Here is a 72,089-nt window from a genome sequence, read left to right on the forward strand (position 1 = left end):
TAAAAAAAACCATGAGGAAGAGAAACAAACTAATGGAATTGCTCTAACATAATCCCAACTCATCCTTGAGAAGAGGTCAAGATCTGTTTAAAAAGTAGAAATCAAAACCATCTGGACCAACGCTCTTGTTCCCAACACACTAACTGACGGCCCAATCAATCTTAGAGGAGAGAAATGAGGCGGTAAGACTGACAAAGTCCTCCTCCAAAATAGATGGGGAAAATACCTCATCGAACCTAGGCTGACCAAGGAGAAATTCTCTAAAATGATTAGAAAATAGTTAACCACCACTTTCGGAATCTCCAACACCCTCTTTACCTACGCATCATCTACCTTAAGAGTTGATACACCATTCATTCTAGACCAACTCTTGATATATGCATGAAAGAAACCATTGTTGGCATTACACTCCTTAAGAAACTTGACTCCATACCTTTGAAAAAGTTAGACATCTTTAATCCAAAGTAGGGACCAAAGATCTGAGACAACTTTCTTACTAGAGTCAATTTCTTCCACTAAAAGCCCACCTTGCTCAACTCTCAAATCTAAATAGCTCACCTTATCTCTTAAGGATGAAATTTGGGATTCTAAGTTACCAAAAACTTTAAGATTCCAAGATTTCAAAGCACCTTTGAGAGATTTGAGCTTCTCTTTCAGAATAAAACCTTCTCAGCCAAAGAACTGAGAACTAGACCAACTACTAAACACCATGTCTAGGAGTCATGAATGAGAAAGCCAATGATTATTGAATTAGAAAATCTTAGGACCAAACAACTGAATGAAGTATATGAGAAATATTGTACACTGATCTGACACATCTCTAGGCAGGGTCCACTAGGATGTCGTTCCCCATAACTCTCCATCTGAAATTAGAATCATATCCAAGCAACCTGCCACCCCATCAAAGGGTTGGTACCAGGTAAAAATTCTATCGAGAGATGAAATTACTGAACTCAAAGACCTCATAATTACTAACAAGGGGAACAAACAAACCCCCTCAAATTCTTTCAACCAATGAACAGACGAAGTTAAAATTCCTCAGTACACACCAAACATCCCCTCCAAGATTGGTCTTCTCAACAGAAGATCCTTCCAAAGGGCCGTTTTCTCTCTCAAATTACACTTAGAGTAATGTTAACGATGAAACAAATCGTCATAGTCATACCCCGATCTAGACACACACCAAAGATACCATGTCCAACAAAGGAAGAAAGAGATGTTCCTTTTGAGCTACACAAAATAGAAAGGAGACCACCATTATTGCCCAAGAATAAGGAAAAACTCCAACCACAAAAAGAGTTTCCCCATGAGGCATGCACAAAAGAATCAGAAAACTCACCAATCTTAATCTCCTGAATAGCTATGAATGCTAAGTACTTAGAAAGAATGAGTTCTCTTACCATATTCTACTTAAATTTACTCCCCAACCCACAAATATTCTACTTTTATATAATATATTATATAGATATATATATATATATATATAATATATATATAATATATATATATATATATATATATAATATATATATATATATATATATATATATATATATATATATATATATATATATTATATATATATATATATATATATATTATTTAAAAAATGATCTGATCTAAATTTTAAAAAATATTCACAACAGCTAAAACGGTTATGACAAAATAATATCGATAAATATCAATACTGATATTGTTATGACCGTTTTTATATTAAACAATACATTATGATTAATTTATACGACAAAAATTAATATTAACACATATAGCGATCAAAATTGTAAAAACTATTATGCAACCGCGGCTGTTTTTTAAAACTCTAGCACGTAGACTAGTATGTAAATTCATGTAGATATGGATGAACGATTTTCACCCCTACATGATAGCAAATTATCTACTTTTATAATATCTCTCATGCTGTTGCAGGTTGAAGTTATCTCTTTTCCAAATAAACCATTATATTGGGCCACCATTGTACAACTTCCACATTGGATTCACCACCTCACACTTTCTTCTGCATATATCATCCTTTTCTCTGTTACTCTCTTCACACCATTCTTTTCATCATTTAATGCAACCTATTCTATTCTTAAACATAAGCCAAAGATTCAAGATACAACTTCCTCTGTCATTTATTTCACCATTTTCAAATAACACCAAAACAGTTGATAAAACATTGTTGTCGTCCATATTGGATGTATTTGTCATTTCACACTTATTCATCAAACTAAGGAGAGAAAAACAAAAACAAGACATCATCATGGGACATCACTCTTGCTGCAACAAACAGAAAGTGAAAAGAGGTTTATGGTCTCCTGAAGAAGATGAAAAACTCATCAAATACATCACTACTTATGGACATGGTTGTTGGAGCTCAGTTCCAAAACTTGCTGGTAACAAAATATTCTTGGACACTAATATTTAATTTCCTTTAATATTTTATGTTTTTTTCTTCATATTATATAATCATTTATACATAGGTTTGCAAAGATGTTTCTTCATATTATATAATCATTTATACATAGGTTTGCAAAGATGTGGAAAGAGTTGCAGATTAAGATGGATCAATTATCTAAGACCTGATTTGAAACGTGGAAGTTTCTCTCATCAAGAAGCTTCACTCATTATAGAACTCCATAGCATTCTAGGAAATAGGTATATTATCCATTACATTTGAATCATTAACATTTATTATTCTCAAAATTCAAGAGTTAGTTTATCTTCTCTCTACTCTAAAATAAGTGACATGTTGTTTATTCAGTCAATACCGTATTTTTTTAAATTTAATATTTTCACTACTCTCATTTTGAATCTGATATTCGATTTTTCTCAACAAGATTTTAAATTGTTTGGATAGGTGGGCTCAGATTGCGAAGCATTTACCGGGAAGAACTGATAATGAGGTGAAAAACTTTTGGAATTCAAGCATAAAGAAGAAAATTCTTTCTCATGATATTATTCCATCTTTCACCACAATTTCTGATATTCATACCCCCTACAATATTGGTTTTTTTGAGAGTTTTTTCCCAAACCCTAATTTGATCCAAAACTTCAACCATCATCACCATCAAGATAACCTATACCTTCCAACCTCATCTCAAAATCTACAAGACAATTTCCACCAAATTGACACAAAGGTAGATATCCATAACCATTTGAATGCCAACTTCCTTCACATTCAAAATCCAATGCCACAAATAGTACAACCAATATCTAATCCTTTACCTTGTGAAGATACATGGCCTTTGAATTGTGAAACTCTTCATCTAAATCATAATCTATTACAAAATCAAGTTTCCAAAAGTGATGTCACCCCACTTAACAAGTTAATGCAACAATATGATCACAACTTGGTAGAACTTGAAACCTTTTTTCCTAAACTCAGTGATCATAGTTTTGAGGATTATGTTTGTAGCATCCTAGATTCATCCGATTCCAAGGAACATGAAGCTCCAACAAAATTTCAATGCTACACTCCTAGTATTATTTATCCACAAGATCAAAATGTGGAAGTCATTCATTTGGATAACATTGATGCCCTCATGTCATCATCATTTCCATCCTCAAGCAGCCAAATAGTCACAAACCCTATTATTCCTTTAGGATGGGAGCATGATCATCGTTTTAAATCGCAGTTGCAGTCGTAGTAGTTACAAATATGCTGTGAAATTTTATATTGCGGCACAATTGAAAAAAGTTCTATCAATATGGTCAAATTCGGTCGCGACTACAATTTCTAACAAGGGATATGAATTTGATTTTATCTATTTACAATATGGGGGATTTATTTGTTGATCAATATGCATTTAATTATCTAATGTATTTTTTTCTTCAAGAGTGTGTTTAGATTTGATTTTATTTGTTAACCTAAACCTTGCTAGTTTAGGTATTTCCATTAAGTGATGCTTGTTGAAAGTTGAATAAATGTGTGATGTACGTTTAGGTTCATTTACATGCATGCATGTATGTTTGTCACCTTGAAGTATAGTATGTGAATCAATATTATTTATGGAGAGCTACATCTACATGTAACAAATATGTGTCCGTTTGTGTGTACTTTAAATTAAGAGTTGTTTGTTCCATTGCACTCTCTCTCTCCCTCCCTCTTTCTCTCTTTCTCTCTCTCTCTGACATTTTTGGATGACGACATGGAAACAAAGACAAAAGCCCTTTACATCATAATGGTCAATAGAAGGCTAAAGTGTCCTTAAATGTTCCCAAGCTAGGAGGCCACTGGCCAGCATGCATATATACTGAATGATTTGATAAGAACTTTTTGAAGCATGCAACAATTATATAAGAATAAGATATACTGTTGCAATCGAAAATAAATTATTTTAATTAAAATTTCCTCTCCAAGTCGATTGGTGGAACCGTTTTGTTTTTATAATTAAAAAAAAAAAGCAAAGACATGAAAAGATTATTCCACCATTTTAATATATAGTATGGAGATTGACTTAAAAATTAATTTTAGATTTCGTGACCTTTCAAAAAAAATTATTTTAGATTTCGTATAAACGAGCGAACTACCTATGTTAGATGAAAACATCATAATCAGAACATATTGCACCATGGAGAAACGCAATATGCTTTTTAGAAACACATCCAAATTCAAGAAAACTTAATGTGCCTTTTTTTGACACTTTTTTTGTCAAATAATCTAATGGCTGAAATTGACAAATTAAATATGAATAAGTGACATGTCGTGGATTCAAATCCGCACCACCGCATCTAATTTTTCTGCAGAACTATCAATTAGGTTGATTTAACGGAATCCCTTAACACTTTTAAAAAGCGTATTTTTAACTCTTTTATTAGCATGAGTGACATACATACCAATAAAAGAGGATTGAGAAACACTATTAAACATCTTGTGTCTGTCTATATTGAAAGTTAGAGAGTTTGGAAAACACCTAGGTAGAAAGTGAGAGATATTCTTGAAAACTTGAAAGGCTACTCTTTTTTTTTTTAACTCTTTTATAATCTTTTGTAACTAACTCTTAAAGTATAGTCAATTGGAGAGATGCTCTTTCATCAAAGTAGATTGTTTTGATTGAACTAGATAAACAAGTTGTGTGTACTCGTACTTTATCTTAGTCTTCTTGTTCATGTGGGTTTGCTAACATTCTCATGTGTGACAGTAATTTATCTGGAGACTATTTATTTTAATTGTCATTTTTCTTTGTCCCAAGCATCAAAAGGTTTTACTGTGGTTGAATATTTCAATTTTACGACAACAGGTGCCCATTGCGAGGAAAATGGGTTAAGTTTAAAAGTGAACATCATGGATTTTAAATAGGTCATCGAAACAAGAAATTTGGGATGTGGAAAGTGAGGACGGAAACAATCTTAAAATTAATAAAACTGTGCAGAAGCGCTAAAGGATGAGGAATTGATGCCTGTAAGCCTAACACAAGCAGAGCAGAGAAGATCGAGATGGTGAATAAGGTGAGAAAGTGGAATTATTTTGTATGTCAAAGATAAAGTTCAAAGGAAAGTATCCAGAGAGAAGACATTGAATTTGATGATTCAAGTTTGAATCATTATATATGATCAAGTCTTTAGCACACGTGTAATGCCTAAAATAAACAACTCTACTCATTATGAATGGTAGAAAATAAATTCATTATGGAGCATTTGATAAAATTTCTCCAGATCATTGATAACTTGGAAACATTGAGGTGAACATTGATGATGAGGACAAGGTTTTAATCTTGGTAATCTCATTACTCAAGTATTGTGAACACTTCAAGAAAGGTGTACTCTTGTTATGGTAAGGAAGGTATTATCACCTTTGATGAAGTCCGCATGACTGTAAGGTCGGAAGAGATTTAAATATTGAAATATTTGAAGGTTAACGGTATTGGTGAATGCTTAAGTGTCTCAAGAGGAAGAAGTGGATATAGGAAATTTCAAATCCATGAGTTTTAATAAGTCTAGTTTAAAATTCTTTATTTGTCTAAAAACCATCCATTTGAAGAAAGATCGTTCTTATATGGGCAAAGATGATTATGTTCAGATTAAAGTTTCCTTAGATGAAGATGGTTACAAAAGTTATGTTGTGCTAGTGGTGACGAGTTGGGAGACTAAAAAGAGATGGGTCATAGACTCGGGATGATCATATCACATGTGTCTATGGAAATAATACTTTGACACTCTGGAGTGTAAAGCAAAGTCATTGATCACTCGATGATAATAATACTTTCAATTTTTATGCTAGTGGTACATTTAGCATTAAAAAATTTGATAATCGTGAATTTCTTCTACCCAATGTAAGGTATATTCCTGATCTTCAGCAAAATTTGTTGTCCATAGCATGTTTGTTGATATAGGCAATTGCACTAGCATTGAACATGGGATGTTAAAAAAATTCATTGCTCATGTATTGTGGCTAAATGGTATAAAATGTGTGTGTTATATATTTTATATGGTTTCCTTGTTATTGGGCAAGCATCATTAGATGTTGAAGACTTTCATGACAATAACAAGCTATGGAATTTTAGATCAAGGAATGTTAGTGAAAGAAGAATTAACAAAGGCTTAGAGGTTATTTTAGAGTAGTTCAATGAATTTTGCATAAAACAAGGTATAAAGAATCATAAAATTGTTGTTAGAATGTTGTTATGCCATTCACATGAGTAAACCTCAATACACCTATGGAGGTATGGAGTATGAAATCAGTATGCAACTCTAATTTAAAGATTTTTGCAGCTTTTTAGTTTGTGTATAGCAAGTTAGACCAGCTTGATACTAAGGTTATGAAGTGTTTCTTTATTGGTTATCCATAAGGCGTGAAAGGTTACAAGTTGTAGAAAATGGAACATGGAAGATCGAAATTCATCATGAGGAGGTATGTTACTTTTACTAAGACCCATAAGGGGGGAAGATTAAAGATCGGGAGTTGAAAGAATTAAAATTTATAGTTTATAAGACTCAATTTAAGGTGGAGGTTTCTGGTAGGGAGATTAGATATAAGAATGAATTTAAGGCTCGTGATTCTAGTTCTAATAAGGGAAAATCTACAAGGGCTCCTGATTATCAATTGACTTGTGATATGGTAAGGAGATAAAATGCACCACCTTAGGAATACGATTATGCTTACATTATTTGTTATGCTTGGAATGTGGCTGAAATGTTGTAAGATTCATAACCAACGACCTTCAGGGAGACATTAGAAAGAAAAGACAATCAATTGGATGCAAGTGCCTACCTAAGCAGGAAAAGGTGGTTGTGTGCAAGTGGATCCAAATGTCAAGATCAAGGTATAATAATTTCTTGGACTTGCTTAATTTGTTAAAAAGTTATTCAAGTGTTGGAGAAAGCATCAAGGTGGTTGATGGTTAGATTGGCTTGTTGCCCATTTAGAGTCAAGATGGAGAATTGTAGAGATTATCTTAAAAACCAATTTGGAATTTTGTAAAAATTCATTACATTTGGTAAAAACATAGTGTGCTTAGAATGCAATGCATTTAGAATGCATTGCGTTCTTGAGTTTCTTTGAAATCCAGCGTGTTTAAAGTAAAAACATTTAGGATGTCGTTATAAATGGAGTCACAATCTATGATCAAAAAATGCTTCCTGGTTAGTCTCATAATATATTTGGTCTCAAAGGCCACTTAAAGCTCTACATATCCAAAGGGTCTTCTAATCTTCCTATCAAAATCTTGAAAAAATTTCCACCATAACATGGTTGAATAACGACATGATGGTTTACTCTCTAGGATGCTTCAATATACATAATGTCACATGAGCTTCTCTGGTCCATAAATATGCACTAAACATCTTGGTCAACCATTGTTACCAAGATAAGGGTGGGTACTCGTTGATTGGGGACCAGGTCTAGCAACTCTTCATCATATAAAGAGAGTGGCACTCTCTTGTTGATATGGGGATATTTAAGGACTATGTTATCTTGTGAGAGAAACGACAACTATCGCTAGGTGTATGAAAATTATTGATGACATGATACAAAAAAAATCACTTGCTCTAATGGCTTGAAGATCCTCTTCGTCAAAGAAAGAAAAACCATTATTTTCTTCTACATTAGGCAGATATTCTCGCCAGACGAATTTCCAAAGAATGATAAATTTCCTGGGGAGTTCCTTCATATCAAGAAATGTTATTTTTGTTAAACAAGTAACTTCAAACACAATAGGGGAAGGTAAATTGTGCGGGCTTGAAAAATGGTGTCCAAATAAAATTCTTTGAAAAAAAGTAGAGTTTAAGACGAGTTTGTAAAAAAAATATGGAATAAGCAGCGAGATAAAGAAAATCAGAGTAGAAAGAAAGAAATAGAACATAAGTAAATAAATGATTGAAATGTAAAGAGATAAGTAAAGAGAAATATGCATAATAGATTTATAGAGGTTCACCCTAACCACTATGATGTGAGCTTTTTTTTCAAGTTTTTCCCACGAACCTCCTTAAACCCGAACTAAAGTTTTACAATGGCTCTCCTACAAACCAAACATAGAATTTTAACTACGGAGACCTCCCAACCAAACACGAGATTTTAACACTAGGATAAACTCGAAACTAGAGCTTTTAACACCATGCTAAGCCCACAGACCCAAAGCGAGATTTTAGTACACTTGTCTCAAAAAGCAAATAGAGGTTTTACCATTTCACCTTAACAACCAAACATAAGTTTTTCAATTGGTTTGACTCAGAACCAAAACAACCTTCTCATAATAGAGATATTACAACAATATCCTACACCATAACCAAACTATCTCAAGGATAAAAATTCATTCTCAAAGCACTAAGGAGAAATTGGAGAGAGAGAGAGAGAGAGAGAGAGAGAGAAATATTCAAAAATATGATTTTTGGTGTATTTTGAAATAAGGGAAAATCTTCTATTCATAGGATAAAGCATGACTCAAAAATGGGAAAAAATTCATGAGCTTTTTAATGCTCATAATCGATTATGCATATCACATAGTCGATTATGCTTAAATATGGAAGTTTTTAAATGGGTGTCGCCATTAATGATTAGAAGACCTAATAATCAATTATTAAGATTACGAAATTGTTAATCTACTAACTCTAATGGGATAATCAATTATGCCATGTAAAGAACCTTTTAATTGAGTAGGATGAGATAAAAACATTTTCTGGTATTTTTTGATAAAATCACAAAGGATTTTCCGATCATTCGTGTGTGTTATGTCTTTATACACACGAAATACTTGACATGAATAAGATCAGCTTTAATACTTCCTCTCTTTCACAACTCTTAATATTCAAAATCGATTGCTTGTTACACCATGGTTCAACACTTCATCTGGGACTTGAGTTTTCTATATAATAAGGATTTATAAAGCTTTATGAAAGACACCATCATTACAGAAATTGCTTAACCAGGGATCTTCATTGACTCTGCCAAACACCTTTTGACATTAGGTGTTACCCTTTATAGTAAAGGAGAATAGCGATCCAAAACGCTGCGGAATTTAAAAATTTCTCCTTTAATGATCCTTACGAATGGGCATGATCAGTGGTAGAATCGTTACTTCTTGTGGCAATTGAAACCTTTGATGCGGATCTATGGAGTGATCATGAACTTTGAATGGTGACAACGCTTTTACTCACTCCACACGAATGGATTCCTTCAATCTCAGCGCTAGCTGCTACGAATGAAGGCTTTGAGTGAGTGAGAGAGAGAGAGAGAGAGAGAGAGAAACAAAATCACAACTGCGCAAATGCTTATGCATAAGGGTTCTATTTATAGAACAACCTGTGTGGGCTGCAAGCTAAAAAGCCCACTTAAGTGTATGTGGCTCATATCTTATGATATGCCAAAATCACTTAAGCGCGTGGTACCTTACCATATTCCGTATTCTACTTAAGTACAACATACCTTACAATGTTCTACAATTCACTTAAGTGCGTCGTACCTTACGGTGTTCCTTATTTACTTTATCTCTCATCATTATGTCCTTTTGTGTATCACCCTGTAGGTTTTCGCGACATTAGCAATTATATTAAATCACGTATTTAACATAATAAACAGTGAGCAGTATCTAGCAACACATCAGTGCTACCCAAGACACGAAAATGTCATGTGATCTGACAAATCCTTTTGTGATAATACTTATGAGTACAATTACCCTTTTGCCCTTATGTCTATATTGAACACAAGGCAGAGACCGTGTCTTCCTTGTCCAGTTCAATATTGGGCCCGTAGACATCTATCATGTTATGCAGGATGGGAAAATTCCATCTAGGTCACTCATGTCCCTCAGCATGCTTCGTGGAGTACCCATCAACTGTCTTTATTGTCATCTAGTTACGGACAATGTTTGATCAGCAATAAGGCACTCGACTCTACATCTAGGGTCCATAGTGGTTTCAGGTCGAAGGGTGGTATACACCATTATCACCATGAGAATAACTTATGACACTTTGCATAACATTCTATATAGTATTCTTATAGCGGGTCAATCCAGTATAAATATTACTCTTAATATTCATGCCTATGTTTAAGACTTGATAACTCCTTATCCATGATCCATGAGATGTGATCATTAGTCTATATACATAATAGTCTTAATGCTTTAATGTTATACCACTTCACAATAAATCTCGACTACAAATACTTTAAGAATAGTGTCCTTGTGTTTAATGGGATCTCATGATTAAGTCACACTTGATACATTAAACGGACTAGCTATTCTAGGGACTTTATTAAAAAAAACATAATAAAGAAAAAACCTTTTATTATTAATAAATAATTCTATACAAGTACCAAAAGTATTGGCTCTAGGGCTTAAACCAACAATCTCCCACTAGCACTAGAGCCAATCAGGCATACCCCTAATGCCCATAGGTCTAGTATGGCCATCATGCTTCTGCTGCGCAAGAGGCTTTGTCAGTGGGTCAGCAATATTGTCAAGTGTAGGTATTCTGCATATTTTCACATCTCCTCTATCTATTATCTCTCTAATGAGGTGATAATGCCTAAGTATGTGTTTGGATCGTTGGTGAGATCTAGGCTCCTTAACTTATGCGATAGCACCATTGTTATCACAAGACCAATGAGATCCACAATGCTAGGAAGTATGCTAAGTTCACTAATGAACTTTTTGATCCAAACAGCTTCCTTTGTTGCACTTGAAGCAGCAATATACTCGTCATCGGTTGTAGAATCAGCAATTGTATCTTACTTTGAACTTTTCCAGCTCACAGCGCCACCATTTAAGCAAAACATATAACCAGATTACGATCTAAAGTCATCCTTATCTGTCTGGAGGCTAGCATCGGTGTATCTAATTACATCAAGCTCTTTCTGACCTCCATATATCAAGAATGAGTCATTAGTCATTCTCAAATACTTAAATATATTCTTGACAGCTACCCAATGAGCATCACCTGGATCAGATTGGTACATACTCGTTGCACTTAAAGCATACGAGGCATCTGGTCGAGTACATAACATGGCATACATGATAGATCCTATTGCAGATGCATATAGATCTTATTCACGTGATCCCTTTCTTCCTTAGTTGAAGGGGATTATGTTTTTGATAGGCACATGCCATGTTGCATAGGTATGAATCTTTTCTTGGAATCATGCATATTAAAGCGTCTCAGGACTTTGTCTATGTATGTAATCTGACTTAGGCCAAGCAATTTTTGTGATCTATCTCTATAGATCCTGATTCCTAATATATAGGCTGCTTCACCCAGGTCCTTCATAGAAAAGCATTTCCCTAACCAAGACTTTACTAGTTGTAGGGTAGGGACATCGTTTCCAATGAGTAATATGTCATCTACATATAATACCAGGAAGACAATCATGCTCCCACTAACCTTCTTCTAGACACAAGGCTCATCTTCATTCTTGACGAATCCATATTGTTTTACTGTTTCATCAAAATGAAGATTCCAGCTTCTAGAAGCTTGCTTCAATCCATAGATTGATCTTTGTAACTAACATATCTTTTGGGCTTCTTCTGGTATGTCAAATCCTTCAGGTTGTGTCATGTACACATCCTCAAGAAGATTCCCATTAACGAAAGCAGTTTTAACATCCATTTGCCATATTTCATAATCTGATATGCAGCGATAGCAAGTAAAATCTAAACAGATTTAAGCATTGCAACTGGTGAAAAGGTTTCATCATAGTCAACCCCATGAATTTGTTTATATCCTTTTGCAACTAGTTTTTCCTTATAGGTATGTACCTTACCCTCCATGTCAGTCTTCTTTTTGAATACCCACTTGCATCCTATATGGTTAAATCCTACAGAAGGCTCTACCAAGGTCCAAACCGGGTTTGTGTAGATGGAATCCATTTAAGATTTCATGGCTTCTAGCCACTTCTCATACTCGGGACTAGTTATGGCCTCTTGGTAGGTCACAGGCTCATCTTGATCCATGAGTAATACATCACCTTGATCAGTTATGAGATATCCATATCTCTCAAGTAGGTGACATGTCATGCTTGACCTACGTTGGTCTTGTTCTACTTGAGCAGGTTGCTCTTCCATAATTACTTGTATTTCCTGCTCTAACTCCTCCATAGGTGTATCAATGTTTTGTGATTCTTGAATTTCTTCAAGTTCTACTTTCCTCCCACTGGTTCCTTTTGAAATGAAATCCTTTTCTAGGAAAACTCCAGTTCGAGCGACAAATATTTTTCCCTCAGAAGGATTATAGAAGTAATACCCTCTTGTTTCTTTAGGATATCCCACAAATAAGCATTTGTCAGATTTGGGCACAAGCTTAGTTAAAATTTGTCGTTTCACATAAACTTCGCAACCCCAAATATTCATGTAAGACATATGTGGTTTCTTACCACTCCATATCTCATATGGTGTATTCTCAACCTTTTTGGATTGTACATGGTTAAGTGTGTAAGTTGTTGTCAATAGTGCATGTCCCTAAAAGGAGTTTGGAAGATCGGCGTGACTCATCATGGATCTACCATGTCTAACAAGGTTTGATTTCTTATCTCAGATAGACCATTCCATTGGGGTGTTCCAGAAGGAGTAAGTTGGGATAGAATCCCACACTCTTTCAGATGGTCATCAAACTCTAGGCTTAAATACTCACCACCTCGATCTGATCGAAGGGTTTTAATATTCTTACCTATTTGGTTTTGTACTTCATTCTTGAATTCCTTGAACTTTTCAAAGGACTCTGATTTGTGTTTCATTAAATACACATAACCATATCTACTGAAATCATCAGTAAATGTGATGAAGTACTGAAAACCTCCTCTGGATGGTATGTTCAATGGTCCACATATATCAGCATGTATGAGGGACAAAAGATCATTAGCTCTTTCACCTTTTCCTGTGAATGGGGACTTTGTCATCTTTCCAATTAAACAAGATTTGCATGTCTCATATGATTCATAATCAAAAGAGTCCAAGAGTCCATCTTTATGGAGTTTGGAAATGTGTTTCTCATTTATGTGGCCTAATCGATAATGCCAAAGGTAAGTTGGATTTAACTCATTAGGTTTCATCCTTTTAGTATTAATGTTATAAATAGGCATTTCAAGATCAATGACATATAGTCCATTGTTCATTTGTGTAGTAGCATAGAATATATTATTCAAATAAATGGAGCAACAATTGTTCTTTATTATAAATGAAAAACCAAACTTTTCCAAACAAGAAACGGAAATAATATTCCTGCTAATTGCATGTACATAATAACAGTTCTCTAACTAAACTATTAAACCACTAGGTAAAGTCAATACATAAGTTCCTATGGCTAAAGCAACAACCTTTGCTCCATTGCCAACTCGTAGGTCAACTTCACCTTTTGCCAAATCTCTACTCCTCTTTAGCCCCTGCACATTGATACAAATGTGAGAACCACATCCAATATCTAATACTCATGATGCAGAAGTAGATAAATTAATTTCAATGACAAAAATACCTAAAGTTGAAGTCTCTACTCCATTCTTCTTATCTTCCAGGTACTTTGGGTAGTTTCTCTTCCAATGTCCGGTATTACCGTAATGGAACCAGGTGCCTTCCTTTCCTATGCCTCCACTAGGATTCAAAGAAGGAGTAATGGGTTTGGGTTTGGTAACTTGCTTGCCTTTCCCTTTATCACCCTGCTTGGTGGGTCTTTTGTTCTGTCTCTTTCCATTTCCAATCATCAGAATGGACTTCCCTTTTGACTTCAGATTCTGCTCAACAGTTCTTAACATGGCTAGCAGTTCAGGAAGATATTTGTCCATATCATTCATATTGAAATTAAGGACAAATTAACTGAATTTATTTGGCAACGATTGCAAGATTAAATCAGTCGCAAGTTCCTTTCCGAGGGCAAAACCCAACCTTTCAAGGTTATCCACATACCCAATCATCTTGAGCACATGGGGACCTACAAGGGCTCCCTTATCTAACTTGCCTTGAAAAGGGGATTTTGAAACTTCAAACCTTTCATGTCTTGCCTGCTCTTTATAGAGCATCTTCAGGTGTTCGATCATATCGAACGCTGCCATGTTCTCATGTTGCTTTTGGAACTCTGAGTTCATAGTAGCTAGCATGAGGCAAGCAGTTTCATTAGAATCATCGACATGCTTCTTATAAGCATCTCTTTCTGCCTTAGACGCAGAACTAGGAGATTCCTCTTCAGGAACAGGTTTCTCCAAGACATACAGTTTTCTATCATGTTTGAGGGCAATCCTCAGATTTCGGTGTCAATCCAGAAAATTTGTCCCAGACAATTTTTCCTTATCAAGGATTGATCGCAAAATGTTGTTAGAGGTGTTCGTTGTCATGGTAATCTACATGAAAATAATGAAATTATAAGTATCAATAACATATTTAATTAGGCCTTTAATTAAATATGCTCCCACTATTTTACTCAAAACAAATGACCCTCACCATTTGATTCGGAAAATCCCGTTGGAAGATTTTTTAGTGGGTCGAGATCCACATTTCACTTTGTTTTAAGTCCGCGTAGACGGATTACACAAAACTAGGTTATTTAGGTAGGAACTCCTTCCAATTGCATCTAATACAACTCTCAAATATTTTAGTTGGGTGAATAACTCTTTATTTCAATCCATCACATGGATCATTTCCAACTCTTGCTTCTAAACATATATAATCTTATTATAATTTATTTAGTTAAGTTTGACTCATTGTTTTAGCAATTGGATATTACAATTATCTCATCGCACCTTACTAATATAGAATATGCACCTCGATTAGGCGAAACCTACATTATTCGATACTAGTCTTGATGAGTGCTAAAACTTGGAAAGCATAAACTTAATATTGAACTTGAAGGAATTTGCAATTATTCTAATCTCACCGGCTTATGTATCATATAAATCATCTCTCACATGCATCAACATACATTCACATGCATTAACATACATACAAAATGAAACTGTTATGGCCCCTAGCGCAATTGTTCTCCCAAGCCAATGAGAGAACCTAAGCTAACCTAATAATGATATAAGCTTCTCCAAGAAAGATCTTCAAGGTTGTCCTCCTTTGATATTGTATTCTTCTCTTTCTTCATAACATTACATAAAAGAAACTCGTTTTACATACAAGGGAGTGAGATGAGAAAAGAAGTTACAATAAGATATTAAAATAGAGGCACGACACGCAGGTCGTATTTTAAAATCTCAAAACAAAATAAAGGAAAACTAAGGCCATAACTGATCACCACAAGATAATAATAATAAACACATTACTATTATTAATTTAAATTCTATTAATTAAATAAACCAAATTCATTTGAAATCGACGTCGATTTTCGTATCAACATTTGATACTTTAAAGCACAACTCTTGCGTAGTCACAACCCTAATCGCATAACTCTTTGACAGCACAACCCTTGTACCGTCATGAACCCTAATGCACCAATTTCAGACCGTCAAACACACATCGATTGTTAATTCAGTATGATTGATCAACACGTCATTACTTCACCATACTAATATCGGATCAAGAAGCAAATGATCATTGATCGCTCAAAGGAAAACAACCATTAAGTGTTTGAATGAACGAAACAGAAACAGTATATCATATATACCATATTTTGGATCAGGATTACTTATATCATATATATAACTTGATCGATCTCAATTGCGTAACCTATGGACGATCGATGTATCGTTGCTTCACCATACTAACATCGGATTCCGAAGCATAGTCAAAATCAATCATCCAAATCGTACACACATGATGCCAAATTTAATTACTCGTTTATTCTTTGATTCATTCTGTCTTTTAATTGTATTAATACAGAAAATACAGAAAATAAACAACTATCAGATGCATGGTTTCGTAAGTGGCTTTGATACCATTGAAGGAGAATAGCGATCCAAAATGCAACGGAATTTAAAATTTTCTCCTTTAATGATCCTTACGAATGGGCATGATCAGTGATAGAATTGTTACCTCTTGTGGCGATTGAAACCTTTGATGCAAATCTACAGAGCAATCATGAATGTTGAATGGTGACAACGCCTCTACTTAGTCCACACAAACGGGTTCCTTCAATCTCAGTGCTAGATGCTACGAATGAAGGCTTTGAGTGAGTGGATGTGTGTGTGTGTGTGAGAGAGAGAGAGAGAGAGAAACAAAATTACAATTGCACTAATGCTTATGCACAAGGGTTCTATTTATAGAACCACTTGTATGGGCTGCAAGCTAAAAAGCCCACTTAAGTGTATGTGGCCCATATCTTATGATATGCCAAAATCACTTAAGCGCATAGTACCTTCCCATATTTCGTATTTTACTTAAGTACACCGTACCTTACGATGTTCTACATTTCCCTTAAGTGCACCGTACCTTACGGTGTTCCTTATTTACTCTATCTGTCATCATTCTGTCCTTTTGTGTGTGATCCTGTAGGTTTTCGCGACATTAGCAATTATATTAAATCACATATTTAATATAATAAATAATGAGTGGTATCTAGCAACACGTCACTGCTACCCAAGACATGAAAATGTCATGTGATCTGACAAATCCTTTTGTGATAATACTAATGTGTACAATTACCCTTTTTCACTTATGTCTATATTGAACACAAGGCATAAATCGTGTCATCCTTGTCCAGGTCAATATTGGGCTCGTAGACATTTATCCTGTTATGCAGGATGGGAAAATTCCATCTAGGTCACTCATGTCCCTCAGCATGCTTCATGGAGTACCCATCAACTGTCTTTATGGTCATCCAGTTACGACAATGTTTGATCAGTAATAAGACACTCGACTCTACATCTAGGGTCCATAGTGGTTTCAGGTCGAAGGGTGGTATACACCATTATCACCATGAGAATAACTTATGACACTTTGCATAACATTCTATATAGTATTCTCATAGCGGGTCAATCTAGTATAAATATTACTCTTAATATTCATACATATATTTAAGACTTGATAACTCCTTATCCATGATCCATGAGATGTGATCATCAGTCTATACACATAATAGTCTTAATGATTTAATGTTATCCCACTTCACAATAAAGCTCGACTACAAATACTTTAAAAATAATGTCCTTATGTTTAATGGGATCTCATGATTAAGTCACACTTGATACATTAAACGGACTATCTATTCTAGGGACTTTATTAAACAAACATAATAAAGAAAAAGCCTTTTATTATTAATAAATAATTTGATACAAGTACCAAAAGTATTGGCCTCTAGGGCTTACACCAACACATAGGTAAGCTTTGATATCTTGATCCCCGAGCATCACAACTTGATCATCACATAAGATAAAGACTTTACCTTACAATATTATAATCATAAAAATCAAATAGTTCAAATGATTGTTGCAGTCATTATACTTGCAAACACATATATCCACAATTTTATTTTGAATTAAAATAGAACTTTGTATATAGAGATCCCACATATGATGCCATTAATTTATCCAAACCAAAATATCTCACTGTTTTATTGGAAATTTGATGAGAGTGTAGTGCCGGATGAGTCTTCAATATGATTAACTCTTTCTCGATTTAATGTAGTGTCATGAGAGAAAAAGTGGGGTGGTACTTGAAAAAAAAACTTTGACGCCTAATTCAGTAGTTATTTAAGGTAATAGGTGGATTGTTTTAGGTTTTCAAGACTGTGTACCTGATTTGACGTTGTTGTTCCTTTTTATAGGAGTTCCAATAGAGCTTCTACTAACCTATATTTTGTATTTTTCATCTTGACCATTCTCATTGTCATATGGAGAGATGTTATTTTTTTCTGTGATCCATCGATCTAGCCTTTACTTTTATTCTCGGATCAGGTGTTTTCTAGGGTGGTTTCATGCCTCATCCTTAGGTCCTAGAACATGCTGCTTGATGATATATCCATGCAATTTTTGGCCTAACACCACCCTTGTTTTTAATTTATCTATCTTGTAAGTTAAGCATGTTCAACTATCATTTTTGTTAGTTTTTTCATGGGTTAGATTTTACATTTCCTCATCCTTTTTGTTTGTCTTTTTTATTCAATATATTGTCTTAATTTAAAAAATAAGGATTGAAATTATTGGTTCTAAGATTAGAATATTAGGAGTTGAAGGAATTCTTTTGTAATCATTCAAACGATCATATATTTAATTTTAATGGAAGAAATTATTTCATCTTTGACGGGGGAAAATAGTAGCCTATGACAAGTCGCGAGTGTACGGTTGTGCAAAGTAGTAAAGTAAGTTATCGAACCACAGAGACCAAAGTTTTGATTATCAAATTTCGTTCTATCAGTATATATCTAGAGTGACCGAAAATTGGAGTTTTGTAAAACAACTTAAATAAAAAAACACTTTTGGAAAAACAAATTAAATGAAAATCACTTAAAATATATGAGACAAATAGTAATTAGGATTCATGGTTCCTACTCTGACGCATTCATATGATCCTTTCACTTCTATTACGAGAATTTCAACATTGTTATAGAAAATAGATAAATATGGACAACACCTACTTTTGTCAGCGTGTTGTCCTATATATGGCGAATAATTCGTCTACTTTCGCACGGTCGAATTATTAGTCAGATTTTTTTTTCTTTGCACATCCATAAAAGATGGAACATTTATCAATCGCATTTGAGCACTTTCGTTGTATCATATTTAACTGTTCAAAACCTACTCTCGGGTACCGATGCATATCCTTTTAGATTACGATCGGTACCTGAAAACTCTTTACTTTCGTATAAGGGTTGAAATGAAAAACACAGATTTTAAAATAATGCGTAAATGAAATTCACGCAATCGATTAATGATGGATCATACGAACAATTATGATGGAGGTCTCATGACCCTTAGTCCGTAGTAGACTACTCACTCATGGTGAGAAACAGCACAATCATAGCAATATTCATAATAAAAAACATGATTAATTGTAAAACCATAAATTGATAAAGATAAAGAAAGGTAAATGTAACCTGATTGACAAGAAAATAATTTGAATTGATAAACGGTCCAAGTGCTCCAATGGAGATATGAGTACAGAGCAAAAATTTAGAGAAAATACGTAAAAGCTAAAAACTACATAAAAAAACTGGATTCCTAAACTCAAGACTATCTATGAGTTTTATAACAAAATTCTATGTGGCCTAAAACCATCAGTTCACTGTCCATCAAGTAGAGAATATCTCAGATCAAAAGATACAAATGTCCCAAAACAATAATAGGAGAGTCGGAGAAGGAAAGAAAATTCGGGAATCTCGCTTATCTGCTACGGCCGCCCGTAGCAGACCCCTAATATATGTACTAGGGAGGCGCCTTAGATGGAAAAGTGTCTCCCGCTAAAAATTGTATGTGAAAAATTCGACTTTTCATCTTTTTTCGCGCTTTACTCATTTTGATTTTTCTTTTGTCATAGATATTTGCTTAAGCCTGAAAACATCAAAAACACACTACTAAATATAATACATGATAAAGGGGAAATAAATCGAACGAAAACGAAAAAATAATAAAGTAAAACTATTAATAATAATGATATGAAAACGACTTATTAAGCTAACCTTAAATGATATAGTAGTTGAACATACGTTATTGGATAAATAAATTTTTTAGTTTTAAGAAAAAATTATGAAAATATTTTAAATTGAAATTGTAAGTTTTTAACGTTTTAAGAAAGTGCAGAAAATTAATTCACAATATTAAGGAATTTCTCTTTGATGCATGGGATTTAACATATGTTTCCAGGGGTCTTTGGAGAGTTCAAGTTTTTGCTAAAATTAAAACATTTGGTTGAAGAGTGTTTCTAAACCGTCTTCCAAGTAAAGATCAATTGAGAAGAAGATGAATTATTAATGCTAATCTCAGAATGTCTTGTGTTTTCTGTTTCCAACACAAAGTACCAATTTTTTTCCTTTTGTTATATATAGTGTTAATCTTATTCATGGTGATTTTGGTGATAAACTAGTTTGTGCTAGAGTTACATAAATCATTTTAATTTATGTGAAATTGATTCTTATAACTAGCTAGAAAGTTAACTGAATTTCCCACAGGAATAGTCATTTTAAATATTTGAATTTTATTTTTGAATTGAAATCATGAGTTTATTGTTATGCATATTGTATACCTCCCTTTTTGAATTGACCTATGATCCTTAATAATTGCTTTTCTTTTCTTTAGTCAAATATAATTGCTTTTCAATCATTTTATTTTGTAGTAAAAAAATTGTATAGACAGAAAGTTCACAAAACCTGTAGTCCTTTCATGCATAGCTTTTTTTCTCAATAATTTCATAGGGTCCAAAATCATAGAAGTGAGAAAATTTTACCTCTACTCCAAAAGCCATTCACCCATCATTACAATTTAAATAAATTATTCAAACTCCTCGTCACCCTAATAAATAAATAATTGAGTTTTTAACCTATAAATTAAAACAAATTAATTTTGAATTTTTCGCAACATTTATACCGAGAGCTTTTATTCGATCACACCATCAATTAATTTTCAGAGTTTGACAACAAAAATAAAGAAAAACTAAAAACTACTTTGTCAAAACACAAATTTTAAATTTAGCATGGCCCGCCTATTAAAAATATGAACATGGTGTTGATGAAAATGTAGTGGTGTGGGACTGTTGTTAAAAACTTTAGATAAATTAATTTCTAAAAATGTCAGTGGCAACTTGAGATCCAGGGTTAACATTTTTTTGGAAGTGGATTCAATAATTTTATGGAGGACCTGACAAAAGGGAGTGTTAGGTCTCTTGTTTTGCATTTGAATCCAACATAGAAGGTTCATCTTTCTAGTGTCGACCCATGCACGTTGAGATTCAATGTTGCTTTTCTTGAATCTTTGTCACATGGAATTCAGCAAAAGGTGAGAAAAGAAAACAAAAGGCTGCACTATAATTGAGTACTTGGTAAGCAAGCTGCACTCTACTCCTAGAAAGAGAGAAATTATTAGTATCAAAATTGGAAATTCTAATGTCAAAAATAAAGGTGATGGAAGGGCCTCCTACTTATTGTCGAGTTGGTAGGAGAACTTTTGTGTTTTCATAGATTATTTTGATGACCACATTTGATAAGACTTATCCTTAAAATTGATTTTGTAGAAAGAAAAGATCATTTAAATATGATACTCTTTATATAAAGTCTTTTTAAATTTTATATATTTTTTTAAAGTTTGATACACAATCCTACGACTATTATTTAAAAGGACTAAGTTTACCGTAAAGGTTTCCTTTAAAGTTGAGTAAATTTTTTAATGGATTGATTAAGCACAAAATTATTAGTATTTAATGAAATTTAAATATGAGACTTTGAAACGAATACACATTCAGGTTATAAGTTTTCACCAACCGACCAACCCTTTAGGAGTTAGACTCTATATTTATAACTAAAGTATAACACTATTGATTTAGTATGAATATAAACGATGGTTCATGATTAAGTCTATAAATTTTAATATTAAAAATCAATTTAATGAATTCTTTAAATTGGTCTTCCACTACAAATTATTTCCACTAAGAAAATGGCATTTAACTAATCAAGTAATATTTATATTTTATATTTTATATTTTTATCTCATATTATAGCATGTCATGTGTCCAATTTCAAAAACCTACTATATATTTAACTCTTTTCAAAATTGACATGTAGCATTCATAGACCCATTCTCTCTCTTTATTAAAATTTCAAATCTCTCACTTTTTTTTTCATGCGCTTTCTCACTCTCATTTTAATTTTTTTTTCTCTTATTTATTTATTATCATTAAAAATACTAATAATCTATTTTTTTATTTTAATAAAATTAAAAAATTATTTTATCTCACATTTCACTATCAATATAATATATATTTTATTTTAATCAACCATTGTCTTAATTTGAGAGACAAAATTTTTATTTTCAAATATTAATTTTTTTTTCTTTCTCAATCTCACGGTTCCTTTTATTCTTTGTATGATTATCTAATTCAATTAAATTTATACGATTATTGTTCATTTTACAATTAAGTAAATCATTTCAAATTTTACATGTTACTACAAGAAAACCTTCCCCAGCGTCATAATATTGCGACGTGAAAATCACGTGACAAAAAAAATGCAGTTGTGACGTGATTTTCACGTAACTAAAGTTTTTAATAATTAAATAAAAGAACCCACCTTTTCAGATGGTGGCACGATAAAAATAATTTTAAAAAAAGGTTTCATCATGTGAAACACGTCGCGACATACATTTTCAAATAAATAACATTAGTGAATTTACATGGGGAGATTCGAATTTTAAATAAAAAAAATAAGTTGTGACATGTATATCACGTCGCAAAATACTTTTCAAAAATCACGTGGGAATCTTAACTGAGTGAATTGATGTTTGGTCAGGATTTGTAACCGTTGTGATATCTCATTGGTATCGACATGTAAATCACGTCGCAGGACAACGGTAACTTTTCAATTGCCACGTGATTTACATATCATTGAGTTGCGATGTGATTTTCATGACGCTGGCCCCTAATATATATATTTTGCATCGTTCCTCTTCCATGCATAGAACCACTTCTTCATTTTTCATCTTTTTCTCATTATGCTCTCTTCCAATCTCATACCTCATTTCTTCTCCTCCAACCTTAAATTTTAATCTTCAATTTTCTCACCATCATCCAATTAATTCAAAGGTAAGAAATTTTTTATTTTATTTTTCTCTTATTTGATTTTTGTTTAACCGAAATTCGTTTTGTTATTAATGTTTTTATTTTTTTTATTTTTTATTTTAGATTATTAAGAGATTCATTCAAGAAGTTGCATCTCCACAAAATATATTTTGTTAATTGAGGTATTTTGGTAATTATGTTTTTATTTATTTTTTCTAGAAATTGATATATATAAATTATTGGGTTTTGTTTTTTATTTTAGATTTATCTTTTAGATTTATATGTTAACATTCATATATGTTTTTAGATTTGTTTTGATTTATATGTTAACATTATATGTTTTGATTTATATGTTAACATTTATATATGTTTTTAAATTTTTTAAATTCATATATATATGTTTGTTTAGATTTAGTCTTTATTTTTTACTTTTTATAATATATTATTTTAATAGAATATATATATATATATATATATTATATATATATATATATATATATATATATATATATATATATATATATTACCATAATATCTTAATATATATTATTTAAAAAGAATAAATATAATATATATTAAATAGTTATAGAAAAATAAATAGAATATAATAAATAGTATATTAATAAATTTTAATTTTTTAATTTAATATATTATTAACTATATTATTATATTTATTTAATATTTTATAAAATATAGAATATATTAAGTAATAAATTTGAATTATTTTTACATTTATTAAAAAATATTTTTGTATATGTAAACCATTTTTAAGAATATATGTATTAAGTAATATTTTTATATAAGTAAGTATATATATTTTTTAGATAAATAAGTAAATAAAATTTGAGTAAGTATATATTTTTTAAAGTAAATATTATAATGTAAGTAAAAGTATTATTAAGTAATATATATTAATTAATAAATAAATATATACTTTAAATTATTATATATTAAGTAAATAAATATATATTTTTTCTTATATGTGTAGAAGAACTATGACACATTGCTTGTAGAATTTTTAGAAGGACTATGGCACATTGCTCGCAGAATTTTTAGTTCAAACCCGATTGGTGATCGTGTGGATCTTTATATTTGAAATTTAGTAATTTGTGGGAAAGGACCTAACGAGTGTTTATTTGGTGCTGGATCTTTGGTCGGGAACTACAGACCAGGGAATAGAATATTATTTGAAAGAGTTGTGGATGGGGAAGGATCGTCACGTCCACAACAATTGACACCCCAAATGATGGAAGCAATGTGACAATTGGCGTTAACTGAGGTGAGACGCGAGGCGGCAGAATGTGAGGGGTGATAAATGTCCAAGTGGAGGAAATGAAGAATAGACAAATTGAGATTGAGCAAATAATGCGTCAATTGCTCTCACAACAAGGAAACCAAACAAATAATTCAATAAACGGTGATGTGAATGATGATGATGATGATGATGATGTGGACGAAGCTATGGATGATGAGGAGGAGGATAATGTTGATTGATTTATTATTATTATTATTTTACTTTTAAATTTAAATTTTTGTAAAATCTTTAGAATTATTTTGTATTTAATCATTTTTAATTGAAATTGATACTTCTAATTATCATTTTAAATTATTAGTATTTTTAATCATTAATTGAGAGTAATATTTTTTATTGTGAATAAATTTATAAATTTTTAATTATAAATTTGATATTTAAATTATTTATTAAATATTTTTTAATAAAAAATTAATCAATGACATGAAAAACACGATGCTAATCATTTATAATTTTTCAATTTAGTGGCGTGGAAAACACGACGCAAAACCGAACTTAGTGTCATGAATTTCACGTGGCAAACTTGTTGGACTGACCAACAAACCTACTGTGCAGCAGAAGGTTGCGACGTGAAAATCACATGACAAATGTTATGACGTGAAAATCACTATGCCGCTTTGTGACGTGATTTTCACGTGGCAAAAAAGTTGTCACAATTGCTACTGCCTAGTGAAAAACTATGATGTTATTTTAGCTTTGTGACGTGATTTTCACCTTTGTGATAGGAAAATTATGTCGCAAGTGACTATTTTTTTTTGTAGTGTGTGTATTTAAATTCATTGTATATCGTATCAAATAATTTTTTTATCCCACAGGTCATGGTCAACATAATATCTATTTTATTTTAATCAACAATTTGTCTTGATTTGAAAGACATCCTTATTTCAAAATATCAAAATTTCTTCTTTTTTTCTTTCTTCATCTCACGAGTCATTTTTTTTCATTTTGCATGATTATTTAATACAATTGAATTTATATAATTATTTTTTCACTTTACAATTAAGTAACTCATTTCACATTTGCATCTGTATATAAATACATTTTATATTGTATCAAATAAACTTTCTATTTCACGGGTCACTATCGACACAATACATATTTTATTTTAATCAATAATTACCTTGATTTGAAATATAAAATCATTCTTTTCAAATATTAAATTTTCTTTTTTTCCTCTCGCGAGTCCCACTTTTCTCTGTGTATTTTAATACAATTGAGTTTATATAATCATGCTTGTGTTTTTTCTGGTAATCTTGCGGTCTTGGTTAACGATTGTCTGACCCATGAAATTAGCATTTAAAAGGGGCTTATGCAAGGTGTTCTCCTGACTCGCTTCCTTTTTCTTTTGGTAGTTGAAGGTTTGAATGGGTTATATTCTAGGGCTATGGAACTAGCAACTTCTTGTAGGTATCCGTGTGGGCTCCTCAAATTTAGCGGTCTCTCATCTTCAATATGCGGATGACACACTAATTCTGGCAGATGCCTCAGTTGAAAATATATGATCAAGAGAAAAAAAGTATTATTTACTTGGTATACATGCCAAAAACAAATTTATTCAAATTACTAAAAGTGTATTATGACTTAATCATCCAGTTTGTGGTGATAAGTTCCTTGTGTAAAAGGTCTTTTGAATTTGGTTGATTCAAATTCCACCATAGTGTTTGGTGTTTTCTAAAAAAGGTTCTTTGAATTTGGTTGATTCAGAGTCCACCATAGTATTTGGTGTTTTGTGAAAAAATGTCATTTCAAATGGGATGATTCAAAGTCCACCGTAGGTTTGGTGTTTGTGTATGTTTTAGAAGGTTGTAAATAAGTCTTGGTGTGAGACTTGTACAAGGATATAAACATAGTGGAGAATCCTTCAATGTGCAAAGGAACTAGATGTACCCTTGGTTGATAAGGGGAAATAACATGATTGTCTTGTGTCCTTTATTTTTCAGCACTTTAATTTTCTTCATTTTATTATCCTAAGAACATACCATATGCATAACTTCCGAAAAAATAACAAGTTAAGAATTATTGCGAAAACCGAGAAAAATCGGGCAACCTTAATTCACCTTGTGTCCTTTATTTTCTAGCACTTTAATTTTCTTCATTTTATTATCATAAGAACATAACGTATGCGTAACTTCCGAAAAAATAACAAGTTAAGAATTGTTGCACAAAACGAGAAAAATCGGGCAACCTTAATTCAGTTTTATCTTATATTTTGCCTTGGTTTTTTTATTAACCTTTCATTATTTTCAGTTTTATCTTTACTCTTATATTTATCTTGATCTTCTAGAAAAAAAATTTAAAGGGTATATGCATAAGCAAAGAATTTTACCTCTACTTCAATAGGAGTTAGATCTACAAAAGTAACGTGTATGAATTCTTCTATTTGGGGGGGGGGGGGGGGGGGGGGGGGGGGGGGGGGGGGGGGGAGGGAATATTTGAGGAAAAGGACAAATGTTATTTCAAAGTTTTAAAGACCATGCATATAGAAGAACTAGATGAAACTTTATTACCTTTGTCATACAACTTACTTAATACTAAGTAACTTGTGCTATAAAACTTAAACCATCAAAACAACTCAATGGTAGAATTGAAGATCTTACCAATAGTTCCAGATCCAACAATTTTACCTTTGTTGTTATTATACGGGAAAACTTCTCTTATCGTAGAAGTGATTAAGAGAACATATTTATTTCATAAATCATATAATTTTTTAGTTCTCTTGCATTAGTGGTATACATAGTATCTCTTGAATTATGATCATGCATATTTTTCATTTACATTTCAAGATATTCTTTGTAAAAGTGAGAAGGAGAAAAGATATTCTTACTATCATGACTTTTTTTTAACAAAGCAAATAGAGCGACATGGTCATTTTTATCGAAATATTGCATTTAAAGATTTTATCAAACTTTTTAACATTATTATCAGGTTCATAACCTAGAGCGACATGGTTATTTGCTTAACTTCTTGCAAATATGAAACTAGTCTAGTGGGAAGTTACCACATTTTCTTTTGGATCTTCCATGAGACATATGTTGGTTTCTTCATCATTTGATAAGTCTATGCATTTGTCATTCCAAACAATGTAAGCTTTCTTTTCTTCCTTTTGTTGTTTCTTAGACTTCTTCTGATTTTAACTCTGAGGACTGTTTGGTCGCATGTGCCTTTTCATTTCATAGTGGAAGCATATCGGAATGAAGGATATTCTTCTTTCATTCTTTTGCTCCTCTTGTTGTTTTTCATGTTTCATGAATCATTGAAGTTTTGAACGATCAGCTCCATTTCCTCATTACTGGAGTAAGAATATTTTTGTTTAATTTTGAGCGTTAAGGTCTTCCTTTTCTTGTCACTTTCTTCATAAATTACAAGTATTTTCAGTTCCATTTCATGTTCCTTCAATTTACTGAACAGAGTAGCCAATTTCATGAACGGAAAATTCTTAAATTTGGAAAAATTTCAGTGACTTTGGTATGCCAACTATCGTTTAGGAATCTAAGGACTTTTATAACCAAGTCCTTGTTTTGAAAAGATTTCCCAAGTATTCTTATGCTATTAACTATGTGGATAAAATATTTTTGCATATCATGAATATTTCCTTCATATTTCATTTAGAAGAGTTCATATTCACGAGTCAATGTGTTTATCCTTGTCCTCTTTACTTTGTTAGTACTTTCATGGGTAATTTAAAGGGTGTCTCAAATTTCTTTAGCATTCTCGTAGTGTAAAACACTCACAAATTCATCAAGATCGAGAGCGGTAGTGATTATGATTTTAGCTTTCAAACTGAGATGCACTTCTTTTATTTCCTCTTTAGTCGAGTCATCTTCCTTTTTGTTTACCAAAACATCATTAAATTGATGTCTGGGAAAAAATAAACTATTTTCATAACTTTCCACATATCAAAATACATTCCTTCTATTAAGATTCTCATATTATCTTTCCACGAAGCATTACTTTTCTCCATTAAAGCATGTGGGTTTGTTAAGTGAATCGTTTGAATTCGTTTCTTTCTTCCTAGGACATTTAGTGTTGAACATGAGTTGGACTCTGATGCAACGTTTTGAACAAGTAACTCCAAATAAAAGAGGGAGGTGAATTATGAAGTGTATAAATCGTGATTAATTTAAAATTTCTTTTACTTTGAAAAGAAAAATGTTAATGTAGAGATAAAGCAGCAAAAGGCAGAAATAAGGATTTAGAGCAGAAAGACAATGAAACAACAAGAAATAAAAGAGATAGTGATATAGAGATTGTGCCGGAATTTATAGAGGTTCAGCCAAACCCTTTGGCCTACTTCATTCCCCAATAGTTTATTCTTGAGTTCCTCTAAAAAGTGTCTTGATCTTTTAAGGATATCCCCCACAAAACTTATTACTACATATGAGAGATTTCATGCAGGTGGATTCCCCAAACCAAATGAAGCTTTTGACGGCTAAACTCACGAACCAATCTGATATTTTACCAATTAATCTCCATAACAAAATAGAGATTTTATTAGAATGATATAAATAACAAAATAGAGTTTTCCATGACATCCTCAAGAACCAAAGATATCAAACAAGAGAATCGCACTCTTGATGAAGAACACTTAGCACAAGTACAACTAAAAACTCTCAAAAGTATTGTTCACTCACAAGACACTAAAGCATCTTTAATAAAAGAATATAAAAAGGAGTAGAGAGTAGAAAATAAGAAAAGGATAGTAAAAATGTGAAGTTCAATGTGATTTGAAATGAGGAAAAACATCATTTAAATATGAAAAAAAAATAACTCAAAGAGGAAAATGATCCATGGGCTTTTTAATGCTTGTAACCGATTATCTGATAGGTCTAATCGATTATGTAGGCCGAATATTAAAGGATTTCAAATTCTTTGTCATTATTCGATTATGAGGCATTTAAAATAGATAGTTGATTAACCCTGGTGTGATAATCGATTGTCTAGTGTAAATATCACTTTTACAGGTTTAATCAAGCTAGTAACCAGCTAGATACTTACGTAAAACGTTTTCAGATGATTTTATAAAATCATAGAGGTTTCAAAAAAAGTATGTGTGTGTGTGTGTGGTGTGTGTGTGTGTGTGTGTGTGAGAGAGAGAGAGAGAGAGAGAGAGAGAGAGAGAGAGAGTTATCTTGGTATCTTAGATGATACTCTTATACTCTTACAATACACTAATGACTCATATACAGGATTAAGCGACCTTTCCCACTTTCTTTTTTTATAGCCTTAAAACTTCAAAATTTCTTGCTAGATTCATCATTGATTCATCACTTCATCTGGGACTTGACTTTTTCTATTTGATGAGGCTTGATACAACTTCTTTGATAGACATCATCACCAAAAGTTACTTAATTAGAGATATTTCAGAACTCTACTGAATGTTGCTTAACATTAGAGGTTGTCATCATCAAAACCACTAAAAATCACATGCCATTAAAATCATCTACGGTGCCTATACCTACATACACATAGTCCAACAATGTATAGTATTTCTTTTTTCATGTATATGTTTACGCATTTGTAGGTATTAAAAAAATTATTCATTTATAGCTTATTTCATTTTTGTTGTGTTTCTTAATTATTTTTACTATGGGCTTTTTTTGTTATTAAATGTGCTGCTCACATTCTTATTCTTTATTATTATTATTATTATTATTATTATTATTATTATTATTATTATTATTATTATTATTATTATTATTATTATTATTATTTATATTTAAATTAAATCAATTTAATAACCACTTTAACATATTTATTAAATTAATGAAAGTTTAATTTGGTTTTAAATCTTCTAAGTAATAAAACTACACTTCCATACAAACTTTTCCCCTTAATTTATAATATTATAATTAAGTTTTACAAATACATAATTTTTAATTATTTAAATTTTATTTTTTCAAATTTAATTATTTTATCTTTTTTAGCTCATTTTATTCTCCTTCGTAACTTTATATCACATCCTACATTGTTATTAAAAATTTATAGATTTTTTATTCAGTTTTTAAAATTTCAAACTATTAAAAATGATCAAAATTATTTTATTGTTTTTAATATGATAAATAACTAATTTGAATTTAAATTAAGGGAATATTTATTAAAAATAATAATACAGAAAATAAAGTAAAGTATCTTCAACAAATGTTATGTGATTTACTTTTTAAAATACATTTTGAAATTTGACTTATCAAATAATTTTTTGTATTTTCTCATTTTTAAAACAGTTTTTCAAATAAATATGAAACATATTTTCTTCTTTTCTTTCCTCAAAATTATTTGAAAAGAAAAATATTCAAAAACTGGAAACCCAAAATCAAACCAAATAAGCTCTTTGTGTCCCCCCTTCTAGCAATAGACAAAAAAAAAACTGGTTAATATAACCTTCACAGTCTAAATAATAAAAATATTCAATTTAAAAAATTACAAAAAAAAATAGTACAAATTAATATTGGCTTTTAAGATGAAAAAAAAAAAGGTTTTCACAATAGTGTGTTAGTTTTAAACATAGATTTATTATTCTTAAATTTAGATTATCCGGATTAATTAGCGAAGATAACTTGTTTTATTCAAAAATTAACTGTGGACACCACATCTATCCTATCACATTAAGAATTTATTTACCTCTCTCCTTCTCCTTCTCCTTCTCCCTCTCCCTCTCCCTCTACCTCTACCTCTTTAAAACCATTTTCATCTTTAAGATTATAAAGCGGAGTCTATATATGTTAAGGCGTGTTGTGGTTAAAAATCGGATCGATTATCAAATCTCTTTCTTTTAGAATAATTATTTCTCTTTTCAAATCTCATAACTTAACATTTTAAAAATCGACTTGATTATCAAATCGATAAGAGTAATGGATTATTGGTTTATTGATTGAAGCATATGACCAAACCAGATTAAATCAGATAATTTAATTGAATAAATCGATTTCAATAATAAAATTGTATAGTTATTAAATCCGTCGAACTGGATGGTCTCTGAAAAAATCACAACACTTACTAAAGTTCAAAATATCATAATTTTTCAAATTTCTTCTTTAGATTCAAATTCTAAATATAATCATCACACACAACAAAATAGTATAAAATATATATTCAACAAAGTATAATTGCAAATTAAATTGAATAACAAAATAATTGCAATGTCTAATAAATTAAATTTCAAAAAGGAAAAGTTATTCTAAATAAGTTTTAAACAAAGTCTACTTGTATTTTAATTTTTTTATAAAATCATCAAAACGACGTTGTTTTGTCTAAGAAAAAAAACAAGTATTTAACCGGTTGATTTTCCAAAACTGCTTATTCACCATTTTTTATCGATTATGGATAGTTTTCACTAATTCAATAGTTTACTCGATCCAACAATCAAATCAGATTGATGACTCATCGGTTCCCGGTATTAACCGATAGGTCCGCTCTGATTTTTGAAACACCGTCAACGCCTCTTAAATTTCTCTCTCCCACATATTTGATAATCTCTCATATTTGGTAGGCCGTTATTATTATAAATGTATTACATTAAATAATATGATTTCTTGTTTTCAATATAATTTTGTTACATTTCTTTAATGTTTAGCCATATCATATATTGTCTGGATTCTCCCATGATGATAGGTGTCTTTAATTTGTGTTGGAAATTCACCAATTTTCCTTCAAGAAATTCACCAAAATCTATGGAGAATTTCAAACCGAACCTTGATGAACAAGAATCAATATTTCTGATTGATTACTCCTTTTGTTCTTCACTCTTCAGTCGAGTGAATCAACCAATCTTGGTTGCAAGATTTCGGTGCATAATGGTAATGGAAAGAAACAAAATTGAATTGGGGAAGAAGGGCAGATTAGGATTTTCGAATAAGGAAGAAGAAGAAGAAGAAATTTCTGCAGAGTAACTCTCTGCTCTCAAACTGAGAATTCTTATTCAACTGTGCAAGTGCGCTTCTGTTATATTATAATTAATAAGGGTTATTCCATATTTATAAAGTTGGGTTTGCTTGCTTCTCAAGCAAAGCCCAAAATACCTAATTCCACTAACACTACAAAATTGGGCCTAAGTAAAAATCCATGTTGAGGTTAGCTCATCAACACTTCGAAACCTAGATATTTCGACACCTAGGTGTTTTGACAATAACATGCTTCGACACCATGAATTACATTCTCAATACACCACCTAATTCATTGTGTCTAAGTTATTGACACTCATCATAGATCTTAACTTCTTGAATATTTCGACATGCACTTCTTTCGTCATGACGTCTGCAATTTGATTCTCAGTTTTGCAGCGTTCCAAGTTCAGCTTCACTTCTGCTACTTTCTCTCAAAGATAATGGAACCTCATTTCGATGTGCTTACTTCGTCCATGCACTATCAGATTCTTTGCCAGATTGATAGCAGACGTGTTTTCGATCTTCATAGTAATCGCTCCATGATTCTTCCCTTTAATCTCTTTGACAAAATTTGCCATCCAAGTTGCTTGACATGCATAAAGAGAAGCAGCTATGTACTTTGCTTCACACGAAGATAATGTCATTACTGGTTTCTTTCTTGAACTCCAAGCAACTGGTGCACCACTTAGCTTAAACACATAACCAGTTGTGGATTTTCTATCCTCATCATCATTACACCAACTTGAGTCGGTGTATCCCACTAGCTTGCATTCTTTTCCTTCATCAACTGCAGGAAACAAAATTTCATAGTCGAAAGTTCCTTTCATATGCCTTAAAATCCTCTTCGTTGCGGTTAGGTATGATACCTTTGGCTTCTGCATGAATCTACTCACCATGCTTAAATTGTATGCTAGCTCAGGCCTTATGTGGCAAAGGTATCGAAGTTATCCAATGAGTCTTCTATACTGCATTGGATTGACATCATCTTCATCTGTGTCTTTCGACAGTTGCAATCTAGGCTCAGTTGGAGTCGAAGTTGGGTTGCAATCTTGTATTTCAAATCTCTTGAGTATTTTTCATGCATATCTTCTTTGGTGCATCACCAAGCCTATACTAATATTGTAGAATTCGATACCAAGGAAATATGAGAGATTTCTAAAGTCTGACATTTCAAACTCCTCATTTAGGTCATGTTTGAAATCTTGGATCTCCTTCTTGCAACTTCCTGTTATCAACAGGTCATCGACATAGACACATAGTATAAGCAACTCATTATTGCTTCTTATTACATATACTTCATGCTTAGTTGTACACTTCACAAATTCCTTCTCCCTTAGGAAATTGTCTATCTTCTTATTCCAAGCTCTTGGAGTTTGCTTAAGTCCATATAGGGCTTTATGCAGCCTGTATATCTTGCTTTCTTCGCCATGTTTCACAAACCCAACTGGTTGTACAATATAAACTTTTTCATCTAAGGGGTCATTCAAGAATTCATATTTCACATCCATCTGACATATGCGTCAGTTGTTCATGCTTGCTAGACCAACAACCAACCGTATTATTTTGATCCTAGCAACAGGTGTAAAAACTTCATCGAAGTCTATTCCTTTCTTATGAAGAAATCCTTTCGCCACAAGCCTTGCCTTGTGCCGAGTTACTTCACCTTTGGGATTCAACCTCACCTTATATACCCACTTCACATTGATTACCTTCTTGCCTTGAGGCAATTCGACAAGTGACCAAGTTTTGTTAACTTCTATGGACTCCAGTTCCTCGTTCATTGCTTTCACCCACTTTGAATCCTTCAATATTTCAGTTGTATTGACTGGTTCAACATCTGCATATAAAACATCGCGTACCAAATCACCTTCATCATGGACCACATCATCTGATGTAATCATACATTCTTGCAACCTTGTAGGCATGTATCTTGTCCTTTGACATCTGTTTGTGCTTGCTTGAACTCTGACTTCTTCTTATCGAACTTATCTTTCGATTTCACTTGTTGGTTCTTCACATGAGATTCTCACTGGATCCTTCTTTACATTTTCAGTCCAATCTCATTCCTTAAACTCATCTATGATCATGTCTTTTTTTATCACGACTTGCTTGTTCACAAGGTCGAACAACTTGTAACCTCCAGTCGAATGATACCGTATTAGGATCATCTGACTCGACTTTTCATCATATTTTCTTCTCAACTGATCCAGCACATGTCTATGTGCTATATATCTAAATACGTTCAGATGACCCAAGCTAGGCTTGACACCAGACCAACATTCTTCTGGTGTGATTCCATCTAGCTTATTCATCGGACATTTGCTCAAAATATATGTTGTTGTCGACACAACTTCTCCCCATAATTCTTTGGATATATGCTTGTCTTTCAACATACTTCGCACCATATTCATGATGGTTTTATTCTTCCTTTCTGCAGTTCCATTCTGTTGTGGAGTGTAGGGTAGAACTACCTCATGCGCAATCCCTTCTTTCTCACATAACATGTCGAAATCTTTCAAAACATATTCTCCACCACCATCAGTCCTCAGAGTCTTAAGATTTCGACCACTTTGTCTTTCGGCCATAGATTTAAACTTGGCAAATACCTCGATTAATTCACCTTTTTTTCTTGATCAAGTAAGTCCATATTTTTCTACTGAAACCATCTATGAATGTGACAAATTATTTATTACCTCTAATCAACCTGGATAGGACCACACACATCAGAGTATATGACTTCAAGAATTGCCTTCGACTTGCTTCCTGCATCCTTGCTAAAGTTGTTCTTGTGCTACTTTGTCTGCACACATTTCTCACATAGTTAATTTGGAATGTCAATTTCGGATAACCCTAAAACCATATTTCTTCTCTTCAGATCCCTGATGTCTTTGAAGTTGAGTTGACCAAGTCTATAGTGTCATATCCATTCATCCATGCTAGCTGCAGTTGCAAGGCACTTATGCTCCATCACATTAAGTTCAATCCTGAAGGTTCTACTCTGAGACATAGGTGCCTTCAAGATTAACTTTCCACCTGAGTCGAGAACTCTCACCATCTTATCTTTTATCAATACTTTATAGTTCTTTTTTACCAAGTGTCTTATGCTGAGCAAATTACTTTTCATGCCTAGTATATACAATACATTGGAAATTACTGACCTCTTGCCATTTTTTCTCATAATCATAACATCACTAATACCTTCAGCTGCTAGATTATTGTCATTTGCAAATTTTACCATGTTCTTCATTGAGGGTTTCATGTTGACAAACCAATCTTTCTTACCAGTCATGTGTGATGGGCATCTTGAGTCTAAGTACCATTGGTCCTAGAATCTTTCTTCATCTCTTGTTATGACCATCAACAACATCTCTTCTTCTTCATGATTTGCAAATTTTGCATCATTATCTTGATTCTTTTGTTTTTTAGGATAATCACTAGAGTAGTCACCATACTTCTGATAGTTGAAACACTGAGTATGACTTTTGTCAGGTTTTTGACCATCACCTATTCCTCTATCTGCATTACCATCTCTTTGGTTGTTTTTTAACCGTTGCTTTGTTTAAGAACTCAACTGTTTTAAATTATCTCTTTTCTGGTGAATTTAAAATGCATAAATTTATAGTTAAGTGTTTCCCTGTGATTAGTTTTTTTTAGAATTCCAGAGCTTCATTAAAGATCGAATTTCGTTGTTGTAGTTTTTTGGATTTGATTTTTTTTAAGGAAAAAATTGGTGAAGGCGATGAAGAACACATGAAGAAATTGAAAAAAAGGAAATATCATATTAGTTAAGAAATTAATTGTTCATTTTATCAATAATTTTGTTAAGATCTAAAATATTTCTTTTAACATTAATGAAAAAATAGACTAATATTCCATATAAAAAGATTGATTGCACTACAATCTTGTTGCAACTTGTATTTTTTTGTTTTAACCTTGTTCTTTAGATGTGTGTGCGTGTCTCATGGTTAATTTAATATATTTATAATTTAATAAAAAATGTACTTATTCTATTTATTAACTGATTTGACAGACACTTACGGTAAAATTTATGGGTATTATGATGGAAAATTCTTTTCTTTTTCCACCTTAAAAAACAATTAAAAAAAGGTGGCATTTCATATCAAATAAAGTTGAAGCTAAATTATGTAAATTTGTACCAAAAGTCCCCTCTGGTGGAATTGACGTTACAATTGCTAATTGCCTTTTATGATTGTGCCCATAGAGTTAGAGCATAAGAGAGATAGAGTTCAAGAAATGGAAAAACTAAGCATCTTTACGTGATCAGCCATTGCTGCAACTAGTTGTAATTGTAATCAAACTTTTAACAGTGTTTTAAAACTTTATGTGGGAGCAATTTTTAAAATATATATAAAATTTTGAAGAATTATATTATTATAATAAAGTTTATTGACATAATAAATCAGTTGGCCAAGACGTTTTGGTACTTGTTATAAAACATATAGATGTGTTGTACTTTTAGGTTGGTTGGATAAATAGAAAGTTTAGTCCTTTTTTTGAATGTTACGACAAATTCACGAGGGTGAAGAGTCATGTTTTGAAGATACTTTTTTGTGATGTTAGAGCAAATTCATGAGGGTGAATATCAGATTATTTTCTTTCACCCTAAGAATGAGGTATTTATAGTGACTCATGTTCTCTTCCATCCTAAGAAGTAGTAATCATTCCACCTTGACTAGGGAATTTGTTGATAGCATACCTTTTTTTTGGAAATCATTACCATGACTTCTTTCATATATATGGTTATGGATTGTATATGCCTCATCAGTCTCGCTTTCCAATCAGGGCAGACCATTTAGTTGGTGGAAGTCATGCCTATACCTTTGGGCAGGTGCTCAACATATATTACTACACAGTCCTCAAGCACAAGGACTTGCAAAGAGCGAAGTGGTTAAGCTCCTTCTCCATAATTTAAGCATTTCATTCCTTCTAAATGAATTCCTCAATTAGGGGTGAGTCCCTTAAATAGGAGAGCGTCCTTAAATTAGCGGTGTGTCCCTCAGTCAGGGACGAGTCCTTTAGTTGAGAAATAATATTATAAAAAACAAAAGAGCTTGTGCTCACAAATCAGAGATCTATAAAAATGAAGATCATTAGTACACTCGACTCTGATATTTTATTTGTTGAATAGGCATTATAATACAAAATAAATGAAGGTAAGTGTATATGTCATTCGGTTAGAGTTCAATATAAAGGTTTAAAAGATCACTCAAGTTATATTTTGTTATAAGACAGTCATATAGTGTTTCAACAATTAATTTTAAAAAGTTCATTGACTTATAAGTTATAATTGTTGAAACTAGAATATATATATACATATGGATTTTAAGCTAAAGACTCACTAATCAAAGACTTGACATATAAGGTCTTTCATATGATTGTCATCACTAAGGATGTCTTAGATTAGTGTGAGTCACGCATTCTTTATGTTTTATAATACTGTTTTGATATCTATACAGACTCTATGTTAAGATTATTTACAAAAGTAAAGTTTATAAGATTATTATTGTTATAACCATTTATGTATCGTTTGTACAAATATTGAATTTGCAAACTTTAATTTGATCTCAATAAAGGCTTTAGTTTGATATCAATAAACTTCATATATTAGTTATTTATCAAACTAAGATCCTTAATTGATTAAGTGGTCAAAAAATTATACAACACACATAGGTGTCAAACCACACAAATTGGGTTGACAGATTAGGTGCATAAGTCAATCCAATTAACACGACTTCTTTAACTTAGATAGCAGACGCCAATTCATCTAACGCCGCCTCTTCAAAGTGGAGTAGTTTGTGAATTAATCTGAAAAATGATTTATTTTAAAAAAAATAAAAAAAATGAATTATTTGAGTAAAAAATTCCCTAACAATAGTATCTATACCATTAGAATGGCATAAATTAGGTAAATAGAAATTATATAACAACAACACTAACTATAACATTAGAATGGCATAAATTAGGTATAAATAAATCAAGAGGCTATGGGGTATAAAATATTTTATCTGAATTAAAGGATATACAATAAATTCTAAACTTAAGAAATATGAAATATCAGTACAATACAATTTATTAAGATTAGTTTAATGTAAAAGAAAACTTACGAAAAAATATTAAGTCACTCATGCATAAAAAATTATAGAGTATCTAACCTCTTAAACATGGTGGCTTTGGTTTAGTCCATCTTAATCACTGCTTTCGTGTGAGCGGACGTGTTTATGACAAAAACTAAATAAAATTATGCCTTCTATGGTTAGATGCAATCACATTTATAGGAATAGATATTCATTTGGGTCATTTAATGTTGTTTAGTGGGATATGTGAGTAGTGTATTTGAAAACTGTAATAATTGTTGATAGTCCTTTAATAGAATTGTGCTTGTGTGGGTATCCATAATAACTTGTTCAATGTGCAAAGTATTGAGAGAGTGAAGCAGTATACTGAGAACCTCATCCATTTGAACCAAACAGAGGAAAATATATTGAAGCAGAAAGCCAAGGTGAATTGGCTACAACTAGGAGATGGTAATAATGCTTTCTATCATGCATATGTGAGGGACAGAAACAAGCAAAAGGGGATGTATGCTATGGAGTCTGTAAATGGATGTAGCCTAAGCAAACCAGAAGATATAGAAGAAGAAGTTCTGCAATTCTATGCCAAATTGGTAGGTACTAAATCCCTGAACCTGAGATGTATCGATATTACCACAGTAAGGAACGGTAAAACTCTTGATAGAGAGAGTGCTTGTCAGCTGATAAGACCTGTTGAGGAAGGGGAAGTGTGGAATGCTCTGAAAAGCATAGGCCAGAATAAGGCACCGGGGGTGGATGGATTCAACGCTTACTTCTTCACAGCTACATGGCAAATTGTGAAAAATGATGTGACAGCTGCAGTTAAAGAATTTTTTCATAATGGAAAGATGCTGAAGGTTTTCAACTGCTCCTTGGTAACTCTTATCCCCAAAAATCCTGATGCTAAAACTGTGAAGGATATGAGGCCTATAGCTTGCTGTAGTACAATTTACAAGATAATATCAAAAATCCTAACAACTAGACTGGGTAAGGTGATCAGTAAGCTGGTGGATGAATCACAATCTGCTTTTGTTCCAGGTAGACACATACAGGACAACATCATCTTGGCTCAAGAACTGATTAGAGGTATAACAGAAAGAACATTTCTCCGAGGTGCATGGTGCAGATGGATATCCAAAAGGCGTATGATACGGTTGAATGGAATGCTTTAGCTCAGATTATGCAAGAGATGGGAATACCTCAGATGTTCAGGATTTGGGTAATGGAATGTGTTACCACTACTTCGTATCGGTTCAATATCAATGGGAGTCCCTCAAAAATCCTGGAAGCAAAAAGGGGATTGAGACAGGGAGATCCCATCTCCCCCCTCTTATTTGTGCTGGTGATGGAATACCTTCATAGGATGTTCCAAAACTTGAATAATAATCCAAACTTCAATTTTCACCCAAAATGTGAAAAATTGAAGCTTATTGACATGTGTTTTGCTGATGATATTGTGATCTTTGCGAGAGGGGATGTTGGTTCTCTACAACTTATTATGCAGGTGGTGGATAAATTCACAAACTCAACTGGCTTGCAAATGAGCATTCCTAAAAGCAAGCTGTTTGTGGGAGGGGTAGATGGCATTACCAAAGAAAACTTGCAGCAAGCAACTGGATTCTCTTTGGGGCAGCTCCCAGTCAAGTATCTTGGAGTGCCGCTGAACAGTAGAAAGCTCACCATCAACAATTGCCAAGGGCTGCTAGATAGAATGACTGTTAGAATTAACCATTGGTGTAGCCGTCTTTTGTCGTATGCAGGTAAATTACAGTTGGTGAAAAGTGTGTTGTTTGCTATAACCAATTATTGGATGAAATTATTCCTCCTACCCAAGAAGATCATTAGGCACATTGAAAGCATGTGTAGAAGATTCATTTGGGCTGGAAATGACGAGAAGAGTAAAAGAGCGCCGGTGGCATGGGACCATGTTTGTGATTCGATTGCAAATGGTGGAAGGAACATCATAGCCTTAGGGGAATGGAATAAAGCCACCATTGGCAAGCTTCTATGGAGTTTGAGCGAGAAGAAGGATAAAATGTGGGTTAAATGGATGCATAGTTACTACTTGAAGAATGGAGGGATGGAGGAATACCAGCCCAACAACAACAGTTCATGGTTAATGAAGTCCATTTGTAAACATAAAGCTGAATTGATGTCTAATGATATTTGGGTTGAATTCCAGGCCAATGATATGTATAGCACTCGAAGAATGTATCAGCATCTGCGTGGGGACAAGCCAAGAGTTGAATGGAGGAGGTTAATGTACATAAACATGGCTAGACCAAGGGCTGTTTTTACTCTTTGGCTGGTCTATCAGGACAGATTGCAAACCAAAGACAGATTGATGAGACACGGGACTTATACTGATGGGAATTGTCTGTTTTGTAATATGCAGGAAAATAGAGGCCATTTATTCTTTGAGTGTGCGATCACAAAGAAGATTTGGAAGGAGACTCTCAATAGGCTTGGGCTGGAGTATATCCATATTGATTGGAATGAGCATACTGCTTGGCAACAAGCTAAAGGGAAGGGCAACAAAATGCGTATTTTCAAAGCTGCGCTGGCTGAAACGGTTTACCACATTTGGTGGGTGAGAAACAGGATTTGTTTCCAACAGGGGAGGAAGGAAGAGCTTCAAAGCCGACATATTCATGACATACTTATGGATAGATTTAGAATGAATAGAAAATTGACAGCGTATTGTAATAGCCTTTAGTGGTCATCGTTTGTATTCGTGTCGGTTGGGGTCTGGATCTGAGGATCGACGTGTACTTCTTTGTTTTTGGCAATAAAGATTATTATTATTCCAAAAAAAAAGAATTGTGCTTGTGACAGATAAAAAAATGAAGAGTACTAGGTTTAATTCACATCATCCTTCTTCAATATGAGAATTTGCATGAACCAGCTTTTGCTTCTAATAAACCTAACTAATATAAAATGCCAATGGACATGGCTTAAAATAAGAAATCTCATTCTATCAACTTCACATTTAATAAATCAACCACACCTAAATCTTTAAGCTGTCTTGAACATAAAACAGTAAGGGTTACATATTATTGAAACTGATTCATAACATAGCTGCCAGGAAAATGGTTTATAGAATACTGTACTCAGAAACCCCCCACCCCGTATCGCCCTGTTCCACTGAGTCTTATCATGAAGTGCACTAAGGTGCTAAGTTGAATCTTTAACTTAAAAGTCAATGACACTAAGCTGTAATCCTAAACCGACCCTTAGCTACTCTTCGAGCAATTACCTTTCTGCCACCTTTGGTTGCCTTCCTGCTCAAGCAAAAGAAAAATCAGGTCATTGTTAAGATTACTAATGGGAATCTGCATATATGCAATATGGAAAATTTACCAGTTGTTTCCCGTTTATTCACAAATGGAAATGCCAGAATATTTTATATTAACTATAAAGCAGTTCAGTCAATGACAAGGGGTAGAAAAAGTAACAAAATGAAGCAAGTAGTCCTAGGGTCTAATAAAATCATGCTCTAAGTTTGACACTTTGCCTGGTCATAGTCTGCCACTTATCCACTCTAACTGTTTCGGAAAAAAAATCCAGATTATGCTAGACACCCTTATTATCAATGTATAATCTATGCCAAAATCAAAGCAGCCATAGTTTAGAGACATGCGCAACAATATTCAAATGTGGTATCGTGTTCCAACTTCCAATAAACAATCTGGTCTTACTTTTTGTTCAATTAAAAGATTTCAAATATTTTTCATGATTGATAAGTTATCTATTCAACTATGCCCCAAACCAAAAGACCTGGGCAGTAGAATGTATAACGAAATTGGAGTAGGTGCCGACATTAATTGACTATCTCTTTTAAATCCGTTGTACAAGTGTATTTGATCTTGGGTAGCCAGAGTATCCTGAAGCATAGTGATAATCTCCACAGGAATTTAAAGTTCACAAAAACTGACATACATGTGGAAGAAAAGGAATTTTCTTCTCTTTTTTTTGAAAGAAACAGACATATATTTTATTTATACTTATAAAATACAGGACTAAAGGATACATCAGGATGAAAAGATGAGAGATTTACCGAGCAAAAAAACCATGATTCCTCTTTCTGCGGATAATGCTAGGTTGAAATGTCCTTTTTGGGAATAAAATCATTGGCTCGTCTGAAGAAGTGTCCCCTGCAGAATAAGAATGAAGACTAACTAAAAAGAAAATCTAGAGGGACGGAAATTGCTTATAATTTCATAAAACATCATTTAATGTTCAAGCTAGTATGAGAATACACTTTGTAATAGAAATGTAAAAGCATGGCAAATCAGATAGCAATTTGAGTATATACAGAGATACAGTCACTATAGGTGTAAATTTTGTTAAACTGCAAACCATACTCTACTTAATAACTTTTATGGGCAATGAATTTCATCTACATACCACCGTTGGTTTGAATGTTATTAGTAAGTAGGTCAACTCAACATCAATAAACTCATGTAATTTAAAAACAAATTAATACTTCAGGCTTCAGCAGACAACTTTATGTCAATGTCTAAAATTAGGTGTGCATAACCAACATAAAAATATCATATCACTAATATTATTGATATATTCAATGCCTGAATTTATTAGATGTGGTGTGTGTTATGCAAAAAGTTACGAAGAAAATAAGTTTTGACAAAACTTATTCTTAGAGTAAGTGATTTCCCTACATAGATATATTTGGGGACGGGTATCTTTTTCCATCCCTGAATTCCCTTTTGATGTTCATATTTTCTACTACTATATAGTCAAGCAGGAAACTAAACTCTGATGCAGCAGAACTGCATGATAAAGTCCACAAGTTTTTTCCTTCAAACAAGTCTTGTAACTTGTAAATTAGTGACTACAACAATCAAGGTTGTCAAACTCGAGAGTTTAAATAGAGACTATTACAGTCACAAACAAGCCCCTAACATCAGTTTCTTCTCTCTTCACATAGCACCCTAACTTCTTCTGTTCTTCTTCCTTCACAGTTGTGATGCTTCTTCCATATGTGCCGTATATTTCCGTATTTACCTGACCAATCATATTTCTTCTTGTGACACCCATTGCAACACAAATGTCTGCTTTAGATTGCATTATACATAATACGTCACAAAGAGATGAGAAGGGACAAGAGAGAGATATACTACTACTACAACAACAACCAGGCATTATATATTAAGTGGGATCGGCTACATGGATCAAATTACACCATAATGTTCTATCAAATACCATGTTTCTATCCAATTCGTTAACCTTGAGATCTTTCTTAATAGTTTCTCTTATGGCTTTTCTAGGTCCTCCACTACCTGTAGTCGCTTGACTCCTCTCTATCTACTCTTCTTACAATAGAATCTACAAGTCTTCTCTCTACAGCCCAAACCACATTGCCTATTTTCCACCATTTATTCTACTACAGGTATTACCCCAACACTCTAATATTGTCATTTCTAATCTTATCTTGTCTAGTCTTACTACACATTCAACGAACACCATCATCTCCACTACACTTCCTATAGGGATATATCCAACCCTTTAGAAAAAATACGAATTGGCATCAGAAACACGAGTTGGTCCAAAAACGAGTTTGTTTGCGAGTCAACTATATTGGAGTAGCTGTACCCGTAAACTTGACTGAGTCTACTTGTTGACTCATGAGTTCGATAACCATGATAGCGGCACTACAACGTAACGGAATTTGAACAAATCATTATGGTTCTGCGACACGCTATTTCGTATAAAGTGTGGTCAAATAAAGGTGATAGCACAGTAGCATAGCAGAATTTTGAAGGAAAAAAAACCCTACTTTCCACGACCCACGATTGAAAACATGGCTTTGAACAGCCTTCCCTCCTTTATCACTCCAATGTCCAATCCCTCTCAAAACCACCAAATAAGCTTATCACTTCTCATCAATATGGCCTTGAATGCATAAATAAAGTGAACTAACAAAGAACCGAACTAACTCTTCTTACTCGGTGGTTTGATCTTGTAAACAAAATTTCAAGAGATAGCATAAAAAGGGATATATCTAACTTAAGCTTAAGCTTCTAATCATCCAAATTAAACTAATTACATTTTACTTTGATAACACAACCAATAAATTACTATCAGTAATTAGCCTAGTGAATCAATGAAAAACTTAAAATAGTTGTCATCACTCACCAAACAACACCAATCACAACAATACTCGCATCACAATCAATCTAGCGTCTAACCAATCAATTGCATTTGAAATAAACTTAATCAAAAGAAAACTTCAAACCTAACAAAAAAGAAAACTTTAAATTTCAATGTTGCAATAATCACCTCACAAGCATTTCAACTCATGAGAATCATCTCCCCACATTTTTCATCAAGCATTCCTAAAAAACAAAACTTTATACCTAACAAAAAATACCCATTTTTTCAACAAGGATAGAGAAGGTACCATTAGGTAAGAAGAAGCGAAGAGAAGGGAGGCCACATGGGTAGAGAAATCCTTCGGAGGAAATAAGGTTCTTCGCTGATTCGGCGTCGTTTTGAGGAAAATTCTGGAGCTTGGAGAGGGATGGGAAAAGGTAAGGTTGATGATGATTGGAATTCAGAAGTGATTTTGAATTTGATAGTGATAATCGATTCAACAATGCAACTCCATTTCTGAGAAGAGATTTCGATGCCATTTTCTTATTGGTTTTGTTCAGAGTGTTTGGTAAACCCTAGTAGTAGTATATGCACTTGGGGATGAAGAAGAACGAGAAAGTGGATCGGTTGTCAAACTTGGGTTGGAGTATTCGACCCGGTATACTTATTCACTCTTCATATTTATGTAATTATTTTATTTTTTTACAAGTGGAAAATTTGTTTTTTTTTTTAAATTACTATGTTTTCCAATTAAAATAACCCTCTTTCTCTATAAATTTTTAAAATACTCATGATTTAAATAAGTAAAAATTTATGTGTGGCATTCGAGTCAGACGGGTTAGCGTATGCACTAGACACAGGTTAATGGAATTTGAGACTTCAATGAACTAAGTTAATATACAGGTCAATTGAATTGGAAATGAACTAAGTTAATATAATTGATACATGTGTTTTTTTGAGTTTAAATGAGGTGTGAATTCATTTGAAGCCTATGTGTTGCATTTTTTTTAGATAAAATCTTATATTTTAATATGTACTATCATTTAGTATAAATAAAGGTGTGTCCTCTACCATTTCTTTACACCTCTTTTTATTTTTATTATAATATTTTTTCATTTGTTCTAACATGAGTAGTAAAAGATACGAGCAAGTTTTTTGTTCGAGAATCGAGCTTCTTATGCAGTTTCCACTGCATAATTGCCCTAATTGTAGTATTGAACACTATTTTTTCCCTTTGATTGTGAATAGTGATCCCAACCTAACATAGGTTGTTCTCACCAACACGGTTATGGGCAGATTTTTAATTCCTTTGAAGACAAAGTTCATTGATTCTACAAGGTTTGTTGTCATGTGGCTCTATCGTCGACCCTCGTCAAATGCCATAGTTCACTTGTCCACCGGAATATTATCGACTCGCCTGAATGCATCTGCATTTGACAATCTAATTTCCTCGGGGTAGTGTCTAAATGATGGTTGATTTAAAGCATACCTTGTGTTCACAACTTTTTTTCAAAGACTCTTGTATTGGTATAGATTGGTTACAACTGAGTTTGTGTCCGAAAATAGGTATTTAGTCGATCCACACCAACGAGCTTCAACATCTACCCAACAAAATTACCAAACCACTTACACACAACTCCATACCCAACAAAATTACCAACCCATAAACACTCAAACCCACAACAAATACATGTCACACACCCAACCATAAAATCAAAAACATACTTCATTCAACCAACAACCACATGATTATAATCAAAACACCCAACAAATATATGCCTCTGACATATCCTACCATACCCAAAATACCCAAGAAACATATGACATCAATATTTTCTACCATAGCCAAAACACTTAAACACCACAATACCAAAACACTCAACAAACATATAGCTACCCAACATCACAACAATCATTTCTTTCTTTCCCCAACGAAGCATTCACACCAATGTTCATATTTAACTGACCATGTCGCCCACCCATAATCCCATCAACCCAAACAACACAACTAAACTACAACAACATGGACAACAAACTCAATTACGACAACGCATTAATGCAAACACGAGACTACGAAGAATTACAATGAATTATTAAGGATGAAGGTGATGCTTCATGGACCTCGTATCAAATACCTCATGTGAATCAATGGAGACCTATATGAGAAAGGGTACCTCGGGTGTGGAATCGGTGGCCTGCATGATCAAGCAGGTCGTTATTATTAGTGTAAAATATGTTCTCGTACAAAATCCGATTTAAATTAAATAATATTAGTATTTAATCAAAAAAATTAATTAATTAATTTTTTTAATTAAAATACAAAAAAAAAATGCAACACATAGGCGCTAGATGAATTGGCACCTCCTTTGAACTCAAAAACATAGGCATCAATTGGATTTTCTTGGCTCATTGGAGATAACTATTCAATTAGCTTGCCTTCTAAATTGTCTAGTGCAAGCGTCAATTCACCTGACTTGAGTGATATGAATGTTTTTCTTTAAACATGGGTATTTTGGAAATTAGTGAAGAAACATAATTATTTTGGTATTTTAGTTGAAAAACATGGTTATTTAAAAAAATCACAAGTGAAAAAAGAAAACGAAAATAAAATAGAAAATAAAAAAGAAAACGAAAATAAAATAGAAAATAAATTTCCACTAGCATCAGTTAACAAGAGAGTGATCATTCCAACATGAGGCTCCACAAAAGACTAGTACGCCATCTCATTGGCAGTCTCATATTTTATTAGATAGTCAACACAATCATTCTCCTCCCTAAGAGTATTAAATATTTGAACTCGTCATTCCCTTGAGAGAAGCTTTTTAATGTTGTGAATATTTGCGACATAGTAATTCAAAATATTAACATACTCTAAGATAACCTTAATAGCACAGTTGGAGTCAAAATAGCACATCATGTCTTTAAAGGCAAGCTCTCATACCACATACAAACCATGATATAGCGTCATCAGCTCAACGTGAAGGATGTTAGAATAGCCAATATTATCTGCAAAACCATGAACCTAAGCACCATTAGTATTTCGAATCAATCCATCAAAACTCGATACGGCGGGATTACTCATGACTTCTTAGGAAGTGTATAGATAGTGTCAAAGTAATAATAAAAAGATAGTCTCCATGAGGATTTTAATTTAACATAGTAATTATGTGCAAATGAAATTAATGCATCTGGGGGTTGATTTAATCCAGTTATAAAACAAGAACGAGAAAACTAAAAGTATAAAAGTCAAGACGAGAAAGGCTATTAGGTCTTTTATATTGAATCCTCTTATTTTTATTTGTTAATGAATTGTGTACTTATTGAGTTTTAATTAACTTATTATCTCACTGCTAATTAACAAGATCACTGCACCCAATTTCTTGGTGTGCATCTCACTAATTTATATGATAATTCCATAATTTCTTAAGTCAATTCAAAGTTAAATAGGAATTTAAATGCGTTAATTCCAAAGCAACGACTTCTAATTACTTATCCCTGGTTAATTACAAATTCAAATAAATTGCCTTAAATCAAATAAGTAGACTAACAGTCAAAAATCTTACATATCTAGATCGATTCATACGTCCATAAGCGACAAAAAGCATTAAACTCAAAAGAAATTTAAATAAGATAATAATAATAAAATTACTCAATAAATTTCAAAGAGACATATGATCCAACAGAGTAAAAATAAGGTTCACCTCAATAAGACTTAATCTAGATAAACTTAGTTACTCATTAATAAATTAACAAATATCATGAGTATATAAATATTCATCATCAAAATATAGCTAAGAATATTGTTGGTGTAAGCCCTAGAAGCCAATACTTTTGGTACTTGTATCGAATTATTTATTAATAATAAAAAGCTTTTTCTTTATTACGTTTGTTTAATAAAGTCCCTAGAATAGCTAGTTTATTTAATGTATCAAGTATGACTTAATCATGAGATCACATTAAACATAAGGACATTATTCTTAAAGTATCCATAGTCGAGTTTTATTATAAAATGGAATAACATTAAAGCATTAAGACTATTATATATATAGACTGATGATCACATCTCATGGATCATGGATAAGGAGTTATCAAGTCTTAAACATAAGTATGAATATTAAGAGTAATATTTATACTGGATTGACTCGCTATGAGAATACTATATAGAATGTTGTGCAAAGTGTCATAAGTTATTCTTATTGTGATAATGGTGTATACCACCCTTCGACCTAAAACCACTATGGATCCTAGATGTAGAGTCGAGTGCTTTATTGTTGATCAAACATTGTCCGTAACTGGATGACCATAAAGACAGTTGATGGGTACTCCACGAAGCATCTTAAGGGACATGAGTGACCTAGATGGAATTTGCTCATCCTACGTAACAGGATAAATGTCTATGGGCCCAATATTGAACTGGACAAGGATGACACGGTCTATGCCTTGTGTTCAATATAGACATAAGGGCAAAAGGGTAATTAGGAATTGTCATATCACATGACATTTTCGTGTCTTGGGTAGCAGTGATGTGTTGCTAGATACCGCTCACTGTTTATTATGTTAAATACGTGATTTAATATAATTGTCAATGCCGCGAAAACCTACAGGGTCACACACAAAGGACGGATTGATGAGAGATGGAGTAACTAAGAAACACCGTAAGGTATGGTGCACTTAAGTGAATTGTAGAACATCGTAAGGTACAGTGTACTTAAGTAGAATACGAAATATGGTAATGTACCACGCGCTTAAGTGATTTTGGGCATATTATAAGATATGGGCCACATACACTTAAGTGGCATTTTTAGCTTGCAGCCCACACAAGTGGTTCTATAAATAGAACCCTTGTGCAGAAGCATTCATTGCAGCTGCAATTTCGTTTCTCTCTTTCTCTCTCTCTCTCTCTCTCTCTTCTCTCTCTCTCTCTCTCTCTCTCTCTTCTCTCTCTCTCTCACACACACCACACACACCACACACACACACACACACACACACTCAAAGCCTTCATTCATAGCAGCTACCACTGAGATTGAAGGAATCCGTTCGTGTGGACTGAGTAGAGGCGTTGTCATCGTTCAACGTTCGTGATCGCTCTGTAGATCTGCATCAAAGGTTTCAAACGTCACAAGAGGTAATTATTCTATCATTGATCATGCCCATTCATAAGGATCACTAAAGGAGAAAATTTTAAATTCCGCTGCGTTTTGGATCGGCCTTCTCCTTCAGTGGTATCAGAGCCATTTACGAAACCATGCATTGGATATCTGTTTATTTTCTGTATTAATATGATTAAAAGACCGAATGAATCGATTAATTAAATGAGTAATTAAATTTGGCATCATGTGTGTATGATTTGGATGATTGATGTTGACTATGCTTCGGAATCCGACATTAGTATGGTGAAGCAGCAATACATCGATCGTCCATAGGTTACGCAATGAGATCGATCAATTTATATATATGATATAAGTAATCCTAATGCAAAATACGGTATATATGATATACTGTTTCTTTTTCGTTCATTCAAACACTTAATGGTTATTTTCCTTTGAGCGATCAATGGTCATTTGCTTCGGAATCCAACATTAGTATGGTGAAGCAATGACCTGTTGATCAATCATACTGAATTAACAATCGAGGCGTGTTTGACGGTCTGAAATTGGTGCATTAGGGTTAGTGACAGCACAAGGGTTGTGCCGTCAAAGAGTTGTGAATTGAGGGCTTGTTGGATCACGTCTGTTGACTGTTTCAAAAGCGTTGATTTTGGCCGTGTGACGTTCGTCATGGGCCTGTGACGATCGTAACAAGCTGGACATGACGGTCGTAACATGCTTTGTGACGGTTGCCACATTCACAAATTCTGAATTCTAGGTGTTTTTGTTATTTTGGCCGCGTGACGTTCGTCATGGGCCTGTGACGGTCATAACAAGTTGGACGTGACGGTCGTAACATGCTTGTGACGGTCGTCACATTCATAGAGTCAGAATTCTCGGTCGTAACAAGCTGAATGTTATTTGTGACTTCACAAGAGTTGTGTTGATGCAAAACGACGTCGATTTCAAATGAATTGTTCAGTAAAATTTCGGACAGGGGCGCTGCCCCATTGACCCCCGTCCGCTGACCAGGCAGCGGACCCCTGGCTAATTCTGCATAGTGTGATCGGTCGCCAAAATTTAATTTGGTTTTAATTAATTAAAGGAATTAAAATTAATAATAATAATGTGTTTATTATTATTGTCTTGTGGTAATCGGTTATGGCCTTAATTTTCTTTTATTTTGTTTTGGGATTTTAAAATATGACTTGTGTGTCGTGCCTCTCTTTTAATCTCTTAATGTAACTTCTTTTCTCATCTCACTCCCTCGTATATAAAACGAGTTTCTTTTAAGTAATGGAATGTTATGAAGAAAGAGAGAATTCAATATCAAAGGAGGACAACCTTGAAGATCTTGCTTGGAGAAGCTTAGATCGTTATTAGGTTAGCTTAGGTTCTCTCATTGGCTTGTGAGAACAATTGCGCTATGGGCCATAACTGTTTCATTATGAATGTATGTTGATGCATGTGAATGTATGTTGATGCATGTGAAATACGATTTATATGATAAATAAGCCGGTGAGATCAGAACAATTGCAATTCCCTCAAATTAAATATTAAGTTTAAGCTTTCCAAGTTTTGGCACTCATCAAGACTAGTATCGGATAATGTAGGTTTCGCCTGCGCGAGGTGCATGTTCTATATTAGTAACGTGCGATGGGATAATTGTAATATCCAATTGCTAAAACAATGGGTCAAACTTAACTAAACAAACTATAATAAGATTATATATGTTTAGAAGCAAGAGTTGGAAATGATCCATGTGATGGATTGGAATAAGGAGTCATTCACCCAACTAAAATATTTGAGAGTTGTATTAGATACAATTGGAAGGAGTTCCTACCTAAAATAACCTAGTTTTGTGTAATCCGCTTACCCGGACTTAGAACAAAGTGAAATATGGATCTCGACCCACTAGAAAATCTTCCAACGAGATTTTCCGAATCAAATGATGAGGGTCATTTGTTTTGAGTAAAATAGTAGGAGCATATTTAATTAAAGTCCTAATTAAATATGTTAATGATACTTATATTTTCATTAATTTCATGTAGATTACCATGACAACCAACACCTCTAACAACATTTTGCGATCAATCCTTGACAAGGAATAATTGTCTGGGACAAATTTTCTAGATTGGCACCGAAACCTGAGGATTGTCCTCAAACATGATAGAAAGTTGTATGTCTTGTAGAAACCTGTTCCTGAAGAGGAACCTCCTAGTTCTGCACCTAAGGCAGAAAGAGATGCTTATAAGAAGCATGTCGATGATGCCAATGAAACTGCTTGTCTCATGCTAGCTACCATGAACTCAGAGTTGCAAAAGCAACATGAGAACATGGCAGCGTTCGATATGATCAAACACCTGAAGATGCTCTATCAAGAGCAAGCAAGGCATGAAAGGTTTGAAGTTTCAAAGGCCCTTTTTCAAGGCAAGTTAGCTGAGGGAGCCCCTGTAGGTCCCCATGTGCTCAAGTGATTAGGTATGTGGAAAACCTTGAAAGGTTGGGTTTTCCCCTTGGAAAGGAACTTGCGACTGATTTGATCTTGCAACCATTGTCAGACAAATTTAGTCAATTTGTCCTAAATTTCAATATGAATGATATGGACAAATCTCTTCCTGAACTGCTAGCCATGTTAAGAACTGTTGAGCTGAATCTGAAGACAAAAGGGAAGTCCATTCTGATGATCGGAAATGGAAAGAGACAGAATAAAAGACCCACCAAGCAGGGTAATAAAGGGAAATACAAGGAAGTTTCCAAACCCAGACCCACTGTTGATGCTTTGAAGCCTAGTAGAGGCATAGCAAAGGCAGACACCTGCATCCATTGCGGTAAGACCGGACACTGGAAGAGAAACTGCCCAAAGTACCTGGAAGATACGAAGAATGGAGTAGAGACTTCAACTTCAAGTATTTTTGTTATTGAAATAAATTTATCTACTTCTGCATCATGGGTATTAGATAATGGATGCGGTTCTCACATTTGTACAAATTTGCAGGGGCTAAAAAGAAGTAGAGATTTGGCAAAAGGTGAAGTTGACCTACGAGTTGGCAATGGAGCAAAGGTTGTTGCTTTAGCCGTAGGAACTTATGTATTGACTTTACCTAGTGGTTTAATAATTCAGTTAGAGAAATGTCATTATGTACCTGCAATTAGCAGGAGTATTATTTCCATTTCTTGTTTGGACAAGTTTGGTTTTTCATTTATAATAAAGAACAATTGTTGTTCAATTTATTTGAATGATATATTCTATGCTACTGCAGAAATGAGCAATGGACTATATGTCCTTGATCTCGAAATGCCTATTTATAACATTAATACTAAAAGGATGAAACCTAACGAGTTAAATCCAACTTACCTTTGGTATTGACGATTAGGCTACATAAATGAGAAACGCATTTCCAAACTCGATAAAGATGGACTCTTGGACTCTTTTGATTATGAATCATATGAGACATGTAGATCTTGTTTAATTGGAAAGATGACAAAGTCTCCATTCACAGGAAAAGGTGAAAGAGCGAATGATCTTTTAGGCCTCATACATACTGATGTATAGGGACCACTGAACATACCAGCTAGAGGAGGTTTTCAGTACTTCATCATATTTACTGATGATTTCAGTAGATATGTATAAGACCCTAATTTTGTCCCTAAGATCCCTCATGGCATCATAACATTGCATTTGCATTGCCTCAAGGATCATAAGCATCTTGGTTCCCTTTGCCTTTGGATGGGACCTCTTGTGAGTGGTTTGAGATCACCAAGCATGCTTGATTTGTATATCATTTCTTGTCTTATTTTGTTCACTAACAAAAAGCACAAAAATATGTCACTAACATCTTTTGTTTGTAGCTTGAGCAATCACAAGGTTAAAGGCTTCAAGGAGATCATTGGTACAAAGATATGGCCAAGTGAAGATGATAGCAAGCATGGTAATGATTCCCAAAGCTCTCATCCATCAAATATGCCTCCCTAGCATCTTAATTCATCATTTTAATCAAATCAAGTCAAAGGGTTTGAGGTTTGTTCCCCAAAGAAACCCTAATTCATCTGTGCACCACAATGCCTTGCTCTTGAAGCAACCTCAGCCCATGATCAGATGCAATCAAGGTAAGTTCTTTAATTCATCATTTAATGCATATTTGAACTTATTTGAGTGTCCTAAATCACCAATTCATCAATATATGAGTCATGGACTTGAGAAGTTGATAAGTCAAATTCATCTGACTATTTTGAAATGCACTGAGACCTAACTTTTTATGTGTTGGTCAAATGGAGATGATCCCAAAAGCAAAAATGTTCTTAAGGACAATATCAACAACTTTCATGTTCATTAAAAATTTATTTGAAGCTTGTAAGATCATCTCCCATTCCAATACATTATAGGTCATTTTGACTGAAACCCTAATTTTGGGTCAACTTCCCAAGGACATAACTCATTCATTTTTTATGATTTTGAGGTGGGATCAAATTCATTGGAAATATTAAGATGTATAATTCAAATGTTATGTTGAACAAAATTTCAAAATCTCAAAGGAAATACATGTGATAATGCAAGACATTATAGGTCCTTTTGGACCAAATGCATTGAAAGGCAAAAAAGTCCAACTTCAAGTGCCCATAAATCTTTCATCAAAAATTCAAATGATGCAAACTTTAAGTACATTTTGATTGTCTTGAAAATATCTACAACTTTGATGTTGGAGGTTTTTTCATTTGAGGCTTGCATCATTAAAACAGAAGGGCTTGAACATTGGCCAAATTTAGAAACTTTGCCTTTACATGTTTTGCACCTTGCACTTTAAACTCAAAATTCACCAATTTCCACACTTCAAATGGACTTTTTCCCAACATAACAATTGTTCCTCACATCAAAACCTTTCCAACCATTACTCACATGCTCATGTTTGGATTTGGCAAGTGGCATTTTTGAAGAGGGGAAGTTTTTTGTTCAATTATGCATAACACATCAAAAATCCATGCACAAGCCATTTCACTCCAAACTGCGCGTCCAAGTCATCTCACATTCATTTCAGATTGCATTTGGCATTGAATTTGGGCCTTTTGCATGATCATGCAAGCCCATGCAATGAATATCCAATTCCATGCACACGGATTGAATCACACTTGCCTTGCCTTTCCATCTATAAATAAGAGTTCCATTCCATTCAAATTTCATCCATAAATCAACCTGAAATGTTGCAGAACTGAAAACCTAACCTCTCACCAAAGGAGCTATTTCATTTTTCTTCATTTTTTTTCAGATCTAAAATTCAACTACATCTGGTTGAATCTTTGGATCTAAAGCTCCTAGACCTCTCTCTCATACTTCATTGATCTTCTGTTTTGCCAAAGGAAGCAAGGAAGCAAGCTCAAATCTCCAGAATTCAAGGTTGTTCTTCAACTGGTTTTTTCTTCGAATCTCACCAATTATTGATCTATTTGCTTGGATTTTGTGTTGGCTGAAGTCCTCTTCATAGAGGCATTTGTTTTGTATGCTCAATTATTGAAATCCATGAAGTTCACTTGAACATGACAGAATTTCCATCTCTGATTTCTCTCAATATAGAGATCTAGAGTGGAATTGAGTGGTACAAGGATGATGTACATCATCCCAGCTTTCCAACGATGTATGGATCGTGTATTTTGGTTAAGCTTTTGAAACCTGCAAATGTCACCGGAATCTTCATGCTCACCGGAGAAGAAGGTGGCTCTGGTGGCCGTCCCTTTTCCAGATGCGTTGTGGACCATTGGATCTGATCTCCAGTTTATATCCCAGCCCTTGGATCTTTTGACTTTTAATAATGCCATGTGTAGCGCATTGACTTGGACCTATGGTGGAAGCGCGCTTCTGGAGCGTATGATCTGCCAGCTCAATTAATGAGCTCAGATCTAACGCTCCTGGTTTTTTTGAATTTCTTATTTTCTGATTTTATTTCTTTTATTTCCATTATTTTCAAAAATTCATATCTTCTTCATTTTAAATCCAAAAATTATGGGACCAATTGCATTCTTCCCCAAATAATTTCTAGTTTCTAAATATTGATTTTTAATTTTTTTTTATTTTGTCATTTGATATTTTTTTATGAATTTTCTCTTTTCTGGTTGTTTTTAATTCATTTTAAATAGCTTTTGATATTCAAAAAATACAAAAATATTTTCCTAACCTATTTGAATGATGATGAATCTATGAAAAATATTCTCATCAATTTTTTAATTGATTTGAGATTTATTTGAGATTTTAGTTCAATTAGGTTATTTTTATTCATTTTTAATTGATAAAAAATAGTTTCTGACTTTTAAAAATGCTGAAATTTTTTGTCAAACTTTGTTTGACCTTGTTGAACTTGGGATAAATCACATGGACCTTTCAAGGTTGACTTGAAGTGATTTTGAAGTTTGACCTTTCTTTTATTTTAATTCAAGTTTATTTTGATATTAGAAAATGCCAAAAATATTTTGCTTATTGTTTGACCTCCAATCTTCATCTCATTTCTGATTTCTCATTGTTTGACCTTGACTTTCAAATGTCATTTGGTCAATACACATGGATTGGTACATTTTATTTCACCTTATGCACTTTATTCTTTCCATTTCCTTTTCCATTATTCATCTCTCTTCTTCTTCTTCTTTTTCTTTTTTGATCAATGAGTTGAAGGTTGATAAGTTAGCATTGATTAGGGAGACTTAATCTTCCTTGATTCAAATCTAATTCATATTGATCAATTGATCAAGTGAATGGCTTTGCATTAAGGATAGGTTGTTTCCTAAATCATGCAAAAGGCTTAAACCAATACAAGATCAATTCTCCTTTTTCTTTTTGGCATGGCAAGTTGTTGGAACTTGGTTCACTAATCAAGACTTCTAACTTGTGTTGTTGCCTACATTATTATTGACCGGCCTCAGATAGTTGTGACTTCTACATAAGTCCAATTACGATTGCTTAACATAGCGCTAAATTTGTCTTATGGCACACTAACCACTAACACTAATCATTAACAATTAACATTTACTTTTTGCACTTTACTTTTATGCAATTTACTATTCTTGTACATTTTATTCATTTGCTTTTTCCTTTGCTCACTTGAGCACATGTTTATGTTAATGCCATTTGCCTTTTGCTCACTTGAGCACATAATTGTGTATATACTATTGTGCTTGCGTTTTGTTTTGATTGTTGTGAACCAAATGCAAAGAATTGGACAAAATGGACTTAGACTTTAGGACTTTCCCTATGCAAATTTGGAGTCAAAGAGCAACTAGGCATTGGGGCCTTTAGAATGCTTAATCTTGAAGATGAACATTGAAAGGACCATATTCTAAACTCCCTCTTGTTCATTCTTTGATTGTATTATAGAACCTTTTGATGTGTGTTTTCTTGTGCTAGGAGTTCCAACTTGAGCTTAATTGAGGAACCATTGTCATGAGCTTCCAAGAGAGAGAGATCCAAGATACTTTGAGGAGTCTTTCCAAGAGTTCGTTTGACTGTTGATTGCTTGAGTTTATGCTTTGTGTGATTGCTTATTCCAAAGGATGGGAGCTACTTGGATCATCACTATGATCTCAAGAGAGGAACTCCATTGTGGTTTTGTTTCTTATCCCTCACCTTTTTGCATTACTTAGGACCTTAGCCCTTCTTCTTCTTTTTTCCACTCTAACCCAAGCCAAACTTTTGTGCAAACATTTAACCATTGTTTTCAAACATTAGAAACCTAAGCCTTATGCTTTCGATTTTCAAACTTTCTTTTCTTAATACTCATTTTGAATTGAATCTTTAAGTCAACTTTGACCATATTTTGTACATACTTTTCATTGGTAAATATAACCCATTCAAATACTTTTGTGGTTTCAATGGCCACCTCCTTAATCAAACTTTTCATAACCTTTAGCTATTAGGTTTGAGTTATCTTTGTGGTAGATGTAATACTCACCTATATCCTTAGTGATGGACAATGAGTCTTCCATGCTTATTATAGGGTTAACCCCTCACTAGCATGTGGAAGCTATCCTCACATGGTGGATTTGTGGTCTTAGTTTGAGTTTTCTCCCTTTGATAACAAAAGACCTTAAGGATTTTGGACAAATCAATTCACCAACTTGTTTTGAGATTTTTACCCCGAACTACGAGGTTTTGATCCTAATCTTTTTTAAGATGGTACGTAGGCAATGGGTTTATCCATCCAAACACAAAATGTAAATAACTTGTATATTCTCTTCCCATCTCTTCAATCATGTTTGCACAAACAAATTTTCACAAAACAACAACTTTACCACAAATGTGAAAAGGGCTCCCTAGGAGTACCTAGGATGTTTTGGGTGCCTAACACCTTCCCATTGCATAACCAACCCCCTTACCCAAATCTCTGATTCTCTTTTACTAGTTTTTGATTTGATAAAACTTTTAGGTTTTTGTTCGCTTTCTAACCATTCCTTTGGATAAATAGAAGTGCGGTGGCGAGTCGACTTGTATGATTTACCTTGGATTTAGCCAATATCTCTAATGGTAACGAATACCCCGCTACAATATGGTTATGTGTATTTAATGAAACATAAATCGGAGTCCTTTGAAAAGTTCAAGGAATTCAAGAATGAAGTACAAAACCAACTAGGTAAGAATATTAAAACTCTTCGATCAGATCGAGGTAGTGAGTATTTAAGCCTAGAATTTGATGACCATCTGAAAGAGTGTGGGATCCTATCCCAACTTACTCCTCCTGGAACACCCCAATGGAATGGTGTATCTGAGAGAAGAAATCGAACCCTGTTAGACATGGTCCGATCCATGATGAGTCACGCCGATCTTCCAAACTCCTTTTGGGGACATGCACTATTGACAGCAGCTTACACACTTAACCGTGTTCCATCCAAAAAGGTTGAGAATACACCATATGAGATATGGAGTGGTAAGAAACCACATATGTCTTACATGAAGATTTGGGGTTGCGAAGTTTATGTGAAACGACAAGTTTCAACTAAGCTTGAGCCCAAATCTGACAAATGCTTATTTATGCGGTATCCTAAAGAAACAAGAGGGTATTACTTTTACAATCCTTCTGAGGGAAAAGTGTTTGTCGCTCGAACTGGAGTTTTCATAGAAAAGGATTTTATTTCCAAAGGAATCAGTGGGAGGAAAGTAGAGCTTGAAGAAATTCAAGAATCACAAAGCATTGATACACCTATGGAGGAATTAGAGCAGGAAACACAAGTAGTTGTGGAAGAGCAACCTGCCCAAGTAGAGCAAGACCAGCGTAGGTCAGGCAGGATACGTCACCTACCTGAGAGATATGGATATCTCATAACTGATCAAGATGATGATCAGTTATGGATCAAGATGAGCCTGTGACCTACCAAGAGGCCATAATTGGTCCCGAGTCTGAGAAGTGGCTAGAAGCCATGAAATCTGAAATGGATTCCATGTACACAAACCAAGTTTGGACCTTGGTAGAGCCTCCTGTAGGAGTTAACCCTATAGGATGCAAGTGGGTCTTCAAAAAGAAGACTGACATGGATTGTAAGGTACATACCTATAAGGCAAGACTGGTTACAAAAGGATATAAACAAATTCATGGGGTTGACTATGATGAAACCTTTTCACTAGTTGCAATGCTTAAATATGTTCGGATTTTACTTGCTATCGCTGCATATCATGATTATGAAATATAGCAGATGGATGTCAAAACTTCTTTCCTTAATGGGACTCTTCTTGAGGATGTGTACATGACACATCATGAAGGATTTGATATAACAGAAGAAGCCCAAAAGATATGTAAGTTGTAACACCCTTCTAAAATACCCCAATTATTTAATTAAAATAATAAACATATATCAGAGTAATTATGCAGTTAAGGGTGTCACACAATCATTCACACCAACATAATTCACAAGTATAATCTCAAATCATACTCCATAACAACACAAACACACGTATAATATTGGAATACATCCATTCATATTATACGCCATACATACATTATGCAATGAGACTCCACACATGCGGTACCGACTATTCTTGAACATATAGTTCAAGCTCACCGATCAATCCAGATACGGCTACTAAGCTCACTAGTCCCACTCATTTGAGATCTAATGACTCACTCACTAATTCCTCACCATGGGAATTAGCTACTGCCCCGAAGGCTATGCTATGCACACTAATCATCTAGCATGCAAACATCAACAACAACTCCACAATGATTCACTCACTAATTCCTCACCATGGGAATTAGCTACAGCCCCAAAGGCTATGCGATGCACGCTAATCATCTAGCAATGCAATATCAACAACAATTCACAATGGACATATGCTCACACTCTAAGCCATACAACAGTCCATTCGCAAATACATGCATAATATATACATTCACAGCATTATGCATATCATCATACATCATCAACACATGTATCAACACATCATATCATGTCAAATAATTAAACACAGTATTAGCACACTCTACTAATAACTATACTGCTCAAAACAGCGGGAAATCATCCCTACTATATCACACACTGATATAGGCAACCACCAATTAGGCACACAACATTTAAATTAACAATTTTTCCTCTCTGCAACAGTGTTAACCGGTTAACGCCCTGGGTTAACCGGTTAACGCAGCACAACACGCTTCCTGTCCCAAAACTTAACAGTGTTAACCGGTTAACACCCTGGGTTAACCGGTTAACGCAGCACAAACAGCAATATTTCAGCAATCACAACAGTGTTAACCGGTTAACACCCTGGGTTAACCGGTTAACACAGACAAAACAGCAAATTTTCACAATTCAAAACAGTGTTAACCGGTTAACACCCTGGGTTAACCGGTTAACGCAAGACAGAAGCTGTTCCTGCGCTAACTCAAGGCAGAATGCAGAATTCTCCGCATTTTCCGCCATTTGAGGACTTCCGGACCTCCGATTCCAATTCCGTAAAAAGCTACACTTTCGGAAATTTACAACTAACCCAAACACAGATTCAATTACAGTCTAACACAACTTATTCATCAAAATTTCTCAGCATTTCAAAATCCCAATTAGGGTCAATTCACGGTTTATTACTACCCATTACATGCTAACCCATAATACCCATTAAACGACGATAAACCCCCCTTACCTGAGTTAATCCGGCAAACTCTAAGCTCCAAGCTCTTCTCTTCTCCAATCTTCTTCCTCTTGCTCTGCCTCTTGCCCTTTTCCTCTTCTCTGCAGCTTCTCAGTTTTCACGTAAAACCCTTTTACAAAAATGAAAACTCTTTTTCCTTATTCCAACTTATATATATTTTCCAATTTATATTATTATTCCAATAATAATAATAATTCAATAATTCCAAAAATAATAATAATAATAATCCAATCATCTAATTAAATTAATAAATATATTATTAACTTAATTTAAATAATTATCATATTATTATCGGGGTGTTACAACTCTCCCCCACTAAAAGAGTTTTCGTCCTCGAAACATACCTCAAGCGAACAACTCTGGGTAAGACTCCTTCATCTTACTCTCAAGTTCCCAAGTCACATTGCCACCTGCTGGTCCTCCCCAAGCTACCTTCACCAAGGCAATCTCTTTACCCCGCAACTGTTTCAACTCTCGATCCTCGATCCTCATAGGTGATGTTTCAACAGTCAGGTTATCTCTCACCTGTACATCATCTACTTGGACTACATGCGACGGATCATGAATGTACCTCCTCAACTGAGACACATGAAAAACCTCATGCAAATTCGCAAGCGACGGCGGTAAAGCGATACGATAGGCTACCTCTCCTATCCTCTCCAAAATCTGATAAGGACCAATAAATCGAGGTGTCAACTTCTTTGACTTCAAAGCTCGACCAACACCAGTTATCGGAGTAACACGAAGAAACACATGATCTCCCTCTTGGAACTCAAGTGACTTCCTCCTCTTATCATGATAACTCTTCTGACGACTCTGAGCAATTCTCATCTTCTCCTGAATCATCTTAATCTTTTCTGTAGTCTGTTGAACAATCTCCGGTCCAACCACAGCACTCTCACCGGACTCATACCAACATAACGGTGTCCGACATCTCCTACCATACAAAGCTTCAAACGGTGCCATACCAATGCTCGAATGAAAACTATTGTTGTAGGTAAACTCAATCAAAGGTAAATAACAATCCCAAGCACCTCCCTTTTCCAAAACACAAGCTCTCAAAAGATCCTCTAATGACTGAATCGTCCTCTCAGTCTGACCATCAGTCTGCGGATGATATGCAGAACTCCATCTCAGCTTAGTTCCCAAAGCCCTCTGCAAACCTTCCCAGAACTTCGATGTAAATCTAGGATCTCTGTCCGAAACAATACTCGACGGAATACCATGCAAACTTACAATCTTCTCAATATACAACTCGGCTAATCTCTCTAACGGATAATCCATTCTAATCGGAATGAAATGAGCCGATTTTGTCAATCTATCCACAATCACCCAAATAGCTTCAAAATTCTTAATTGTCCTCGGTAAACCAGAAACAAAATCCATACTGATACTATCCCACTTCCACTCTGGAATAGCCAACGGTTGCATTAGCCCAGACGGCTTCTGATGCTCAATCTTTGACTTCTGACAAGTCAAACAGGAATAAACAAAACTCGCAATTTCTCTTTTCATCCCCGACCACCAAAATAACTTTTTCAAATCATGATACATCTTCGTAGCTCCAGGATGAATACTCAAGCCACTATGATGTCCTTCTTCAAGAATACTCTTCTTAAGTTCGGTAACGTCCGGAATACACACTCGATTACCAAATTTCAAAACACCATTCTCATCAACTCTGAATTCACCACCTTGACCTTGATTCACTAAAGTCAACTTATCAACCAAAAGCACATCGGATTTCTGACCCTCTCTAATCTCATCCAGAATACCACTCGTTAATTTCAACATTCCCAATTTAACACTATTGTGAGTACTCTCACACACCAAACTCAAGTCTCTAAACTGCTCAATTAAATCCCATTCTCTAACCATTAACATAGACATATGCAATGATTTCCGACTCAACGCATCAGCCACTACATTTGCTTTACCCGAATGGTAATTCAAACCAAAGTCATAATCCTTCAGAAATTCTAACCATCTCCTCTGTCTCATATTCAGTTCTTTCTGATCAAACAAATACTTTAAACTTTTATGGTCACTGAAAACCTCAAATCTTGACCCATACAAGTAATGCCTCCATAATTTCAGAACAAATACCACAGCTGCCAACTCTAAATCATGTGTCGGATAGTTCCTTTCATGAACCCTCAGTTGTCTCGAAGCATAAGCTATAACCTGCTTATTCTGCATCAACACACCACCCAAACCCAACAATGAAGCATCACAGTAAACCTCAAATGATTCCGACGAACTCGGTAATATCAGAATAGGAGCAGTAGTTAACCTTCTCTTTAACTCTTGGAAACCTTCTTCACACTTTGAGTCTCAAACAAACGCTTGCCCCTTTCTAGTTAACATCGTCAACGGTAACGCCAACTTAGAAAATCCCTCAATGAATTTCCTATAATAACCTGCAAGTCCAAGAAAACTCCTTATCTCAGAAACTGACTTCGGAGCTTCCCACTTAGATACCGCTTCTATCTTAGAAGGATCAACAGCAACACCACCTCTTGAAATCACATGACCAAGAAAACTAACCTCTTCTAACCAAAATTCACATTTAGAGAGTTTAGCAAATAACTTCTTTTCTCGTAGAACTTCTAAAACCACTCTCAAATGCTCAGCATGCTCTTCTTCAGATTTCGAATACACCAAAATGTCATCAATAAACACCACAACAAACTGGTCTAGGTACGGATGGAAAATCCTATTCATATACTCCATGAATACTCCAGGCGCATTAGTCACACCAAAAGGCATTACAGAATACTCATAATGTCCATACCTTGTTCTGAAAGCAGTCTTCTGAATATCCTCAGTTTTCACACGTATCTGATGATACCCAGATCTCAAATCTATCTTGCTGAACACACTCGCACCTACCAACTGATCCATCAAATCATCAATCCTCGGCAAAGGATACCGATTCTTGATCGTCACTTTATTCAGTTGCCTGTAGTCCACACACAACCTCATAGTACCTTCTTTCTTCTTAACCAACAACACTGGTGCACCCCACGGTGACACACTCGGACGAATAAATTTCTTATCCAACAGATCTTCCAACTGACTCTTCAATTCAGTCAACTCAATAGCAGACATACGGTACGGAGCCATCGATATTGGTCTAGTACCAGGTACCAAATCAATCGAGAACTCAACTTCACGCTCTGGCGGTAATTCATTCACCTCTTCCGGAAACACATCAGGAAAATCACACACCACGGCTAGATCGCCAATCACCAGTTTATCTTTAGCCTCTAAAGTCGCTAACAGCATAAACAACTCCGCCCCATCTGCTACTTCCTCATTCACCTGCCTGGCTGATAGAAACAAACTCTGTCCCTCTTCAATCTCAGGAAATATCACAGTCTTGTCAAAACAGTTGATAGAAACTCGGTTACACACCAACCAGTTCATTCCCAAGATAACATCAATCTGCACTAGTGGAAGACACACAAGGTCTATCCCAAAGTCTCTACCAAAAATACTCAAAGGACAATTCAAACAAACTGAAGTAGTAGTCACTGAACCCTTCGCAGGAGTATCAATCACCATACTTCCAAGCATCTCAAATATCTCTAACTTAAGTTTCACAGCACAATCCAAAGATATAAAGGAATGAGTAGCACCGGTGTCAATAATAGCTACAAGAGGAAAGCCATTAATATAACACGTACCTCGGATCAAACGATCATCTATAGAAGTCTCAGAACCCGATAAAGCAAAGACCTTGCCTCCTGACTGATTCTCTTTCTTCGGCTTAGGACACTGTGGACTGATATGACCCAACTCCCCACAGTTGAAACAAGTTACAGTCTTCAACCGACACTCTGCAGCCAAATGACCACCTTTTCCACACTTGAAACACTTCATCTCAGCACTGGTACACTCATGGACACGATGTCCAGCCCGACCACATCTATAACACTTAGCAGGGGCACTAGAGTCTCCCCCACTAGGCCTCTTCATCCCACTCTGCTTCTGGAAACCCTTGCCAGCTGCATACGGTTTTCCACGATCATTCTGATTCTTGCCTTTCCTATCAACTCTCTGTTGATAGCTCTCTGCTCTGGCTTTGGAATCCTGTTCAAAAATCCTGCAACAGTCAACCAAGTCAGAAAACACTCTGATCCGCTGATATCCAATAGCTTGTTTGATCTCGGGACGCAGCCCGTTCTCAAACTTCACACATTTTGAAAATTCTCCAGCAGCCTCATTATAGGGAGTATAATACTTTGACAGCTCTGTGAACTTAGCAGCATACTCAGTAACAGACTTGTTACCCTGCTTCAATTCCAAGAACTCTATCTCCTTCTTTCCTCTGACATCCTCTGGAAAATACTTCCTCAGGAATCTCTCTCTGAACACAGCCCAAGTGATTTCAGCATTCCCAGCAGATTCCAACTCAGTGCGGGTAGCAACCCACCAATCATCAGCTTCCTCTGACAGCATATGCGTACCGAACCTGACCTTCTGGTTATCGGCACACTCAGTCACTCGGAAGATCCTCTCGATCTCCTTCAACCACTTCTGAGCACCATCTGGATCGTATGCTCCCTTGAACATTGGAGGATTGTTCTTCTGGAACTCACTCAGTTGACGAGCAGCTCCCATTCCCACAACATTCGGATTCCCTCCAAGTACTCCAGCTAGCATACCCAGAGCTTCAGCAATCGCAGCATCATCTCTACCTCTTCCAGCCATCTCTATTCTGAAAACCCAACAAGCTAAACAATAAGTACTGATAGGGTTACACAACACCTATACCGTACAGGGGAAACAGAATAATTACGACTCGACTCGACCGACCATGCTCTGATACCACTAATGTAACACCCTTCTAAAATACCCCAATTATTTAATTAAAATAATAAACATATATCAGAGTAATTATGCAGTTAAGGGTGTCACACAATCATTCACACCAACATAATTCACAAGTATAATCTCAAATCATACTCCATAACAACACAAACACACGTATAATATTGGAATACATCCATTCATATTATACGCCATACATACATTATGCAATGAGACTCCACACATGCGGTACCGACTATTCTTGAACATATAGTTCAAGCTCACCGATCAATCCAGATACGGCTACTAAGCTCACTAGTCCCACTCATTTGAGATCTAATGACTCACTCACTAATTCCTCACCATGGGAATTAGCTACAGCCCCGAAGGCTATGCTATGCACACTAATCATCTAGCATGCAAACATCAACAACAACTCCACAATGATTCACTCACTAATTCCTCACCATGGGAATTAGCTACAGCCCCAAAGGCTATGCGATGCACGCTAATCATCTAGCAATGCAATATCAACAACAATTCACAATGGACATATGCTCACACTCTAAGCCATACAACAGTCCATTCGCAAATACATGCATAATATATACATTCACAGCATTATGCATATCATCATACATCATCAATGTAACACCCTTCTAAAATACCCCAAAAATTAATTAAAATAATAAACATATAATCAGAGTAATAGTGCACCAAGGGTGTCACACAAACATTCCACACCATTTAAACAATATAACAATCATGCTCTTTTATTTAATTTAAATATAAAGTATTTGCACAATTACGCAGCGGATAGAGATCAACTCAATCATGCAAAACATGTAACATCACATGTAATTTAGTTCAACCACAACAACAATAATAATCAAAGTGTTCCCGCCCGATGTTACATCTATCAGAGCATGACCCACTAGGGAGACTACACTAGACTCCAAGCATTTGCTTCTACTCAACTCATTTCTCGTTACCTGAAAAATAGTTGTAAGGGTGAGTTCCTCAATCAATATAATAAGCATTATAAAACAACATGTAATGCCAAGTAATTAACACATCAATCACCCTAATTGCAATACACATTCAGTAATAGCTCATTGGCTTAAACATCATACTCAACATCAATATACAATACCAGTATAATCTCAAATCATACTTAACAACAACACAACACACGTATAATATTGGAACACATCCATTCATATTATACGCCATACATATTTTTATGCAATGAGACTCTACACATGCGGTACCGACTATTCTCGAACATATAGTTCAAGCTCACCGATCCCTCCAGATACGGCTACTAAGCTCACTAGTCCCACTCATTTGAGACCTAGTGACTCACTCACTAATTCCTCACCATGGGAATTAGCTACAGCCCCGAAGGCTAGACTATGCACACTAATCATCTAGTATGCAAACATCAACAACAACCCACAATGGTTCACTCACTAATTCCTCACTATGGGAATTAGCTACAGCCCCGAAGGCTATGCCATGCATGCTAATCATCTAGCAATGCAACATCAACAATAATTCAAGAATAAACATATGCTCACACTCTGAGCCATACAACAGTCCATTCACACATACATGCATAATATATACATTCACAGCATCATGTACATCATTATACATCATCAATCTTTCATCACATAAGCATGTCAGATTATACCAAACAACAACCACAATATTAGTACATTTCAATATTGCATATACTGCTCAAAACAGCGGGAATTTATCCCTATTACACCATAGGCAACATAGGCCAACCCTCAATTAGGTACACCATATTTAAAAACAATAATTTTTCACTCTGCAACAGTGTTAACCGGTTAACGCCCTGGGTTAACCGGTTAACGCAGGCAAAACTCACTTTCTGGCAAAACGCAACAGTGTTAACCGGTTAACGCCCTGGGTTAACCGGTTAACGCAGGCAAAACTCAATATTTTCACATTTCAATACAGTGTTAACCGGTTAACACCCTGGGTTAACCGGTTAACGCAGACCAAACAACAATTCCTGCGCTAACACACGGCAGAATGCAGAATTCCGCCGTTGGAAGACTTCCGGACCTCCGATTCCGATTCCGTAAACAGCTATACGATCGGGAAAACATTACTCACACAAATACCGATTTAATTTCAACTTTCAACACAGTTCATCCAACAATATTTCAACACTTACAAATCCCAATTAGGGTCAAATTAACGGCTTATCACTACCCATGACATATTATCCCAAAATACCCATTAATCGACGATAAACCCCCCTTACCTTAACAATCCGGCGAATCTTTGAGCTTCAAGCCTTTCCGTTCTTCAACCTTTGCTCTTCAGCTCCTTTCTCCTCTTCTCTGCCCTTTTCCCTTTTCACGATTTCTCTGTTTTCACGTGAAAATGTTTTTACTCCCCTGGGCTTTTTCCTTAATTCCAACATATATATATTTCCAAATAATAATTATTATTCCAAAATAATAATAATTCAAAAAAATAATAATATAATAAAATTTCCAATTATTTAATTAAATTAATAATTAAATTATTAACTCAATTCAAATAATTATTTTATTATTATCGGGGTGTTACAACTCTCCCCCACTAAAAGAGTTTTCGTCCTCGAAAACATACCTCAAGCGAACAACTCTGGATAAGATTCCTTCATCTTACTCTCCAGTTCCCAAGTCACGTTGCCACCTGCTGGCCCCCCCCAAGCTACCTTCACCAAGGAAATCTCTTTACCCCGCAACTGCTTCAACTCTCGATCTTCGATCCTCATAGGTGATGTTTCAACAGTCAGGTTATCTCTCACCTGTACATCATCTATTTGGACTACATGCGACGGATCATGAATGTACCTCCTCAACTGAGACACATGAAAAACTTCATGCAAATTCGCAAGCGACGGCGGTAAGGCGATACGATAGGCTACTTCCCCTATCCTCTCCAAAATCTGATAAGGACCAATAAATCGAGGTGTCAACTTCTTCGACTTCAAAGCTCGACCAACACCAGTTATCGGAGTAACACGAAGAAACACATGATCTCCCTCTTGGAACTCAAGTGACTTCCTCCTCTTATCATGATAACTCTTCTGACGACTCTGAGCAATTCTCATCTTCTCCTGAACCATCTTAATCTTTTCCGTAGTTTGTTGAACAATCTCCGGTCCAACCACAACACTCTCACCGGACTCATACCAACATAAAGGTGTCCGACATCTCCTACCATACAAAGCTTCAAACGGTGCCATACCAATGCTCGAATGAAAACTATTGTTGTAGGTGAATTCAATCAAAGGCAAATAACAATCCCAAGCACCTCCTTTTTCTAAAACACAAGCTCTCAAAAGATCCTCCAGTGACTGAATCGTCCTCTCAGTCTGACCATCAGTCTGCGGGTGATATGCAGAACTCAATCTCAGTTTAGTTCCCAAAGCCTTCTGCAAACCTTCCCAGAACTTCGATGTAAATCTAGGATCTCTGTCCGAAACAATACTAGACGGAATACCATGCAAACTTACAATCTTCTCAATATACAACTCGGCTAATCTCTCTAACGGATAATCCATTCTGATCGGAATGAAATGAGCCGATTTTGTCAACCTGTCAACAATCACCCAAATAGCTTCAAAATTCCTACTTGTCCTCGGTAAACCGAAACAAAATCCATACTGATACTATCCCACTTCCACTCTGGAATAGCCAACGGTTGCATTAGTCCAGACGGCTTCTGATGCTCAATCTTTGACTTCTGACAAGTCAAACAAGAATAAACAAAACTCGCAATTTCTCTTTTCATTCCCGGCCACCAAAATAACTTCTTCAAATCATGATACATCTTCGTAGCTCCAGGATGAATACTTAAGCCACTACGATGTCCCTCCTCAAGAATACTCTTCTTAAGCTCAATAACATTCGGAATACACACCCGACTACCAAATTTCAAAACACCATTCTCATCAACTCTGAATTCACCACCTCGACCTTGATTCACTAAAGTCAACTTATCAACCAAATGCATATCGGATTTCTGACCCTCTCTGATTTCCTCCAGAATACCACTCGTTAACTTCAACATTCCCAATTTAACACTGTTGTGAGTACTCTCACACACCAAACTCAAGTCTCTAAACTGCTCAATTAAATCCAATTCCTTAACCATTAACATAGACATATGTAATGATTTCCGACTCAATGCATCAGCCACTACATTTGCTTTACCCGGATGGTAATTCAACCCAAAATCATAATCCTTCAGAAACTCTAACCATCTCCTCTGTCTCATATTCAGCTCTTTCTGATCAAACAAATACTTTAAACTCTTATGGTCACTGAAAACCTCAAATCTTGATCCATACAAGTAATGCCTCCACAACTTCAAAACAAACACTACAGCTGCCAACTCTAAATCGTGCGTCGGATAGTTCCTTTCATGAACCCTCAGCTGTCTCGAAGCATAAGCTATAACCTGCTTATTCTGCATCAACACACCACCCAAACCCAACAATGAAGCATCACAGTAAACTTCAAATGGTTCCGACGAACTCGGTAACGTCAAAATAGGAGCAGTAGTCAACCTTCTCTTTAACTCTTGGAAACCTTCTTCACATTTTGAGTCCCAAACAAACGCTTGCCCCTTTCTAGTCAACATCGTCAACGGTAACGCCAACTTAGAAAATCCCTCAATGAACTTCCTATAATAACCAGCCAAACCAAGGAAACTTCGAATCTCAGCAACAGACTTCGGAGCTTCCCACTTAGATACCGCTTCTATCTTAGAAGGATCAACAGCAACACCACCTCTTGAAATCACATGACCAAGAAAACTAACTTCTTCTAACCAAAATTCACACTTAGACAGTTTAGCAAATAACTGCTTTTCTCGCAGCACTCCTAAAACCACTCTCAAATGCTCAGCATGCTCTTCTTCAGATTTCGAATACACCAAAATGTCATCGATAAACACCACAACAAACTGATCCAAGTACGGATGGAAAATCCTATTCATGTACTCCATAAATACTCCAGGCGCATTAGTCACACCAAAAGGCATTACAGAATACTCATAATGTCCATACCTCGTTCTGAAAGCAGTCTTCTGAATATCCTCAGTTTTCACACGTATCTGATGATACCCAGATCTCAAATCTATCTTGCTGAACACACTCGCACCAACCAACTGATCCATCAAATCATCAATCCTCGGCAAAGGATACCGATTCTTGATCGTCACTTTATTCAGTTGCCTGTAGTCCACACACAACCTCATAGTACCTTCCTTCTTCTTAACCAACAACACTGGTGCACCCCACGGTGACACACTTGGACGAATAAACTTCTTATCCAACAAATCTTCCAACTGACTTTTCAATTCAGCTAACTCAACAGCAGACATACGGTACGGAGCCATCGATATCGGTCTAGTACCAGGTACCAATTCAATCGAGAACTCAACTTCACGCTCTGGCGGTAACTCATTCACTTCTTCCCGAAACACATCAGGAAAATCACACACCACTGCTAGATCACGAATCACTAGTTTATCTTTAGCCTCTAAAGTTGCCAACAGCATAAACAACTCTGCCCCATCTGCCACTTCCTCATTCACCTGCCTGGCTGATAGAAACAGACTCTGCCCTTCCTCAGTCTCAGGAAATATCACCGTCTTATCAAAACAGTTGATATAAACTCGGTTAAACACCAACCAGTTCATACCCAAGATAACGTCAATCTGCACTAATGGAAGACACACAAGGTCTATCCCAAAATCTCTACCAAAAATATTCAAAGGACAACTCAAACAAACCGAAGTAGTAGTCACTGAACCCTTTGCAGGAGTATCAATCACCATACTTCCACGCATCTCAGATATCTCTAATTTAAGCTTCACAGCACAATCCACAGATATAAAAGAATGAGTAGCACCTGTGTCAATAATAGCTATAAGAGGAAAGCCATTAATATAACACGTACCTCTGATCAAACGATCATCTGCAGAAGTCTCAGAACCTGATAGAGCAAAAACCTTGCCTCCTGACTGATTCTCCTTCTTCGGCTTAGGACACTGGGGACTGATATGACCCAACTCTCCACAGTTGAAACAAGTTACAGTCTTCAATCGGCACTCTGCAGCCAAGTGACCACCTTTCCCACACTTGAAACACTTCATCTCAGCACTGGTACACTCATGAACACGATGTCCAGCCCGACCACATCTATAACACTTAGCAGGAGCACTAGAGTCTCCCCCACTAGGCCTCTTCATGCCACTCTGCTTCTGAAAACCTTTGCCAGCTGCATACGGTTTTCCACGATCCATCTGATTCTTACCCTTCCTATCAACCCTCTGCTGATAGCTCTCTGCTCTAGCCTTGGAATCCTGTTCAAAAATTCTGCAACAGTCAACCAAGTCAGAAAACACCCTGATCCTCTGATATCCAATAGCTTGTTTGATCTCAGGACGCAACCCGTTCTCAAACTTCACACATTTCGAAAATTCTCCAGCAGCCTCATTATAGGGAGTATAGTACTTTGACAGCTCGGTGAACTTCGCAGCATACTCAGTAACCGACCTGTTACCCTGCTTCAATTCCAAA

The 72,089-nt window shown here is 34.7% G+C and overlaps 2 protein-coding genes and 1 long non-coding RNA gene across 3 annotated transcripts; 2 read left to right on the top strand and 1 right to left on the bottom strand.

The window, feature by feature from the left end:
- Positions 1-1,948: 1,948 nt before the first annotated feature.
- Positions 1,949-4,019, top strand: LOC127076363 (transcription factor MYB26). Its single transcript, XM_051017989.1, has 3 exons — positions 1,949-2,393; positions 2,526-2,655; positions 2,858-4,019. The coding sequence occupies exons 1-3, from the start codon at positions 2,072-2,074 to the stop codon at positions 3,645-3,647; spliced, it is 1,242 nt and encodes a 413-aa protein (XP_050873946.1). The 5' UTR covers positions 1,949-2,071; the 3' UTR covers positions 3,648-4,019.
- Positions 4,020-22,970: 18,951 nt separating this feature from the next.
- On the top strand, positions 22,971-24,524 carry LOC127076364 (uncharacterized). The gene is made up of 3 exons (XR_007786803.1): positions 22,971-23,075; positions 23,175-23,233; positions 24,219-24,524. It is a non-coding gene; the product is annotated as an uncharacterized LOC127076364 (long non-coding RNA).
- Positions 24,525-41,307: 16,783 nt separating this feature from the next.
- On the bottom strand, positions 41,308-45,092 carry LOC127076365 (uncharacterized). Its single transcript, XM_051017992.1, has 3 exons — positions 44,757-45,092; positions 42,393-42,489; positions 41,308-41,616 (listed from the first exon to the last, which is right to left on the bottom strand). Exons 1-3 carry the CDS (start codon positions 44,986-44,988, stop codon positions 41,544-41,546), a joined length of 402 nt encoding a protein of 133 aa, XP_050873949.1. The 5' UTR covers positions 44,989-45,092; the 3' UTR covers positions 41,308-41,543.
- Between the last annotated feature and the right edge of the window lie 26,997 nt (positions 45,093-72,089).

This window comes from Lathyrus oleraceus, chromosome 4 (genome assembly GCF_024323335.1).
Source record: "Lathyrus oleraceus cultivar Zhongwan6 chromosome 4, CAAS_Psat_ZW6_1.0, whole genome shotgun sequence".
In the NCBI taxonomy this organism is placed as follows: domain Eukaryota; kingdom Viridiplantae; phylum Streptophyta; class Magnoliopsida; order Fabales; family Fabaceae; genus Lathyrus; species Lathyrus oleraceus.

Excerpts from the sequence above, each read along its gene's own strand:
- LOC127076363 (XM_051017989.1), top strand. The coding sequence starts at position 2,072 with ATGCAACCTATTCTATTCTTAAACATAAGCCAAAGATTCAAGATACAA. Across the intron at positions 2,394-2,525 it reads CTCAGTTCCAAAACTTGCTG|GTTTGCAAAGATGTGGAAAG; the intron begins GTAACAAAATAT and ends ATTTATACATAG. Across the intron at positions 2,656-2,857 it reads CATAGCATTCTAGGAAATAG|GTGGGCTCAGATTGCGAAGC; the intron begins GTATATTATCCA and ends TTGTTTGGATAG.
- LOC127076365 (XM_051017992.1), bottom strand. The coding sequence starts at position 44,988 with ATGGCATCGAAATCTCTTCTCAGAAATGGAGTTGCATTGTTGAATCGA. Across the intron at positions 42,490-44,756 it reads TCGCTTCTTCTTACCTAATG|GGGACACTTCTTCAGACGAG; the intron begins GTACCTTCTCTA and ends CTTATTCTGCAG. Across the intron at positions 41,617-42,392 it reads AATCATGGTTTTTTTGCTCG|GAAGGCAACCAAAGGTGGCA; the intron begins GTAAATCTCTCA and ends TTGCTTGAGCAG.